This window comes from Elaeis guineensis, chromosome 3 (assembly GCF_000442705.2).
Source record: "Elaeis guineensis isolate ETL-2024a chromosome 3, EG11, whole genome shotgun sequence".
Classification (NCBI taxonomy): Eukaryota; Viridiplantae; Streptophyta; class Magnoliopsida; order Arecales; family Arecaceae; genus Elaeis; species Elaeis guineensis.
The window spans coordinates 88786038-88858126 of record NC_025995.2 but is presented as its reverse complement, the minus strand read 5'-3'; the positions used below and the strand labels follow the sequence as shown (position 1 = coordinate 88858126).

Genomic DNA, 72089 nt, shown 5'->3' with positions numbered 1-72089 from the left:
ATAGACTAAATTATTTAATCTAATATTCTTTCATTGTAAAATTTTTTAAATGTATGCACGAAACCCCTACACATCCCAACAGTGGTATCAGAGCCATGGTTCAATATAACATGATATTATATGTATTTAGATCTATAATTTAATTTAAATTAAATTTGATATAAGATATTTAGATTTAAAATTAGTTATAGATCAGATCGCATAAACTGATATAAGATTATCCTGCTGTAAGGTTTACCCCTTACGGTGCAAAGATTGTCCTAGTTTATGCTGATCCTTATAAAATTTGATTTTAAATTGAAGTATATGATATTTATTTATGATGATTATTATCTAATTTTAATATAATCAAAATATAATAATCAGACCTAAAATAATTTAGATTAGATTTAAATTATTTAGATTAGATGATCTGAGAAGCAAAGTAATCGGATCGGATTTGTCACCAGGCCGTTCGGTCATAGGAGGTAATAGAGATTAGTCTCTCTTTTTTTTTATTCAATTGGATCCTCTTATGATGTGTAAGAGTGCCATTGTGACTAAATCCAATGAAGATGAATGCAAAAAGAAAACTTTATTTTTCTATAAAATCCTAAGATTATGTATATAATATATTGCATGAAAAGTATTTACATCTAATCTTTACAAATAAAATTTAAAATTATAAATATATTTAGAATAATTTTAAAATAATTTATGATTAATTTTATTACTATTTATATAAAATTATTTTGATCTAAAATTAATATAATTATTGTAGTTTGTCTGTTGAGTCGACTCAGTTTTGTTTGGGTCGACTCAGGATCTTGATTACTCAGCTCAATTTCTGTTGAGCTGACTCAATATAACAGGCTAAAATTATATTTTATAATTTATCATCAATGAGTCAACTAAGTCTCGAAACTTAATCATCCCATTGTGATGAGTCGACTCAATCCAGAGGTGAGCCGATTCAAGTTCAGATCTAAATAATCGTGCATAAAATTAATTATAAAAATATTTTATAAAATTTAAAATTATTTTCAAACATCGAATCCCTACCCACAGTCTCAAACTTAATTAAGAATTAAGTTGAATAAATTAGATCTAGAATTATGAATTAAAGATCTAATGTCATTCGCATAAAATATGGATGATGAATTTATGGGTTAGCTTGATCAGGTCCTCCTTATTGGGTTAAACCCTAGAGTTAGGATCAAAGATTAAATAGAATAAATAAAAAAATTGATTAAGTCTAATCAAAAGTTGAATTAGATTAAATCAAGATTTTTCTAGAGCTAATATAATAGTTGTAGTTGGTCGAGTCCATATCTTTGATTAGACCCAAATAGACTTTGATCTTGAGCTTAGCAGTCGAACCCAAATCCATAAGTAGATCCAATTGAAACTGATTAACCAGTTGGTACCTACGATAAGTTTGGCAGTCTTGATCAGTGGTCATTAATTGAAAGCTACTCGCATAGATTGAGTATATGATGAGATAATGACATATCTCTTTTATCGATCTCACTTACCTAGCCAATATAGTGAATCAAGTTTTGATCAGATCACTTAATGATTAGGATTGATCTATGCTTACTAGAAAATCAGTTTGACTAATTTAGTTGCTCCTAGTTCGATTTATCTTTATCCTCGACATGACTTGATGAAGTCGGTGGGAGGATTGATGACTTGTCGGTTGGATCGATTTGTTTCAGTCCATCCTGGTCTGACTTGGTAAAGTCAGTGGGAGGATTGAGATTAGCTGGTCAGTGTATTCAATTTTGTTAAATTATGTTAACTAAATCTTCTAAATTATTAGGTCCATAAAATGAGCTAATTATGATGATAACTAGATCATAGCCTCCTATTAAGGTGAATGGTAATGGGTTCATTATTTTTGATTGACATTGCCGGCGCCATCCGTCTGGTGTTTCTCTGAATGATGGAATCATTATTCATCATATGATGACTCTATTATACTATCTAATGAATAGATGGGTTGGCCAAGCCATACTCAGATCCGATTATTCATTAGTTAGAATCACTGAGTAGGTTCATATTAATGGTTAGACCTAATCAGGACTTTCAGTGGAGGTCCATCATCTACTGAAATAAAATTTGAGATAAAATTAATTACTAAAAATTATTTGAAGAAATAATTGATTGAGAATCTACCCATAGATGCATATGGGTTGATCGAGCCATACTCGGACCTATATGCAGTCTGTGTGGATTCTAGTACTCGCTGAAAATTAAAATAATTTTTTGAATTGGAGTTAGAGGCTACCAATTCGTATAAAATAGTGAAAGAATCTTTAGACTAAAGTCCATATCTTTAGGCTTGATTAATTCATATACTAATTAGGTCTGTGTTTTTTTTTCTTTTCAGAAATGGCTAGTAATTTTATCGCTTCACTCATTGTTCGACGGAGATGAGCTTATTGGATCCAACTTCGATAACCAGTATCAGAAGTTGAATATTGGTCTTGAGCCCAATCTAGCTAAAAAGTTTAGGGCTGAACTGAGTCAAGCAGACTATGACCCAAATAGGCTAAAGTAAAATGAGCAATTAGTTACTGATCAAGGTGCTTATATGATAACACCTTGTAATTTTTCTATATGTGACACTACTACCTAGGTTTGGGTATCAAAGTCTAGTTCACATATGCAATTCATTACAAAGACTTCAAGTTAGGAGAAAATTTGAGAACGACGAGAGATTCCTAAATATGGGAGATGAAAGCCAAGTTCTAATTCTGGTTTTAGGAGTCGTCAAGCTTGTTTTCAAATCTAATAGTGTCATTTTAAGTGATTGCCACTATTATCTATCTTTCTTGATGAATATAATCTTTGTTGGCCTTTTGGCTAAAGATGATTATAGTTTATCAATAAAGAATGATTATTGTGATATCATTATGAATGATGTTACAATAATGCGAGGATAATTAAAAAATAACATCTATATTTTATCATAGCCTGTGAGTGTAATGTATACTCTAAATAAACGCTCAAAGTTAGATAGTGTCACAGATGTCTACCTTTAGCATTACAGGCTTGGTTATATTAACAAGAGTAGGATAAACAGATTAGCACAAGAGAATATCCTCAATATTAATGATTGTGAATCATTGCAGATCTATGAGTCTTATCTTCTTGAAAAGATGACTAAGTCACCTTTTACTGAAAAAGATGAACGAGCTAGTGAAGTTTTAGGTCTAATACATAGTGATGTATGTGAACCTATAAATATTAGTGCCAGAGGAGGGTATAACTATTTCATTACATTCACGAATGACCTATTTAGATATGGGTATATCTACTTAATGAAACATAAGTCCAAATCATTTGAAATGTTCAAACAGTTTTGTAATGAAGTAGAGAAACAAACTAGAAAAACTATTAAGACTCTTCGATCTGACTGAAGGGATGAATATCTTTCTAGTGAATTTCTGACATATCTTAGAGAGAATGAGATTCTCTCACAATAGACTCCTCCAGAGACACCATAATATAATGGTGTCTCAGAAAGGAGGAATCGAACCTTATTGGACATGGTTCGGTCTATGATAGGGTTTGCAAGTCTGTCAATATCCTTTTGGGATATGTACTTGAGATAGCCTGTTTTGTGCTCAATAATGTTTCGAGCAAATCAGTTAGTAAAATACCATATGAGATATGGTCAGGGCATAAGCTGAACCTCGCTTACCTTAAGGTCTGGGGGTATCTGACTTATGTCAAATGATTACAAACTGACAAGCTCGGATCTAGGTCCGATAAGTATAATTTTGTAGGATATCTTAACGAAATGAGAGGATATTACTTTTACCTCCCTATTAAATAAAAGATATTTGTCAGTAGCAAGACATACTTTTGAGAAAAGTTCCTTTGTGAAGGAATAAGTGCTTCTAAAGTCGAGCTTGACGAAGTTCGACAGGTAGAAAAACCGACATCAGTGACTGAATCTGAATCAAATTTGATAAAATCAAATCCGAAGCCCAATATACAAACATTCTTAAGATGATCCGATAGAGTACCGCATCAGCCGGACAGATACTTAAGTTTCTTGATCTGGGATAGAGATCCTATTGAGCTCAATGAGAACAACGAGGATCCAGTCATCTACATGGATGCAATGCAGAGGTCCGACTCTGAAAAATGGTTAGAAGCTATGAAATCCAAAATGGTGTCCATGAAGATCAACAATGTGTGAACATTGGTTGATCCACCTGAAGGGATAAAATCCATAGGGTGTAAGTGGGCCTTCAAAAAGAAAAAGATGCAGATGGAAAGATGGAGACCTATAAAACTCGTCTAGTTGCCAAGAGGTATCGTCAATGTTATAGTGTTGACTATGATGAGACATTCTCTCCTGTGACAATGCTCAAGTCCATTTGGATCATGCTTGCAATATCGACATACTTGGACTATGAAGCCTGACAAATGGAAGTGAAGACAGTTTTTCTAAATGAAAAGCTGAACGAAAAGATATATATGATACAACCTGAAGGATTCGTATCCATAGATGAGTTCAAGATGTGCAAGCTTCAAAGATCTATTTATGAATTGAAGCAAGCATCCAGGAGTTGGAACATATGTTTTGACAAAGTGATCAGAACGTGTGGCTTTGTTAAGAACGGAGAAAATTTTGTATATATAAGTGGCTAATGGTTCAGTAATTGTATTTCTTATTTTGTATGTGGATATATTTCTTAATCGAAATGATGTCCCTGCATTACAAGAAATAAAAGTGTGACTGTCGTCACAGTTCTCCATGAAGGATCTGGAAGAAGCCTCCTACATCCTAGAGCTGAAGATCTATAGAGATAGATCTAAGAAGCTACTCGAACTCTCCAATCTACGTACATAGAGACCATGCTGAAACGGTTCAACATGAAGAATTTTAAGAAAGACTATCTTCCGATAGGCCATGAAATTTCTCTCTCGAAAAAGATTGTCCGACAACCCTCAAGAGAGAGAATGTATGAGTAAAATCCCACATATCTCGACAGTGGGTTTTATAATATATGCCATGACATGTACGAGATCAGATGTGACATACTCAATAGGAGTAGTGAGCAGATATCAATCAGATCTGGATGAGAATCATTAAAAGGTTGCAAAAATTATCCTTAAGTATTTGAGAAATACTAAGGAGAATCTGACTTGAAACTGATTGAAACTCATGGGATACACTGATTTCAGTTTTCAGTCAAATCGTGACGATAGCAAAAGCATGTCGGGATACATCTTTACCTTAAATAGTGGAGTTGTCTGCTAAAAAATTTTAAACAGCACACCATAGTCGATTCAGTATGCTAGGTGGAATACATCATGGCATCCGATGCTGCAAAGAAAGCTGTGTGGCTAAAGAAGTTCATCACCGAGCTTGGAGTGGCTCCCTCCATCGATGGTGCAGTTCTACTTTATTGCAATAGTACTGGAGCCATAGCTCAGGCAAAGGAGTCGAAGGTACATCACGGACGAAGCATATTCTACATCGCTACCATCTTGTTCGAAAAATCATAGATCGAGGTGACATCAATCTTCAAAAGATCAACAAAAAAAGAACCTGGCCAACCCATTCACTAAAGCTCTTATGGTAAAAGAGTTCAAAGATTACAAAATAAAGATGGATATATGATACTGTACCGATTGACTTTAGTATAAGTGAAGTTGTTGAAAAATATATTCCAAAGCCAATCGTCAGTCTATTAACGGTTGTGCTATTTGATATATTTGTATATGAATTAATTATTAATAAAAATTATTTGATAATTTTATCATAAACTTGTACATCTTCTATTTCGAACTTCTGTATTATGATGAAAGTCTTTAGGACTATTTTAAATTGATAAAAGAGGATTTATCATTTAGTCTTAAATGAGTTCACGACCAAATGATATGCTATTACTAGGACGATAGACATATCAAGTATAGATCGTTATATGCCATATAAGTTAGTTGTTCTCTTAATCAAGGATCATGGAGACGCTAGTATGGCATATAGATGAAATGCAGGAGTACATTTCACTGAACGTGACCAACTCCGGAGCACTCTGCTATTAAAAGTTATTCGAAGAGATATGGGTATAAGTGTCCCTCCAACCTGAGATCACTATGGTGACTTGTAAGCAACCTACTGTGCTTTGTGTCAGACTATTTAAATTTTTAATTCAGGATCAGAAGATTTCTGGGCACAGTCAAGTACTTATGAAGTTGGTACGTGAGTTAAGATAGAATTAACCACTCCAATAGATTGGAGAGAATGCTTATGTTTCAATTTAGTAAGACCTTAGCCAGGGCAATCCTTGTGAGGAGTCACAGGATTTATTAGGTTGAAACACAATGGATGTACTGTTAAGAGTTGACAGTTCAAACTCTTAAGTCATCTTAGCATCAAGGGCCAAAGAGATAATTATACGATAACTGTATCCAAGTAGATTCTTGAGTATTGCTTTGCATACATTTGGCCTATCCGGACGTCGAGTCCATTGCTAGATGGTTACTCTGATTGATACAGAAATCTATTTCTGTGCTACCGACTTAGGTTTCAACCTCTGAGATCACACACATTGAAAGTTTCTCTCCGATTAGATGGCGATCTGAAGAGTCTCACTAGACTGAGACTCTGATGAAGAGTTTCATTGGATGGAGACTCTGCTGAAGAGTCCCACTGAACTGGACTCTATCATTAATAAAAGATTAATTAGTGATTAGATCATTAATTAACTCAATTTGAGTGAGCATTAAAGTCTAGATCAAGTCTGATTGAATTAGATTCAATTAGGTCAAATCTGATTAGATTATGAGATGACCTAATCGGTAAGGAAGAATTGATCCTGATTTGATCGGATCTATGGTTTAATTAATTTATTGATTTGATCAAGTTTAATTGAGGTTAAGAGAGCATAATTAGATTAGATTCATCATATTTTATTTAGATCTAATTGAATTAGATTTGAAAAAATTCAATTGGTTAAACTCTAGAGTCCAAATGAATGGGACTCTCTCTCTTGCGCCACCCAGAAAGACTCATGCCTTTTCTCATCACACAAAATTAGTTTGTGCATGAGAAAACTAGAAGCTAACACCTTTTTTTTCATCTCTTTGGATTGGATTAGGTTTTTTTAAGTTGGATTCAAAAGGTTTGAATTTAAACCTAAAATTTATCCTTATCCTCCCACACGCCGGCACCTTGTGAAGGACCCTAATTTGTGCGACAAAAAGGAAGAGCTCCCATATGTTTTCCATGCCCAAAATATTTTGGTAGGTCCTCCTTAAGTCAGATAAGGGTGAGAAAAAGTTGGAGTTAAATTGAAATTCAAAATAGTTTGAATTACAACAAACTCTGGCTCTTATCCTATCCAATCTGATGATACCGGCAACCATAAAAAGCTTACATTTTTGTACGCCAATATCTCTCTAATTTTTACCATGAGATACCAGAAGAAAAGAGGAGCCAAATATCCTTCTTGGAGTGTGAGGTTTGGGGGGGTTCATACCATCTTGGCATATGCAAAAGAGGAGATCCATCTCCTCATGGGTGAGAGACCTAGAACTGTTCTAAGATTTTTAGGTGAGAAAAAAAATCAAAAGAGAAGAGAGTCTTCATCTGATTTTTTTTCACCATCCAGTATTCTCCTCTGATATATCTTAGACATGAAAAGATCTGAGGTGATAGAAGAAGGAGATCAAATCAAATCCGCCATCAGAAGTCGATTGCGCGAGCTAGCACTCCCGCGGAGGGCTGATCGGTCCGAAGGCTTCGTGTGGACCATCTGTAGAGGTCGGATACTTGTGTGCTGCGAGTGACCAAAAAAAACTTTCAGATCTATATTTTTATCATAGAGTTTGACTATCCACGCTCAAGTATTGAGTTCGAAACCCTAATAGTAGTAGATTAGATCTATTATTGAATGTTGATTTTTGGTTCACATGCTTATTATTTTAAATTTAGATTTATATGCATATAAATTTATATCATAGATTCATTTATAGAAGTTTTAGAAGCAAATCATATGCATGCATTTTTAGATTAAATAGTTTAATCTAATATTTTTTCACTGTAAAATTTTTGAAATGCATGCATGAACCTTTGCACATCCCAACAAGTCTAGATTCATTTGTTAATGTATATATCTTGTATATCGGTCTATGTTTATTTTGTGTAAATTAGGAAAGATTTTGTGATTGATTTTTTGTATAATTATGTATAGAAAATTCTACATTTCCTAAATTTGGTTGATTGATTTTATGTATAATTATGTATAGAAAATCATGTATTTCTTTTGTGTTAGAGGCTCTACCTATAAATTGGAGCTTTTCATTGCACATTTGAATCAACAGAAATAATTCTCTCATTTTCACATGGTATCGGAGCCTTAGGAGAGGTCTTTATTCAAAGGATTTTGTACTTTTTTTTTTTGGCCTCAATGAAGTCTTATTTTCTGATAGGCTGTCTTACAAGATCAAGGTTCTCTGACCATTTTTTGAAGATTTGACATCATAGGAAGATCTAGCATCTCATTTCCAGTCCATCACCAAAATTTGATCATCAAAGCAGTTGCACGTGTCACCCCTTCAGAAGACCCATTCTGCCTACATGTTGACTACATGCAACAGAGAAGTAGTTCACACGTCATTCTATACATGTCAACCACATCATCTATCCCAACTCACCATGTCTACACAACCCATAATCGATGTTTCTCAATCTATCCAAGTTATCCTTAATGGGCACAACTATAATCACTGGGCACATACTATGCATAGCTTTTTTAAAGGTAGAATGCTATGGAGGTATGTTACTGGTGTTGGATGTATGCCCTAAAAGTCAATCTTGGCTGATACATACTTTTTTCTAGGATATATTTTCTACTTGTTGGCAGTCTTAATAACCAATCATGTTTATGTGTCCATGATTTATCCTAAAAATTGATAAAGATAATTTTGTATATTCTCAAAGTATTGAGAATTTGAGACATACATCACTGTGGTTAATTTCTAAATGCTCCCGATTGAAGGATCGTCACGGATGACAGTGATCAATCCATTCAATATCGATGCATGGATCACCTCCTTTTAGGGCAGATGAGTCTTGAGTCTGTGGTATAGAGACACTGGGATGAGAGTGTAGGTGGTTGTTAGAGAATAACTTGCACTGAGCGTGATCAACATGAGAAACCACTTGGATGTCTACTCATTCGTTAGTGGTCTTTCTCGATGCTGCAGTGGTGTGACTGATCCTTTGACCTACGGTGTGTTGGCTATTCCAGCGAGGCTATATAGTTTAACTACATATTTTTTTGGTCCCTAGCCATATGGGTCCTTACTGTGTATGTTGGCTATGTAGGTTCGGTTCGCTGTTTGGAGTAAGATACACCTAGATAGAATCTATCGATCTTGGTAGAAAAGGAGAAGTCCTATGCGATTCGTAAGACTGAGTTCAGAAAATCTCTGACCAGAGTAAGTGTGAATACTGAAAAAGAATTTTCACATATTTATAAATAAACTCGAGTCGAGCCAATCTAGTATATGACTGACGATGGGGTTTGACGATTCTCCATGACCTCCGTCAAGTCGAAACCTCGATAGAGGATTGTATCACATGATAACTGCACCTAGGGTTCATTTTTTATTCTGTTGATTATCACTATATATTGCTAGACGTCACTGGTGGATCATGAGAACTCACTAAGATCATTTTCGGATGAACGATCTTTGTTGAGGTGAGTTGAAATCGTTTCAGCCCATCGAAAAGAGTTTCGATGATACTGTGATGGAGATGATGTATATCTCACAATCAGATAGAATAGAATCTGAGAGGCCACACACAAAAGGAGCATGATCCGATCAATAGCTTGGATTATATTTGAATTATCAATTGGATTGATAGTTTGAATTTTAGAAACTACTAATTTGTAAGTGTTACAGTTTTGGCAGCTGCTAATTGTTAGCATGAGATTTAATTGCAAGTGTTATAATTTTTTTGAAACTGATTAAATTATGAATTAAGTTTTAATTAATTTAAATTTAATTTAATTTAATATTAATTGGGTTCAATTATCCAAATTAGATTTGGATTTCAAGCCTGATTGGATCAGCTTGATAGCCTTTTCGAATTTGACTCATTTCGGACTCGATTTGAACCCAATTGAGGCTCTATTTGAACTAGATGAATTATGATCAGAGAGCCCAAGTTTTTGAGACTCTCTCTCCAAAAATCATACCAAAAGAGAAGTGGGGCATTATTTTTTCATCCTTCTTTCTTCACATGCGTGAAAGGAGAGGGGGCCCAATAGTTGGCACCCTGCCTTATCTGGAAGTCTTTTTCATTCAATTTTTTTTTATTTGAATTTAATTTAAAATAAGATAGAAATCTCTTAGATTGGATATGAAAGTATTTTTTTATGTGATAAAAAATTAAAGAAAGAGGGCGTGCGCTAATTATTGGCGTGAGACATCTCTCCTTCTTTCTTCCCTTATCTCAACGCACATCTATCCTTTGATTTATTTTTGAACACCTTGGATTAAAAAAGATGAGATCTCTTGGGTGTTAAGAAGGAGTTGTGCGTGGATTTGAGATGTGGTGCAACAAAAAAATTAAAAGATGATGCGTGAAGGGAGGTGGCATGCGTTAGATGCAGAGGCTTCTTTCTTACATCTTTCTCTCCTCCCCAACGCCTCTTCCTTCCTTCTCCACTTCATGTCCATGCCCAGATCTGATAGAGATCAGATCTAAGAGAGAAAAAGAGAGAGAAGAAGAGAAGAAGAAGGGTTCTTCTTCTCTTCATGGTGATCTGATTCAGATCCTGTCGGATCTGCATGAAAGAGTTCGCGCAGCGATCTGCTTCTTCAAGATCTAGAAGAAGAGATCAAGATCCATGGATGAGGAGTGAGATCTGCAAGGTACTAGCACATTGGTGATCTTGATGCTCTGATCAAGCGGCTCTGTATGGATACCAGCAGAGACCGGATGCGTGCGCGGCTATGATCAGAACCGGGACATCCGCAGGATCCGAGGTATGGAGATTCGATCTCCGTTTTTTTTTCTAACAATTTATTTTTTTTTTAGATATCAGATCGTGGGTACATGTTGTATCAAAATCTTTACTATAGCTTTCAGATCTAATCTGGTATGTGAATAAATTAAAATTATTTAATTTATTTATTTTCACTGCGTAGATGTCTAGAAAAAATTTTGAACTATACGTATGAAACTGTAGCATTTTCTAACAACTGAGACAAGAAGAAGCTACAAAAAGATGATAAGGAGATAGATGATGCATTTGCTGATCATCTTGAAACTTGGGATATGGCCAATCATCATATTATCACATGGTTTGCAAACATCTCAGTTCCTTTCATTAGTATGCTCTTTGGAAGGTTTGAATTAGCTAAGGAGGCTTGGAATTTTCTTCAACATCGATATTCATCCAATGATTTTGCTCAACAATATTAGTTGACACGTGACATCTATTCTTTACACTAAGAGCAAGGTCAGTCTATTAATGAATTTTATTCAAAATTGAGTTACTTGTTGGATCAATAGCATTGTCTGAACTTGAGTGGAATTGTACTAAGGATGCATAATTATTTTGGAATATCGTGGTAGTTTGAGACTGACTCAATTTTTAATGGCCTTGAGAGATGAGTTTGAATTGGCACGAGCCTCATTACTTCACAAGTCTCCATTACTATCTTTGGTAGTGTAGTTTTCGAACTGATCTTTGAAGAAACTAGACTCCAGACTCTCCATTTGTCTATATCTGAAAATTCAGATCTTGTGGCAACTACTCCTCGATAGACTTCTAAAGTTTTCACTTAGGCTATTAGAGTTGCTGAGAATGCCTCTGATGGTCAAAATATTGGGTTTATGAAAAATATTTCTTCTATAATATTAGAGCTCACAAAGTTATTGATTGCAGGAAACTAGCATGTCTATGTGCTTCTCAGAGTTTTTTTTTCTTTCAAAACTGTTGTGCTCGTGAATATTGAGTCATCTCAGTTTGAGTCTACTCAACAATCAACCACTTCTTCAATTGCTATTCTTAAGGCACTTGTCAACCAGCTCTTATCATAGACAGGTTCTTCCACTCATGCTATGTCCACAACCATTTTAGGTAACAAATCCTGGTATATTGATTCAGCTTGTAGAAATCATATGACATCAGATGATTCTCACTTTATATTTAAAACCTCACCACCTACCAATGGCTCATGCATGCGTGTGAATCATATTGGTAATATTTCAACACCTTCTCTCACTATATCAGATGCCTGATTGATTCCTTCTTTATCCTTAAATTTACTCTCTGTTGGACAACTCTGTGATTTAGGATTTGAGCTTCATTTTTCTAATAATAGTTGTGATGTGTAGGATCCTTGAATGGGACAGCTGATTGGGATCGACCGTAAGATAAGGCGTCTATTCGATCTAACTTCCTTGCACGCTCCTTCAATTGCTATTACTACAGCCTCTATTTTTTTGTGTACTTGGCACACTCATCTATGTCATGTTTCACATGCTAAACTTGAACATTTTGTTAGTAGTAGATGCCTTAGATTTGTTAAAAATAAGAAATTTGATTTCATGTCATGTCAGTTAGGCAAACAAAAAGCTTTATCTTTTAATAAAAGTATTTTTATTGCTTCTAAATCTTTTGAATTGATATACTCTGATGTTTGGAGACCAGCATCTATTTTAAGCAAAGGAGGTAGTCATTATTTTATTATATTTATTGATGATTATTCTCATTTCACTTGGATATACTTGCTGAAAAATCGATCTAAATTATCTCAGATTTATCAGGACTTCACTGCAATGATCTATACTCAATTTTCTAAGCGTAATAAGTTTTTTTGTTCTGATAATATTGTTGAGTATGATGACTCATCGTTTCTTAAAATTTGAGTCAACATGGTACTATCATTCATAGATCATGTCCAAGGACATCACAGCAAAATGATCAAGCTGAACGTTAACTCGATCATATTCTCAATACTATTCGAGTCATGGTCTTATCTACCTCCCTTCCTGAATTCTTTGGGGTGAAGCTGTCCTCATTTAGTTTACACCATCAACCATCTCCCTTCATCTCTTTTAGATAATCGCACACCATATAAGCTTTTGTATGGCATAAGTCTAGACTATAGTATTCTCTGAACCTTTGATTGTGCTTGTTTTGTGCTTCTCTCTCCTAATGAACATAACAAACTCCAACCAAGATCTCATTTATGTTGTTTTTTGGGTCATGGCATAGAACGGAAGAGTTATAGATGTTATGATCCTATTGCTCAAAGACTCTGGATTTCTCAACATGTGATCTTCTGGGAGCACAAAATTTTTTTCAACTTGTCAGGAGTCAATCTTGATCCATCCGAGTCCACTTCATTGTTTAACAATACTTCACTAGATGTTTTTCTAATATCTCTTTCTGATGCAAGAAGTTTCAGCTCTTCTGGCAACCTCATCTCTCCCACTGATGCTGCTCCCCAGGATGATCTTGATATCATACCAACTAAGCTTCGTCGATCTATTTGAATAAGAAACCTCCCAAATACTTATGTGACTTTCATGTTATTATGCTCTTGCCACATTACATGAACCCACATCCTTTAAAGAAGCTTCTTCTCATCCTAAATGGCAACAAGCCATGGTTGATGAACTACAGGCTTTGGAAAAAATCATACATGGGATCTGATTGACTTGCCTCTTGAAAAATTAGTGATTGGTAGTAAAAGGATCTATAAAATTAAGACTCACTCAGATGGTTCAGTTGAATGATACAAGGCTCGTCTTATAGTGAAGGGATTCACTCAGGAGTACGGAATAGACTATGAGGAGACCTTTGCTCCAGTTGCTTATCTTACATCCATTCGAACATTATTGATAGTTGCAACTATCCGACAGCAGAAACTCTATGAGACAGATGTAAAAAATATTTTTCTGAATAGACACATTTCTAAGGAGGTCTATATGCAGCCTCCCCTAGCTTTCTTGTTCCTTCGAAAAAAGTCTGTCAACTTCGACAAACGTTGCATGGACTCAAATAGGCACCCCAAGCTTGGTTCGCTGAATTCAGCTCCATTGTTGCCAACCTTGGCTTTATCCCTAGCTCTCATGATTTTACATCATTTGTTCAATCTACTAATGGGCGCATAACTCTTTTTCTCTTGTATGTGGATGATATAAAAATTACTGGAGATGATGTTATAGGAATTCATGAGCTAAGTCTTATTTACATCAGTAATTTAAGATGAATGATCTAGACCTCCTTAACTATTTTTTGAGACTTGAGGTCGCCACTGGAGAGGATAGATTCTATTTGTCTTAGACCAAGTATGCATATGATTTGCTAGCTCGTACACAACTTACAGATGGCAAAATAGCCTCTACACCTTTGGAGTATAATGTAAAACTTACTCCAGCTGACGATGCGCTCCTAGATGATCCCACTCTTTACTGTCAGCTTGTAGGAGGACTAGTTTATGTTAATATTATGTGGTCTGATATTGCTTATGCAGTTCATACTGTCAGTCAATTTATGGCAGCTCCTCGATCCATGCATTATGCAGTGGTCTCATATATACTATGATATATTAAAGGCATTGTCTTTCATGGCTTACATTTTTCTGGCAATTCCATTTTGAAGTTATCGGCCTTTAATGATGCTGACCGAGCTCATAATCTGATGGATCATTGATTTACCATTGGATATTGCTTTTATCTTAAAGAGTCTCTCATATCATGATGCAGTAAGAAACAAACTGTTGTTATGCGCTCAAGCACTAAAATTAAATATCGAGCCTTAGCAAATACTATGGTTAAACTTCTATAACTTAGGTGGTTATTGAGTGACATGAGAGTTTCTCATTCTAGGGCTACTACACTCTATTGTAATAATCAGAGTGCCATGCAGATTGCTCATAATGATGTATTCCATAAACAGATCAAATATATCGAGACCAATTATCACTTCATTCATCAACATATTCTCAATGGAATGGTTCATTTTCTATATATTGCTTCTCAAGAGCAACCTATTAATATCTTCACCAAAACTCATCCTCCGGGGCATTTTCTCAATTTGATTTACCAACTCAAGATGGCATCCACTACACCCTCTTGAATTTGAGAGGGATGTTAATGTATATATCTTGTATATTAGTCCAAATTTATTTGTTAATGTATATATCTTATGTATTGGTCTAGATTTATTTTGTGTAAATTAGGAAAGATTTTGTGATTGACTTTTTATATAATTATGTACAAAAAATTCTACATTTCCTAATTTTGGTTGATTATTTTCTATATAATTATGTACAAAAAATCCTATATTTCCTTTTGTGTTAGAGGCTTTATCTATATTTTGGAGCCTTTTATTGTACCTTTGAATCAACACAAATAATTCTCTCATTTTCACAGTTCTAATTGTTATATTATTGTGGAATGTTGATATTACCTATGATTTGTTTACATTCATGTCCAGATGAGAGTGGGAGGGATTCTTACTTAGTTGTTGAGTCATATCATTTTTTTTTATTTTCTTTTAGAGCCGCATGACGTTTAGTATTCTGCTATATTTTGGGGTTCTTGGTGAGTGGTGGAACAAGTATCTTTGATACCCCTTTGAACATGTAGTTAGATAACTCATACTATACGTAAATAGTGGATCAGTTATATACCTCATTTATGAAATACTAACTAGATATTATATCTACTTTAGTATTCTTGAGATTTGAACAGGTTTCAAAGTGTTGGATATTTCGTGAGGTCATATTCTATGGAATATGATCTCGAATGGAATATTTAGTTACTTAGTCAATAATAGGTCAAGTTGCAAATATAGGAGCATTCTAGTGCACATCAATCTTCAGAAACTAAAACTTAATATTTCTGTTGTAGCTGCATTAAGTGACTTTTCAATGTATCTCAAATCACCTTAAACGGTGTTTAAAAGAGGAAATTATGATCAAAATAGTGAAATAATGTTAGTGAAGTCCAGCTAGAAATCCAATGATGGTGACCCTATCATTAGATTGAGTTGGATTTCATAAACCTTATTCAAATCAAGTCTCAGTCCTATTCAACCATATAATAATTTAACAACAATTATGGTGCTATCAAACAATTCTGGATGCAATATTAGCTATTCCCATATAGTTTTGCATGCCAAGAACACCCCCAAGCCATCAAATTTAGTTCAATGGCCTTTTTTTGGATGTAATTTGAGCCCCACTTAATTCTAAGGACACCCACATGTCCTATCAATATAAGGGTCCTATTATCAACCAAAGAATAAGTAGTTTTTCTAAATGCACTTTTGGTGTCCATCATAGAGTGAGCTTTTAGAGATTATAGAGAAAGAAAAATAATAACTTAGTGGATTTCGATGAGATGAGCCTTCTAATTTAAATATATTTAACGGATTTCAAGCTTCAAATGATACATACATCAGTAATGCATGGTTACTAGTTATTATAATTAGCCCTTTATTCTAATTCTTTGTTCTAGTTGGTTTTATAATTTCTTTTGGGTTTACTTTCTAGCTTTTATTTTCCTCTTTAATTAGCTTTTAATGTAACAATAGTTTAAGTTTGCTTATACTTTTGCTATCTCACTTTGAATTTCATGCTGGTACCTCCTTGTCTATGTAAGTGTTTGCTTTATTAGGAAAGGACTAAGATTTAGAGAGGCATATAAAGTGGAGATGAATCTAGATAAGAAGGCCTAAAAGAAAATACCAATGCAAGGCCATTTCTTGCTTTTTTTTTTGGGGGGGGGGGTGGGGGGGGGGGGGGGGAGGATGGGAGAGTGAGATTGTTAAGGGGAAATCTTTTATTTTGCTTTTCACACTAGGGGATTTGATGATAAGTAGCAGATATCTAACTATTTTATTAAATGAAGAGGAATGTGCCATTTTAAATTCTGTATGTCAAATTCTATATGCCATTTTAAATTCTGTCATTTATATGGTTTCTCTTAGAAATCTCAAACCTATTGAGTCTGCTTAAGAAAAAAAATATTTGCATGCATCTCTCATCCAGTTATTGTACTTTTTAAAATTTTGAAAAATAAAAATCAATACATTGCTCTAATCATATATTTTATTTATCTTATCTTCAAAAGCCACAAACATTTTCTTTTTATTCTCGTAACATGCATTGCACGTATCCAATTGCCAGAGGGATATAATATGTAATGACAATTAAGAAATTATATAGATATATAGATAAGGAATCTTGGTTATTATAGGTCATATAAGGTAGAAGTTGAAAGCCCATGCAACGCATGGTGATTAAAAAATTGAGAAAGGGTAGAGTTTGAAGCTAAGTTTTCTTTTGAAGATTTAAAAATAAAATATCTATAAGAAATCTCGATAATTTAATAAAACCAAATCCACCAAACATGGTATAAAAAGCATAAAAATTTAACAAAAGAAAATCTTGTAAAAAAATCATGGATTATTTTAGATTGATAACAAAGATTAAGATTTTAATGAAGTGACATCTAATCTCTAATTTTATTAAAAGATTTTTTACGTACTTACCCTCCTAAATATTAGAATTTGCATGAATATTCTTCTAAAATTAATATTACATATTCCCTCATAAAATATTTATTGCATATATACTCTTGTATTTCCTTTTTCTGCACATGCACCAATATCATCTAAACCGTTAAAAAATTAGTGATTGAAAATTGAAATGATCAGAATACCCTTAATGGGTACACATGCAAAAACGAAACATTTATAAGAGTATATGCAAATAGCAGTTTTGCAGATAATCATATATTTAGGAGGATATACACACAAAAAAAAAACTTAGATTTTTTATATGAATACCCTCTTAAACCTCTAAAATATTGATTTTGCATTGATACTCTTCCAAAATTAATATTTGTATGCATATCCTCATAAAATATTATTTTTGTGTGAATATCTTTGACATAAGAGATCAGTTGATATCATTAGTCAAAATCATATTTATTTAAATTAAAAATTAATTAAAATTATAAAATTATTTTTTTACTTTAAAAATGGGTAATAGGTTAATGGTCTCATTGGAAACTTATCTAACTAATTCAATTTTCCCTCTTCCTAATAACAAATTTTTTTAATTATTTAATCATCAAATCTATCTTTTTCCTAAGATGAGCAAGCACCAGATAAGTCTAAGCATTAAAACAAGTTGAAATAGATAAAAATAGAATTAATCTTTTTTATGTATATACCTTCTAAATATATTAAATTACATGAATACACTTGTAAAGTTGCTATTTGCATGTATATTCTTATAAATATTTTTTTTGCATGTCTACTATCAAGGGTATTTCATTATTTTAATTTTTGAACTGTTAATTTCTTAATGACATTAGATGATATGGATACATATATATATATATACATATATAATATATATATATATATATATATATATATAATAAAGATATATATGTAAAATAAGTATGTTATGAGGATATACATGCAAATATCAATTTTAGTAGGATATTCATGCAAATTCGAATATTTGGGAAGGTACATACGCAAAAAGAAAATTTATTAAATGGATAAGAGAGAGAAAGCTCTCCCCCCTCTAGTTCAACAAAAAAAAAATCTCACAAAAATTTAAAAAAAAAAAATTCATGCCACATCCACCAAAAGGCACATTATTCCTAATTTAGGCCACATCAGCTAATTAGTTATGGAAAAACATGAAAGCAAGCAATCTAAGCTCTCAAATCTAAACCAGAATGGTTGAAAAATAATTTGAATTTGACATTGAAAATCACAAGCCATTCAATATGGAGATTTTGAACTTCTTATATAGTAATCAAGTGAAAAGAAAGGGATGAACTATTTAATTGGGCTAACAAAACTAACATTTGTACTCCTTTTATAACCACTTCATACTCATGCGAAAGGGCACAACATGCATAGAAAAAATAAATATGCACCAGAATAGTTCAATTAGGTTGAGGAACAACACCGATATCCTTAGTAGGGCTAGAAATAAGTTTAAATGATCTAGTCATAAAAAAGAAAGTAGTTTCTTCAACTCAACTTGTATCTCTTACGAAAACTTAGAAGAAAAAAACAAAAATAGAGCCTAGGTCTCCTTCTCCCTTTTTTTCTTAATGAGCTACAAATTGAGCTATATAATCTCTATGCTAGTGAGATTTGTTTTTACACACTTCAAGCTAGATTTCTCTTCTAGTTAAAAAAAGATACAGTTTTTTTGAAATAGACATGATTAGTAAAAATAATTATAAAAAAATTAATAATTCTATGAATAATAAATCTTGATTTCTACATCGACTCTGTCTTCAGCTATTCTACCTATTTTTTTCTAGATTAAAAAAATATATCTGATCGAAGCCTTTCCTAAAAAAAGATGTTGCATTAATCAACCTGCTTTAGGGCCTAAAGATAAAATTTGGTTCTAATTGCTTCATGCACCATGTCCTTAAGAGATAGTACCACATTGCAAGCTCAAAAAATTACTTAATTCAAAAAAAAAAAAAAAGCATCTCAAGTGGATGTCATATAGATAAGTAATGATCTCTAAAAATTTGACATGTGATTCAACTTCCTGATGTTATAAATCTTACTTCTGTAACCTATCTAATGGTCTCTATAGTGGTCAAAATAGTCTATATCAAATCTAATAATCCTTCTAGATAATTAGGTCAGCTACAAATCAAGCATTGGTTTAGGCCTAAGAATTTCTAGACCAGGCATGGATTTTCAAAAAAGGATGGAATAATTTTTGGACCGAACTGAAATTATTGCTCGGCTTGGTCCAATCACAAATCAATGCCCAAAGCCTGAGCTCAACACCAAACCTGAACTACACCTGATTTGATGAGCCCATCCATAATATTTAACCTTACCCAGATCTTTAACCCGACCCAACTAGGATGTCGTATCTAACCCAAGTCACTCTATCCTAAAAGCTAAGTCCAAATCCTAAAACCCCAGACACTCTCATGACACCTATCTCCAAAATCTCCTTCAATCTCTTTGTATTCCACCCCTTCCTAACATACCGGCCAAACTCGCTGTCTTAATGAGCACCACCATGATGCCCGAGCCCTTCTTCCTAGCCTAGCATTGCTAGTTCCCCTAGTCTCCCTCTCTTCTTTGCCCCAATAATCACCACTATGGTGGTCGAAGCCCTCTCTTTAGCATGCAGCACCATGACTGCTAGCCCCCTCCCCAACCACCACCTCCTCTGATTTTTTCTGGTCCATATTTTCTGGTATCTTTTATACCTTTGGCAGTCTATGGCTACCACCATCACTATAAATTATTTGGTTTGGCCCCATAACCTTTTGTTTGGTACAAAGGATAGATTAAAGGAAGGATGGATGGATGGAGGAGGAAAGATCGATAAAGAAGAGGATGAATGAAAATAATTCCTTCTTCTGTTTAGTATAGAAAGAATGAAAGGAAGGATGAATGATATTTATACAATATTTTTATTAGACTATCTTTGAATAAAAATATTACTATTATCAATATATAATACTTATTTATACTAAAAAAGTAAACAAGGTATAAACTTTAAATCATTATAATCTATAATTGTATAAAAAATTATATAAATATTTTAATTTACTTTAATTTAACTTAATAAGTAATTTTATCAATTAAATATTAACAAATAAAATATATATATATATATATTAATTATATAAATAATAAATTAATTTATAATTTAATTTAAATAGTTAATTGATATTATATAAATAGTTAATTAAAAAATAGTAAATAAAATAAAAAATAGAAGATAATTTTAATTATTTAATTATATACTAAAATTAAAATAATTAATAATAAAATTTAAGATTATATGATAAACGGTATATATAAAATATATATAAATAATGTGAATGAAAAAGTAAAAAAATATTATAGTTTTGTCAAAAAAATTAATGAAGGATAATTTTATCAATGCAAAAATCTACTTATCAATACTCCATCCATCCTTTCTTACATCCTTCTAATTTAAAAGGATACAAATTAGTGGACCAGAGTGGATGAACAACCCTTCATTTTTCATCTATCTTTTTTGCAACTTCTTAAACCAAATAGTTGATGGAGATCATCCATCTTTTCAACTTCATCCATCCATTCTCTCCTGACTCCAACCAAGCATAGAGTTGATACTGACACTAGCGAGTACATCAGTGATTTAAACAAGAGATGGTGATGTGGAGAAGGATTCATCATAGTCATTGTTTATTTATTTTTAAAATCTTTATTTCATTAAGAATTAGCATTTCTGTTTTTATTATTTTTTCCATTTTATTAATGTCTTTTGTTTATTACCTTTATTTTTATCCTTCACTCCTTATATAATTATATAAATAATGATACAATTATATGGATGTATAAGTAATTTATACACAATATAAATATGAATTATTTATTTGTATATCAAGTTGGATTGCGTTAAATTGAATTCGAATTTAGGTGGAATATTTTAACTAATATTAAAAATTGTTATCCTAGCTAAATAATAAAGATTAAAAATATTCGGGTCAGTAATTTAGCGAAGATGAAGTAGTCCCAGCGAAGTAATAGAAAAACGCAATTTTCTGTTCCTTTTTCTTTAAAAAAAAAAAGTTTTTTTTACAAAAGAAGTTTAATAATCGAACGGCTAAGATGGCTAAGATTTTATCCTCCACATCGGACGGTCAAGTTAACGGGAAGGAGCCATCTATGCATAGTTTGCACGCGCCTTCCACCTTCTCATCATCAGTCCAGATGGCGGCGGCACAGCTGCGGCTCTCCGACCACCGCCTCCCGTCACCGCCGATTCATGTAACAACCCTTGCCCTAACTTTCTCCTCTTAATCTCTTCTTGTCTTCTAACTCCAACCAGCCCATCCTCCAGCGCTGCAGGAGGTGCCATCCACGGAGCTTCTGTAGGGTTCCGATCGGCGGCCGTAGGCTCGCAGCGTCCCGTGTCTTCTCCGATGGCGGCCACGACGAGGTGAGACCTTCTTTTGTTCTCCCTAATCTGAATGCCGGAATTGAGATCAGGTCACCATTGCTCCGCTCACCTCCGCGAGTGTTATTTGGTCGATCATTTTATTTTCCCTGGGAACGGGAATGGCTTAGAAGCCTCAAATTGGTTATATTTTTACCCTAATCGGGAGCGACGATAACATGGAGGTGCTTGTTAGGTGGAGGGTACCCATGTCGGAGATCAGAAGGAGTTACCTGCTGCTTCAGTTGGTAATGACATTATATCTGCATGTCACTTTTTTAGGAGTTTCTTGAATTTATATTTAGCTTTTTCTTGAAGTTGTATTAGGGTTCTTTTCTTTATTTTTTTTAAAGGTCCGGAGAGAAGTAATGGGAACAAACCGGCAACGAAAGGTTTTTCATCTAACGAGTACTTACTACTTGCTGTTTGCACTTTTCCAATTATCAACAATTGCTGTGTCCTAGATGTTATATTGTTTATTTGAACTCGGTGAGTTGTATCGTGTTCTTTTGATTCGTATGGATATGTACTGAATTTGAACTCTTTGTGAAGTATATGAATTGGGCCGTACTATAGAGTGCTGAATTTTGTGTTTCCATGTTCTAATGTGTTCGAATTATTTATTGATTTTAGTTTGCTTGTATAGATCATTCTTTGTTGGAACCCAAAAATTGAAAACGGAAAGTAGGACAATGAAAGAGGAAGCAAGAAAAAGAAATATGGAAATGCATGGATCTTGGAAAGTAGGACAATGAAAGAGGAAGCAAGAAAAATAAATATGGAAATGCTTGGATCTGTCTATGCCTTATTGTCTTTATAATATTTTATCTGGAAACTTCCTTTGCTATTACTGGGTACAAAATAAGCACATAACATGTCCGTTAACATTCTTCCCTCAGGACAGAGCTCTGATGTCAAGGAAGCCTTACGTTGGTTATTTATGATTTACCCTGCAACAATAGGAGAAGACTTTACAATACCTATCATGAAAAGGATTTTAGGCATGAAAAATGGGTTTGTTACATATTTACCTTTGTCTAAAACAAAGAACCTTTTGAAAGGGATGCAGAATTGTGAGACGCTTGGACTAGAGGAACCTATCAAAATATTGGTTTTGTGGGTGGATTGGTTTGGTCAATCATTTAGTCAATAAGATTTTGAAAGTGAAAAATATACAAAATGATTAGAGAAATGCATTATGTAGCCATTTATTAGGCAAATGATGACATCCAGTATTTGTATTATTGTGGGCATAAACATCAATGGCAAACCAAGAGGTTGATGGAACAAAGATCAAAAATATTGAAAGCAATATGCGGTGACCATTTTAGTTTTACCATTCAATAATCAAACATGGTGGCTATCTTCTTGCTTAGGCCGTTGAAGCTAAGCATTAGAAGAGGAATAGTTTGGCCCTATATTTATCTACTTGCTGAAACCATGTGATAAAATACCACAAGGTTTAAATTTTGTAGGCATTGGGCAAGCATCATGAAAGTGTGTAGATATGATGATGGAGCTAAATTTCTTATTGTAGTCATAAGTTCATGAAAATACCAACGTTGGACCCGAATGCTAGACCTTTATAGTTGTCTCAGTTGAAGGAACATTGGTGGTATGCATTTAAAGATATTCTAGTGCTTATGCTTTTGTTGAGGCTAACCTTAATTTCTGTATAGATTGAGAATTGGTTTATGATTATAACTTATGCTTTTCTTTTCCTCAGTTTTTCTTCCTTCCTCTTCATCATGTAAAAATAATATTCATCTTTATCTTTCCTTTTATCATAATAGATATTTAATAACTGTAAGGAAACAACCTGGGGCCAACTGGTAAGAGAAGATAGAAAGAAAACTGAATGAGGAAGGAGAGCTAGCTATTATGTTATAATGATATGCCAAAAAGGAGAAAGGTTACAATTTAAAAGAATGAGGAAGGAGAAGGGCAACAATTAAGATAACATGAATGGATGTGTGAGAAATGATATGGAAATGCTTGCATCATAAGGGGAACCAGTTTTTAATAGAAATGAGTGTTGTAGAATGATTCAGCATGTCAAACCAAACCTTGGTCAAGACTTTGTTACGGTTGGAATTAAAGCATGAACATAACCAGTAAGTGTAACCTCTTTTGGTTTGGATTCCTTTATAGTTGTGTGGTCATTGCTTCTTGTCCAATAACAAGTCCTCCAAGATAACAATGCTATCAACACCTTCTTTGCTTCCGTTTGAGTCTTCTCACCCTTTTTCTAACCTGTCAACGTTTTATCCCGACATCCTCTGCAGTAGGGCATCTCACCACGAGAAGAAGCATTGGGTTAGAGGGAAGATATAAATCTGTGTACATGAACAGATCTTTCCTAGATTGAAAATGCTAAATTTCCTACAAAATTCATTCTTATTTTTGTCATCTCATTTACATATAAAATTTGCAACAGTTTTGTTCATCCTTTTTGGAACATATTTTATTCATTTTATTTTGGAATTGTTCATTGAACCAAATAAATTTAAACATCTTATTATTTCGGTATTGATTTTAAACAGCTGCATTCCTTATCATTTTGCAAAATTTAAACATAAATAATTTATTTTCTCTGGGATTGAATACATTACCAAATTTTCCAGGTTGATGCAGAGATTGAAGAGATATGGAGTTGCAGGGATATTGTCGTATGGACTACTTAATACCATATATTATCTCACAACATTCCTCTTGGTTTGGTGAGTTGAAATGAGTTTCCACAGATTGACATAAATTACAAATTTCCCTTGATCATTGTAGTTTCAAAAATAAGGACATGCATTAAAAAATTCATTTAGTCACTATAATAGCAGATATGAGGACAAATCTTGATATCAATCTATGGTTGTAATGTAAGAAGCCATGTCATTGTTTAGTAGCATGCTCATGGATGAATGATTGGTTAGAATCATTTTGCATAGGAAAATTTAGCATAGGAGTTGTTATACCTTCTCATAGGATTTTCCGTGTCATAGAAGATAAAAATCAAATACTTAAAGCATTAAAAGAATATTTTTGCCCATACCCCCCATTTAGCAACTAGAAAGATATGGTTTAAGACTTTAAGTAGTACGTAGCTTGTCTAAAGTAAGCTTTGTTTTTGTTTGCTGGATTACAATCAAATTATGTCTAGATAAGATCCAATGTCATTGCTAATTAATTCCAGGTTTGAATAAAAATATGAAACAACTCATCCCCTGTTTCTGTGTTTTTTCCTCTTTTTAGGACACCAAATCTATGTTGATTTATGAGTCAAGACTTGCCCTTCTTTATTATCAATAGTAATTGCTATCATAGCAGGTTTCTTCATCATCATCATCCTGCTATTGTTTTATTTCTTAGAAGCCACTTCCTTTCAGAAATGTAAACCAAAAGCTAAAGTAGCCCCTTGTTAGGATCTGCCTTTAACACCTTGTCTATTAGTAGATCGTTTAGTTTTTCATAGTTTTGATTTAACTCCCCCTAGTCCCCACCCTTAAAATGTATCTCACTTAATCAATGCTTTTCTTATATTTGCACTGATTGGCTAATAAAGATTTAATTAGAGCATCATTAGCATGTGATGATCAATCAAAGTTCTAACCTAAACTTCGTATCATCTTCACGGTCCTAATTATGGTGAAACTTTTTTATGACTATCCACTTACATTGCAAAGTGGGTCATAAAAAAAAAAAGATTATATGTGGTATGTTACATACTCATGCACACGCACACAAATGCAAATGCAAATGCACATGAATGAATCCACCTATTGTATTTTTGATTATTCAGCTCGGCCTGATTTGGTCATAGGATTGGACTTTTAGGGATGAGACTTGAAAGTACCATCTTCACCTAGTCTGGTCCTGGAGATGACCCTTCCATTGGTTGCAGATTCCTTATTCCTTGAAATCATTACTTGAACAATATTTTATGCTATTTGGTTGAGGTTTGGCGTATGACAGAAAATAATGTTTCTAATTAAAGTGATATTGCAGTTTCATCCACTGCTAGTCATGAATTTGGCTAAGTGTGATCAACCAAACCTAATTGTAAGTTGAGAATGTCCAAGAATGGTGGACCCAAACGATTAACCCTCTTTTGTCCAATACCAAGCGTGGAGTTAGGTGAGTATGGTGATCAAAGAAAGCAATATATGCCATGGCTTTGGCAAATTATTGGTTTTCTTTTATCTCAAAACTAACCATGGATCCGGCTAATTTGCAAATCTTGAACATGGCCATTATGCATGACATGAAATTGCCCACGTATGATGGACCAGGCAACATCCTTTCCTTTCATTTGCCACTAGTAATGTTTTTTATAATTATGGTAGACAAAAGCTATTCATGGCATGAAATAGCTCAAAGTAATGGATCCAAACAACTTATTATTTAACCCTTCACCAGCTACAGATTTGGCCAAGTATGGTGGCTAAAAGTAGCACTAATAGCCACAAGATTCGTTGGTCAAAATAACATGCTTTTCTTTTCATCTGCCTCTGGCCATAGTTTTATTTGAGCTCAGTGAATCTGGAACAAATGTTTAAAGACCCAGGCAGACCAACAAGGTTAACCCACCAGACTCGTCACTTGACACCATTATTGATGAGGTCAAACTCAAACCCAAATTTCTAAATAAATCATTCAATGTGGTGACCCAAACAATTCAACCACTTCATCTGTCCACTCAATCTGTCAAATTCTCTGGGTGGAATAGTTAGGGGAAAAGCATTAAAAAAGGGAAAAAATAGAGAGATGGAATCTTGATTTCTCCAGTGCTTCTCTCTGAAAGACAATCATCTGTATTCCTTTATTCTATTAGCAGCCATTGCTATTCCTTTATTCTGTTAGCAGCCATTGCTATTGCTGCTGAGGAGGGCACAGCTGCTAAGCACTAATTGTCGGGCCCAAATTTGGCGGTGGTGCAGGTGCCAAGGCTGGATGCAATGGAAATCAGGACCAGAGCTGTCAAATCCAACCCTTTTTCGTTTTCTTCTTAATCTGGTTCTTTTAACATGCAAGATCCAAATTAGGGCCCAGGACCATATCTTCTTCCTCTTCCCTTTTCTGATCTTCTTCTTCTTAGGGCAAACCAAATTAGGGGTATGGGAAGTGGCACAGGACCAGATAAGGGGCACAGGAAGTAGGATGAGGCAAGAGAGAGTTGGGGGAAGATGTCAGCTATTCAGGCTTTTGGAATGAGAAAGAGAATACTCAAAAAATCAAGATATAAGTAGCTTGGTCCAGCCACAGTTATCCTGTAATTGGATTGTGAAACCATGAACCAGCCACCATAGCAGGTTGTTCTGGGTCACTGGGCTTAGAACATTATCTGGAACATTGCTGGCTTGGCATGGTGGACTGCAAGAACATGCTTTTCCTGCCTCCCAATTTATTTTTCTTTCCATGTATATTTTGTCATGAGTAATGGAGGAGACTAATTGACTATATGTTAGGATTTGACGCCTCGAGATTCAGCCCACATTGAGCCCACAGCGAGGTTCGCGGCGAAAAACGGAGTCCAACGAGACCAAGATCACCTGAAACGGAGCTCGGATGGAGGAGATACGAGCTTTTGAAGTCGGCACGAGAATCGAGGCGGCGGAGGACCGTCGGCGACCGGCGGCGCGGCTGCAGGCGGCGGCGCGCGGGATGCGCGTCTCAGGCCCGCGCGGGACGCGCGACCCAGCGGCCTGCTGACCCCTTGTCCCGGTCCACCGTGGATCGGGTGGTCCACGGCGCGGCCTGTGGACCGCGTGGGCGTTTCCCACGCGTTTCTCGCGGTCCACGGCACTATTCCGTGGACCGGAGCGCGATCTAAGGGCCCAGAAGGCTCCCGGTCTTGATCCGACGGTCCAAGGGATTTTTTGGCTTTGTTTAGGACTCCTAATCCCTCTCTAATCAAGGTTTAAAGCCTGTTTAAACCTATAAAAAGCCCTGAGACGAACAGAGAAAGGGTGGGTTCGGTTTCTCGCCGCCGTACGAACCAGAGGAGAGAGAGAGGCTAGGGCGCTGAGAGAGAAGGAGCAGGAGGCTCCTGGACAGCGGTCGCCAGGCTCTTCAGGGGTTCAGGGGGGTCTCCAAGAGAGAGAGAGCTTTTGTGAGGGGAACTTCAGGTGAGAGAGAATTGGGTGTACAAGGGTTGAGGGTGAGGTCTCCTCTTGTAAAATTTCTTTTTCATAGTGAAGTTTGCATGCCCCGTGGAGGCGAGCCCTTTTGTGGCTGATCCATGTATTTTGATTGTTTTTTCTTTTGTTTTGTTTCTTCTTTCTTCCTGCTGCATCGCGTGGTACTGAAAGAATCTTGGGAGGTGGTGTCCTGGCCAGACATCCACCCAACATGTGGTATCAGAGCAAAGCGGTACAAGGACGCAGATTGCAGTGGTGGTGAGCAAGACTGAAGATGGAGAAAATAGGAACAATCAAGATGGAGATCAACAAGTTCGATGGTAAGAGCAATTTCTCCTTGTGGCAGGCAAGGGTGAAGGACGTGCTCATCCAACAGGGGTTGATCGATGCTCTTTTGTGCGATGAGAAGCCGACCACCATGGAGGTGCGGGATTGGAAACGGCTACAGATGCAGGCGGTGAGTACCATCCGCATGTACCTGGCGGATGAGGTGGTGATCTATGTGCTGAGCGAGACTTCCCCGACGGTGCTGTGGTCGAAGATCGAGGGGTTGTATATGGCGAAGTCTCTCACCAACACACTTTTCCTCTGGAGGCAGTTTTACCAACTGCGGATGACTGAGGGACAGAGCGTGCAGGAGCATCTGAGCCACTTTCAGAAGATCCTCACCGACCTTCTCAGGTTGGCGAGAACGTTGAGGAGAAGACCAGGGCGCTGGTTTTGCTGGCGTCGCTTCCTCCTTCGTACGAGTTCTTGGTGACTGCTCTTCTAGTGGGAAGAGCGCTATCAAGATGGACGAGGTCACCGCGGCGATACTCTAGAATGAGGTTCTCAGAAGGGAGAACCCAGCTTGAGCTCAGGTGGCGGTAGCTCAGCTTTGGTGGCTTCTGGAGGTGCAGGAGGCGGTAGACGGAGCGACAGGAGATCGCAACGAGGGCGGTCTAAGTCCAGGAGGGACTTGAGCAAAACCAGGTGTTACCGGTGTGAAGAGTTGGAGCATCTAGCCAGAGATTGCCCTCAACTGAAAAATCGGACGGTGGCTGCTGTAGCGACGGCCGGCAGTGATTCAGATGGAGATGTCCTGGAGATATCTGACGAGGTATCTATTTCTTCCCAGCAGTGGATATTAGATTCTGCATGCCCCTATCATGTGTGTTGCAGAGAGGAGCAGTTTGACTCCCTGGAGAACAGTGAGGGCACTGTATATCTGCCGGATGGATCGAGCTGTACGATCAGAGGCATTGGGACGGTCAGCTGGAGGACACATGACGGTGCAGTGAGGAGATTGGGGGAGGTCCGATACATACCCGATTTCAGGCGGAATCTTATCTCACTTAGCAGACTGGATTCGAGAGGCTACAGGACGGTAGCTGGTGGAGGAATCTTGAGGGTGCTACGCAGCGATAGGATTATGCTGGAGGGGAAGAAAGGGAGCAGAGGACATTATTACCTAGTAGGGAGCCCAGTGCGAGGTGGAGCATCGGGAGCCAGGCGGAGCCCAGAGCGAGGTGGAGCTCCAGGAGGCGGATCGGGCACGAGACAGAAGACTCGGGAGGACGAGAGGCGACGTCGCAAGGTAAGATTCCTATTGCCGCAGGATGATGCCCCGAGCAGGTCTCAGGTCAGGAGCACAGCATACGACGGAGATGGGATCGAGCAGCCTGGCTCGACTCCCATGTTTGCCCATCTATGATCAGCAGGCGATTGCCCCAGGGCATGGAGGCGAGGAGATCCAGAAGCTCTCGGAGTTTGGAGGAGGCCGAATATCGAGTCGAGGTGGAGATTGTTAGGATTTGACGCCTCGAGATTCAGCCCACATTGAGCCCACAGCGAGGTTCGCGGCGAAAAACGGAGTCCAACGAGACCAAGATCACCTGAAACGGAGCTCGGATGGAGGAGATACGAGCTTTTGAAGTCGGCATGAGAATCGAGGCGGCGGAGGACTGCCGGCGACCGGCGGCGGGCGGCAGCGGTGCGGCCGCAGGCGGCGGCGCGCGGGACGCGCGTCCCAGGCCCGCGTGGGCCAGCGCGGGATGCGGGACCCAGGCCCGCGCGGGACGCGCGACCCAGCGGCCTGCTGGCCCCTTGCCCCGGTCCACCGTGGATCGGGTGGTCCACGGCGCGGCCTGTGGACCGCGTGGGCGTTTCCCACGCGTTTCTCGCGGTCCACGGTACTATTTCGTGGATCGGAGCGCGATCTAAGGGCCCAGAAGGCTCCCGGTCTTGATCCGACGGTCCAGGTGGTTTTTTGGCTTTGTTTAGGACTCCTAATCCCTCTCTAATCAAGGTTTAAAGCCTGTTTAAACCTATAAAAACCCTGAGACGAACAGAGAAAGGGTGGGTTCGGTTTCTCGCCGCCGTACGAACCAGAGGAGAGAGAGAGGCTAGGGCGTTGAGAGAGAAGGAGCAGGAGGCTCCTGGACAGCGGTTGCCAGGCTCTTCAGGGGTTCAGGGGAGTCTCCAAGAGAGAGAGAGCTTTTGTGAGGGGAACTTCAGGTGAGAGAGAATTGGATGTACAAGGGTTGAGGGTGAGGTCTCCTCTTGTAAAATTTCTTTTTCATAGTGAAGTTTGCATGCTCCGTGGAGGCGAGCCCTTTTGTGGCTGATCCACGTATTTTGATTGTTTTTTTTTTGTTTTGTTTCTTCTTTCTTCCTGCTGCATTGCGTGGTACTGAAAGGATCTTAGGAGGTGGTGTCCTGGCTGGACATCCACCCAACACTATATAGAATAGAACTTATGCTTGAAACAAGTTTAAGAATTGAGTGCAATAGAAAACTAATGCAAAAAATAAAATAAAATAAAATATCAAATCTGTATATAAAAACAATGATTACTTTCCGGTAAAATTTACAAATTTTGTCATCATTAGGAATGGATCTCAGCATGACATGTATGCAGTGTAAATTACTGATTAATTCACTAGAATCATGCATTCATCATCATCCTCACTACCGTCATTGAAATTCTTGTGATCAAGAGTCCACATCTTATGATTGGGATCAAGTTTGTCCTAAATGATTTGGATTTCATATTTAGATCAGAACCTGGCAAAATAAAGAAAGAACAAGCTTATTTATTCCTTCAGTTAAATTACAAGAGCTATAATGGAGCAAATGCCCCTCAAGATGAAGTTAAGAGACCCCTCAAAGGGTGGCCTAGTGCATGAGGCTCTCGCCGCTAGGAGATTTGGGGAGGGTTAACATCCGGAGAGGTTGTTTCTTTGTTTCAAATGCATGAAACCAAGGTCATAATGGAGCAAACTTATTGTTGCGCTAGGGCTCGCTTTTTAAGAGACTCTCAAAGGTTGGGCATGGAACAGATTCAAGAATTATGCTCGAGATTAGAGAGCTGCCGGTTTTGACACTTCTTACATGGCCAAGGAACTCACCTTGGTGGCACCTCATTATAGGTGTCTCACCTGGGGTTTGTTTAGAGCATGGTTTGCCATACCACCCAGTATGGGACATATTGTACTACATCTGTATTGTACAACACCACCGAATTGCATACTAACACTATAATAGGATTTTACCGTTGCGGGATTGAATATCAAGATGGCGAATCTTAGTTCAGAGATTGTGGGGTTGCCTCATGTCACTGGAAGCACCTTTGTCAAAAATGATTGTTTTAGAGGATGGAGTTCATCCAAACAACATTAGAAAGCCCTGAGGTCAAAGTGCAAGGGATGTGGAGCATTGATCCAAATGTTAAGCTGTCATCTATGTTATCATGTCTCATTGTTCTATTTGAAGGTCATGATGATAGATGTCCTTTTCTTGCTGCAGTGATGCTTACACTATTAGGTACTTTTTTTGGTGCCTGAATGTGAGATGATATCTTTTGATCTTATGATGGGATGTACTTATTTATTCACTTCTAAGATTTATATGATCTTCCATAGGATTTACCCTAAATGTGCTTACCTTTTGTAGATGTGGTTGGTTATATGTTGTGTTGAATGATAATTGTTTATTTGTTCATGCAATATTTGAAAGGAATTTGACAGGTTATTTGCTTGGGCTGTTATCAGAGGCAGGAGCAGCCAAATAGGTGTTTCTTCAATATCAACATCTAGTTTATCTATGATAAATGTGAAGAGATAAAATCTAAATACAGCTTCAACAAATGAGTGCTCAGAAACTGTTGTTTTTTGTGCCTGTTCGTCATATCGATTATTTCACATCGATCATCATGCATTCATTATTATTCCTTGATTCTCATTAAAATTAGCTGTCTTATTGGTTTATTTTTTTATGCTTTTTCCCTACAATTGTGTTGAGATTTAATGGAATAATTGGGTTTACTTAAATCAAATGATAATCAGGAGATCATCAGCTAAGTCCTCACTGGATGCCTTTTGCAGCCTTTCATGGTGCAGTTTACAAGACAATCTCTAAATCCTTGTGTGTGTGAAAGAGGAAATGAATCTTTTGGAAGGAAGAATTAGAATGTCCGCCTTTTTATTCCGCTGTGCCTACCTTTTTCTGCACCATCAACCTCATACTTTTAAAATGTATGGCCTTTTCTCCTTACAATTGGCATCCTTTTTTCTCCCCATGTTAACAGACCGGCCTACTGACAGAACGGGTAAAAGTGTTCTTTCAGTCTAAGCAATTAAGGAGGTTCTCTATAATAGGGTCTTGTCTAGATGAAAGTTCCTTCGCATAATATCTTTGCTAACCCTGACCATCTTTTTCTTGTGTCAGCAGAGTGGTTTCATTTGTTAACTTTTTTATGCATCTTTCCCCCAAAAAAATGCATCTAACTCATGGGTCGTTGGAAATTACCAGCTTGTTTTTTCTGTCTGGCAGTAACCCCCTCCATCACACGCTCAATCCCTGATTGCATGTGACATGTGACCATACAAATGTTATATGTATAATCTTAGAACATTCTGGTGGGACTGACCATGTTCTGCTTTCCAGGTTTTATTTTGCCCCTGCTCCTGGACGAATGGGCTATGTTGCAGCTGTTGAGAGGTAATTATTGAAAGAATTGTGTCATTGCCACATATTTTCGTAATACCTGCAGTCAAACACTGCTTGTCATTCTCTTGATTGTAGATTTCTCAAAGTAATGGCAATGGTGTGGGCTGGCAGTCAAGTCACCAAGATTGTACGTGCAGGAGGGTCAGTTTGTCTTCATAAAGTTAATTTGGTTCGGTGTTTTCAAATTTATCCACCTTCATTGTAGAATTTCAAGATCCAAAATTCTATCCAGATGGTTTACTAAGTTGTTTGTTCACCTGTTGTACGCTAGTTTATAGGCTTAGGTTAAAAAGAAACCCTCAAGTTTTCTGTAAGATAAATACAAGTTACAATAGCCATGGAATAAAATGATGTTTCAGTGTATCTTCCAAAGGATATGGTTAATGGATCAGCTGAATGCATCCTAAACGGAATGGGCTTACGCACACTGTTTCTATAGATACCATGTCCAAAGAATTATTGAATCATCACTTTGCTTCTTGGCTCATTATGCAGGGCTCTTGCGTTAGCTCCTTTTGTTGACAGAGGGTTGTCCTGGTTCACTGTCAAGTTCAACTTCGAATCTGAAGGAAAGGTAGAATGTTATAAACTTTTAAATCCGTTGTGTTTGATCTTTCTTTCTTCTGAACCATTTCTTCCCGTGCTGTTCCACCTATTCAGGCATTTGCAGCAATTGCAGGCTTGTGCTTTGGGCTGGCACTTCTCTTGTTTTTTGGGTTGACATTGCTTTGGGCATAGAGAATCTGTGGATCTCTATAAGATCAAGGAACTTTTCTTGTAATTTGGGAATTGAAAGGACGCGACCTTATGTAAGGTTTGATTAGAACTTAAAATGATATCCAGGAAAACTGTGTTATTGATTAGTTTCATTAAATTGCCTGCTGATAAAAATGCATCAGGTGGTTATGATACTAAAACCCATCATCTTTATTTGTTATTTCCTATCCCATGCAGAGGCCAAGGGTAACCAAAGGGTTATTGTACATACTATCTGTCACATAGCTACTTTACTTGAATATCACCACCTCAGCATTCTAATTGTTCTTGGAATTAATTCTGCATAAAGTCTCTGGATTTCAAAGGTTGTTGAGCAGAGCTCCCAGCTAAGTTTATGAATTGATTGTTGCAGCGGCTGCTGTATATACTGTTGGTACACTAGCTCATGGCGGTCATGATAAATTAAAATGCAGGTTTGTTACGCCTACCTTCTGTGTTCAGTCGTCGGAGGAGCAGGTTCAAGATTGTTCGGTTGCTCAGATGCTTAGTGCCGGCAGAGCAACATTTGGGCACGGCATGGCGTGGCCCAATTGTGAAGCAGACGGCATGGCATGACCCTTAGTTATAGTTATGCAATTTGTTGCATTATGTGGTTGAAGGTGCAGCTTGACATGGGTGATTGCGTAAGGTGGGGATAGAAGCTCGATGACAATGGATTTTCTTATTGATAAGTAACCTTGTGTTGTGTTGTGGTCTTAATTGAAACTTTACAAGTCCATTTAGTCATCCAAGCCTCTTAATTCCAAGATGCATGTAATAGCAAAGCCCAAGCTGGGCTCTGGTGTTTGAAAGATGTGGTAGGGGCATACCGCTAACCACTTGATATGGCGCATATCCTGATATGTCTTGATGCTTGTTAATGGTTTGTCCATTTATTTCTCATTATACTCTCTTTCTTACCCACTGAAGTATCTCCTGCCGCAGATCCAAATAGAAGAAATAATTGGTCAGAACTGTTCTACCTTCTGAATTTTGGGCCATCCAATAAATAATTGCCACATCATCTATCCTGATTAAAAAAAATTCAGCAAAAGTTGTTATTTGGATTTGGAATGGAAAAAATTTCAATATTATCCACATTTGATTGAAAAATTTGAATGAAAAAAAATTCATCATTAATCATGGTTCGTACGATGATTTTTTATTGAATGACCCAAACTCCAGAACAGTTCTTACCAATAATCTCTCCGCACAGGCCCGAGTTGGACAAATATTAAATTTCCACAGTTTAACCCTATGATATAGCAACGTTGGACTTGTGGGTTAAAAGAATTCTATATATATATATATATATATATATATATTCTTTTCTTTATATGATACATCAATGAATTGACCGGTGGTGATCCGCAGAAGAAATGTACTGTGAAAATAACCGTTGCATCATTTGACAGCATCACGGCCAACCCCTCAATTAGTCAGTCGTGTGCGTCACAGGACCCTCTGACGTCCGATTAAAATTCAGGTCTCGCAAACGCATAGACTAGGTTTGTCCGGGTGCCCAAGATTAAACGAAGCAGGGGACAAGAAAAAGGAGCATAAGTTATTTATATAGAGTTAGAAGACTAAAAAGCATTTTTTTTTTTTTTTTTAGTTGTAAAACTCGTTGTTCTCTTCCTATTTTTTTATGTAGGAAGTTCCGGTTATAACAGAAGAGTCCGGCCAAGGTCCGACCGCACAAAAGTTATTTCGTTTAGGATCCGGATAAATTATTAAGCGCCTTGTTCTCTGTTTATGTTTCTGCCCCACTGTTCGTCCTTCCTCTTCTGAAAGCCTCTCGGACGGCTCCTCTCTTCTGCTCTTAATCTCTCTCTGATGGCATCGATCTCGACCTCCGGTGGTGAAGCGGCCAATGAACCCGCCTCCCTCGACGAACTCTACAACATTAACCTCGTCCCCTCGGAGCTTTACCTCAAGTTCCGCAAAGAGGTCGAGGGTTTACGCGTTGGCCTCAATCTAGAGGTATTCCTCTCTCTATCGATCAGCGTTGCAATCAATTCATTATATTCTGTTGTGTAGTGTTCTTCTTCTGAATCCTTATTTAGCCTGACTTGATTTTTTTTTTTTTTTTTTTTTTTTGTTGAATTTGTTCTGTTTGTTAATTAGCTGATGTTTCCGTGAGAAAATGTTGCATGGGGTGCAGTGTGCGCCGCCTTGTTTTCTTGCTGCTTCCAAAATCAATTTTTTCCTTGTTTATTGTTTTCCCGATTTGAAAATGTTACGAGATCTATCAGAGAGTGGACTTTATCAGAGTACAGTGAACTAGTGCTATCGAACAAGAGAGCTGCTTATGAGCACATTGTATGCAGCTGGAAATTCATCTTGATAAAACTCGAAAATCTAAATAGATAACTAATTGATAATATCTTTTAATTTTTTATAAAAAATTATTCGTGTGCTGATGCAAGGTTTGAATATCTCAATTGCAAGCGCTGTTTGCTAACTGCTTAAGTTTGGCACAAGGTTAGATGAGCTTGATCAATCTCAGTTCAATTATAGGCCTAGTTTTCTAGAGCTTGGCTCATTTACACCTCTAAATTGAACCTTTAGCCACTAGAAAAATCAACCAATAGTTTTATCTAATCGCTTATGTGGCTTTATGACCAGATTCACACAATAACATGTAATGCTTTGGCATTAGGCATTAGAGGTGTGGACAGCTCGGGTGTTGATCACAATCATAAAATAGCGCCACTCTATAGAACACTGCCCTCTTCATGGCTCAAAGCTCCAAAAATGATGCTACCTTGGACAAGACATCACAAGATCAACTAGTTTTCAATTTAACTACAGATGATAAATCGACCAAGGTTTCATCGATTTGTGTGTGTATGTGTGTGTGTATGTGTGTGTGTGTTGACATGTGGCAAGATTAAGTTCAGCCACTTGTCATTTGACATGAGAGGCCGTGTAAGACGTACGATTAACTACCACAGGGGGGTTACTCTTGCACTGAGCCACTGCAACCACATAGGAGGAAGTTATCAATAAAAGAAACCACCCAAGAGAAGGTAATTGATACTTTAATAAACAATCTAAAGGTAACTAGTTCTTAAAAAAGCTACTTTTCTGCATCCTATGAAGTGGGAAAAGATTTCATTTAGACTTTCTATAAACCTCTGCAAATATTATAACAGTGGGACTCTCTTAGAATTGTATCCTAGAACTAAGATCTTCTATAGAGTGAAGGCCCAATCTATCCTAGATTCTTGAGTTTATTTTGGTGTTTTCACCCATCCTGTTTTGGTGTGATAAATCATTTGGTGTATCAAGGATGTCTAAACATGAGGGCCGGTTCATGTCCTTTCTTTTTGATCTGATTCCTCTGTTTGATGCACTCTATTCTTTCTTTTCACTTTATTATTCAGAAAATTTTGAAATCCTATATTAGAGGCATAAAAAATAACCCACATGTTACTTTTGAACTCTCTAATCGACCTAAGGCAAAGTTAAAATGTGCAGACATTTCTTTTATTTCATTGTTAGGATGATATATGATTTTTGTGATTGGATTTAGGCACTAAACAAAGTAGAGATGTTAAATAAGAATGAGGGATTATGGCTAAACTACATAATGTTACTTTGTTTCCAATGCAAGGTTTGAGAATGATTATGTTACAAATGATGAGTTACTTGAAGATGGCCAAATTGATGGTGGCTACCAAAATATGCCCTCTAATACCAAACTCTGGGGACACGGTTATTCAAAAGTATATGGTCAATTCACCCAAAGTATATGGTCTATTAGCATGAAATCCTTTTTTAGTGTTTTTAATTAAAAACGGATTGTTAAGTACTCTTTTGTGGCTGCCCCCTGCTACCTGCACTTTGATCAGTGATCATAATGTAATATTTTGCGGGACCTTGCTGGTTCTATGCACAGCAACTAAAATCTCTAAAATCTCTTAATTAGTAAAGATTTTAGGATTTGTAAGCACAGTATCATGTCTGAGTTGTTGATTTCTATAATTACAATGCATTGTTTCCTATTTATGTGTCTTTATATTGCATATTTATGCCACATTTCAATATGATTTTATTCTCTAGATAATAAGGCCTTGTGATCGATGATCATATTTGTGTTATGCTAGGCCAAAAAAGGGTGCAAATAATATCTTACTCCTTTCTCCTTGTAATTTTCCCTCTTTGAGCAATTGAGCAAGAAGTGGCCACCGTTTGGGTATCAAATGCTGTATAGGGTGCCATTAACAAAAATAGAAAGATGAAAATAGAAAGATGAACTTTAGCATGGCATGTCATAAATCATAATACAATGAAGGAGAAAATTCCATGAGAAAGTACAAGTCTTCTTCTATGGCGTTTCAAAGACTAGAGATAGCTAGAGTTTGCATGTACTAGAACTACTTTAATAGGATACTTTAAAAAGATTTAAGAAGATACAAGTTGAACTCCTTTTGTGGGCACTGAAGATTATCGTGCAAGGGTTCTTTCTCATCATGGTACCGCAGGACATACAAAGCTTGTACAACTGTTGGCATATCAATAATGGAGTTTCAAGTAGAATTTCATGGTTGAATGAGCATATATTGCTTACATGTGTGACTCAAATGGGCATGCTTAACTGTTATACTATTTTGCATCATCATTATCACATGCAAGTCCCTGATGTTGTGCTAATGGAATTTTGCTTTATTGCAATAATACTGCAGACCAGATATCTAATAATATTTGATGATTAATGTATCTATCTCATCACTCATATATTTAACATTTTAAAGGTATGAAAAAACCATTCTCTTCGCCCAAAAACTTCTATCCTCCTTCCTGAACAAATACCTTCTATCATCATAAAGGTAGTCACATTCAGTAAGCCTCTGAAAAAAGAAAATAATAATGATCATCTTCCGTCTCTTTTTCTGATTGTTTTTTCGCAATGTATCAAGTGGTTATTGTAATTTTTTTGAAGATCATTGACACATTTAGTAAACATTGATTTTTCAAGTTGAGATGATTGGTTTAATGAAGAAAAACATTTCAAGTCTCAGGTTATTTTTCTGTAAGTTAAAGCAAAGCTGTCAGTTATTTCTAGCTGACAACTTACCAAATTGTTACTGGGAAACCATTTTCCCTAAAAATGAACATATAATTTCTTTTCCCCCCATGTCTACATACATTCCAATGTTACTGTTTTAGTTTTTATGACGCTATTAAAGTCTGATGTGATTTTAAAGGGTTCATCATTAGTCCCCAGATTATTGATTTTGCCTTCTTTTTCTTGTTCCAGTTCTTTAATTTTCAGGGCAACGAATACCAAGCAAAGATAGTTCTAAAGCCATTGACTGCTGCTCGAAAGTGGAAGTTTATATACGAGCCCCTCCATGGGGATATACGGTTGCTATCCACGAAGATTCCTATTACCAAATATTTGAATCTCCAGGTTCCATGCTTGATGCCTTGCTAATTTCACAACATAATAATGCATGAATACTTAAACACAAATATAGTTTCTCATGGATACCATTTTCACAAAGTCATACCGCATATAGGTTTCAGCAATTGTATGATTTTTGCCTGGAAACAACTCCATTGTATCTTCTGCATGCCAACTGAACATTTTCTAATCATTGCTTGGATTGTCATGCTGTGGTTATACATCACTTTTCAATCATGTATCCTTTGTGTATATCGACAGCCAATGACCAGCTAGAAACAAAACAGTTTATGTAAATTGTTTGTGCAGTCCTGATGCCTATTCTTATGTTTTCTTAGTGTTTACTCATGCTCATAACAAGGGAATTGGCATGTAATTTTCCTGACCACTCTAAGAGGTTCATCCTATCATTCCTATTCTTAGGCACAATTTAGTTTCAGGGAGAACATACAAGCATCGCTTTTTCAAAATTTAGGATGCAAAAACAGCTTTAAAACAATATATAGAACTAAAAGAACAAAAAAGGTGTTGCCAAGGATCATATATTAGGAAATTTACAGGGCGTCTGGTTAGTTGATGAGAAATTTACAAATGGGGTCAGCAATGTAGAGAGATGGTTTTTAAAATCACTGTGGTGTTTATACTTTATAGATTCTTAGATTTAAAATTAAGTCACAGTAGTGTTTATAGATTCATAGATTTAAAGTTAACTGGAAGCATCAAAAAGTAAGTGCTGGATTAAGACTAAAATCAAGTACTGCACACTGCAGCACTTACTATTTATTGTCTTTGTTGGCACTAAATGCTTATCATAGTTGAATTGTCAATTCAGAGGATGCAAAATAATTCCTTTGCTAGAGAAGGCTTGGGGCAATATATTAATTTTGCTATATCTTTATTTTTTTCATGCTTCAAAAGGTGGATCTGGCTCCTTACATCAAAATTTGTTTTCTTTCCTTTCTGTGCAAATGCTTCCAAAGTCTATAGGAACCTTGAAGGCTTTTTTGTCGTTGCACAAACTTAAACTATATAAAGGATGAGGCCTTTTATATTAACACGCTTACTACCCTTTTGGGATTCATGGTGTGCCGGTCTTATGCCTAAAATTGCGTTTGCTAGAAATAGAAACCAATTCACGAAGAGTGGTTGAGAGCTGGTTTTATCACATCTCAAACTACTAGGCAATTGTAATGCATTAAGTTGACCTGTGTGCATGGTTTAAGGTTTGTTGGATAATGTCCAGATAAGGTGTTAGGCACATGATCTATTGAATTATTGCAAAGAAAGGGAATATTAGTCAGAGAATTTGGTGAGATAGCATGGACACCAAAGACCTACTAAATGGACGAAAGCAATGGCCTCTAAAGCATTTTCTTTGAATGTTGTTATATTGGAAATAAAGTTTTAAATATCTCAAAGGGTCCCATTGTCCTGAGCGTTGAGATGGGATGAGTTGGGAAATGGACTGGGATAGTAAGGGACATCCAACGTCTTGAGTATCACTACACAAGACATTCCATTATGTGGAAAAACCGTGATGGCCCTATCCCATGATTTTAAAACCTTGACAAGAAACTATCATAATTTAATAGGTCTTATTCAACAATATAATTTATATCTAGACCAATGTCATCAAATCATCTAGGTGCCCCTAGGCACTGACACTTTTAAAGACCTTGGTAGAACACCTAGCCTGCTAGGCAGATGCCTAAGTAACAAAATTTCTAAAATTTGATAAAGTTGTATGTTTTCATACATCGAATCATGTGTAGTTTATAACAAGCACATCAAAGAATATCATATCAATAAAAATAAGGTTGTTATCTTTATGCAACAACGAAATCTTTGGTTTAATTACTTTATTTTTAGTTAATAATTCTTTCTATTAAGTGGTTTAATGTATTTAAAGTTTTCGAAAATCACAACATTTTCAAGTATCAGTTAGTTTCTAAGTGAGCATCTCATAAATGGACAATTTCTTTCTCTCTTGAAGTAAATATTTTTTTAATTACAAAAGAATTAGCTAACTATTAAGTACCTTCAATATATCTTCAGTAAATAAACAACGAGGCATGCACCCAAGAAAAGGAGGATCCTAGGATGGTAATCATCCTGCCTAAGCGCTGTCATGATTGGGTGGCCATCTCACTTGAAGGCTTGGAAATTCTGAGGGACCTAGATAGTTGGGTTGTCCAAGTATCTGGTCAAGACAAATTAGATGCATGGGCAGCTACTTGTGATGACCTTGATCTAGAGAAATCTAGGAAAGCTTTAAAGGAAACATGAGTAGCAATGACTAGTTATATGGGTTTCATAGATCTCAAAATGTTCAGGAGCAAGAAATAGTTCATGCAATTTGTAGAAGATAGGATCTAGAGAAAGAACTCTTGTTAGAAACACTAGAAAGAGAAGAGTGAGAGAGAGAGATAGGTAAAGGTAAAAATGATTGTATATCTTTCATGTTACAAGAGGCTCTATATATAGAGCAATAAAAGTCTAGGTACAATGAACCTATGGATCTCTTAATGATATATTTCCTAAACAGGATTTGATATATTTCCTATTTAGGATTATACAGATTTGATATATATCCTAAACAGGATTATACAGGAATATTCATAATGATTTATATATTAACATAATATGTTATCTAATTTAACACCCCCTTCAAGCTAGAGCGTAAATCTTATGGAGTCCCAGCTTGTTACAAATATAATTCATCCTCGGTCCTCTCAATGACTTAGTAAACATATCAGCTAGCTGATCGTTAGAGCTCACAAAAAACACAGAAATAATATCAGAATGTAGCTTTTCTCGAACAAAATGACAATCTATCTTAATGTGCTTTATACGCTTATGAAACACAGGATTTAAGACAATATGAAGAGCAGCCTGATTATCACCGAACAACTTCATAGGCTCAGACTGAATAACCCCAAGCTCTCCTAAGAGATACTTTAACCATACCAGCTCACATGTGGTTAAAGCCATGGCACGATATTCCGCCTCAGCACTGGAATGAGCAACAACTTCCTGCTTCTTGCTCTTCTATGAGATTAGATTACCACTAAAAAAGACAATATCTAGAGGTAGATCGTCTATCTGAGGACGAACTTGCCCAATCTGCATCTGTATAGCCAACTACCTGGCTATGACCACGATCCTGATAAAATAACCCTTTGCCTGGTGCACTCTTTAGATATCTAAGAATGCGAACAACAGTCTCCCAATGACAAATAGTAGAAGAGTCGAGAAACTGGCTGGCGACATTAACAGCAAAAGATATATCTGGTCTGGTGACGGTAAGATAATTCAGTTTTCCGACTAATCTTTGATATATTCTAGGATCTGACAAAGGCTCCCCCTGACCAGGAACAAGTCATACATTAGGGTCCATGGGAGTATCAACAGGATGAGACCCTAACATACCTATCTCCTCCAATATATCAAGGACATACTTCATCTGATTCATCACTATACCCTGACAAGATCGAGCAATCTCAATACCAAGAAAGTATTGTAACTCCTAGATCTTTGGTCTGAAATTGCTGATATACATAATCCTTCATAGCAGTAATGCCATCACTATCATCATCAGTAATAACAATGTCATCTATATAGACAATCAAAAGAATGTGCTTGTCCGACTTCGAATGTCTATAGAAAACCGAACGATCAGAAGTACTTCTAAGAAGGCCGAACTGAAGAATAACAGAGCTGAACTTTCCAAACCAAACTCGGGGAGACTGCTTTAGGTCATATAATGACTTCTTCAACCGACATACATACTCTCCCTAAGCAACATATCCAGGAGGTTGTTCCATATAAATCTCCTCATGAATATCACCATGTAGAAATACATTTTTAATATCCAGCTGATGAAGAGGCCAATGAAAGATAGTGGCTAAACTCAGAAGAAGAATATATGTGAGTTTAGCCACAGGTGAGAATGTATCAAGATAATCTTGGCCAAACACCTGAGTGAAATTCTTTGCAACCAGTCGAGCCTTCAATCAATCAATTTGCCCATCAAAAGAACACTTAACAGTATAAATCCAACGACAACCAACAATGGACTTATCTGAAGGAAGTGGAACAAGGTCCCAAATATCCAAAGTACGCAGTGCAGACATCTCATCATCCATCATCTGCTTTCAATCGGAATGTGCAAGTGCCTCTGTAATAGTACGAGGAATAGAGACCGAAGCAAGTGAGGAAATAAAGATAGAATATCTGGGAGAAAAGGATAAATAACTAATAAAACGATCAATGAGATATTTTGTTCGAGTACCTTTGCACAAAGCAATAGGAACATCTAGGTTAGGAGCTGGTGTAGTAGGACTGTCTGGTAGAGTAGCGATTGGTGCCATTGTTGAATCTGTGGGTTCAATAGAAAGGATCTCAGGTGGTGCACGATGCTGATATATCTGAAAATTCGGCCGATCAAATCTAAACGGAGATATAGAAGGAATGGGCACAGGTGATGAGGATGTGTTGCCAGTGGGAAGAGATATAGGCAGTCCAATAGATACAGACTCCTTATGAGAGACAATTGACTTAAACCCATGAGAAAAATAAGAAATGGACTCAAAGAACTTGATGTCAGACGATATAAAGACACGATGAAGAACAGGAGAGTAGCACCTATATCCCTTTTGGGATCGAGAATATCCGAGAAAGATACATTTTATGGATCTCGGGGATAATTTATCGTGAATAGGACCAGACTGATAGACAAAATAAGTGCACCCAAAGACTCTAGGAGTAAGACATACAGGAAATCCCTAAGAAATAAAATCGAAAAGGGAATTTGATCATGCGACATGGATGAGGGCATACAATTTATAAGATAACATGCAGTAAGAATAGCGACATCCCAAAAAAAAACAGGCACATGCATATGTATGAGAAGTGTCCGTGCTGTGTCAACAAAATGACGATTCTTGTGCTCTGCTATCCCATTTTGTTGAGGCATATAAGCGCAAGATATCTGATGAAGAATTCCATAAGTAGTCATAAAGTTTTGAAAATCAGTAGATAAGTACTCTCGGGCATTATCACTTCGAAAAATTTTAATGGATGTATGAAATTGATTTTTAATTTCAGCATAAAATACAGTAAAAACTGAAAATAATTCAAAACGATTACGTAATAAATACACCCAAGTCATGCAAGAATGATCATCAATAAAAGTGACAAAATAGTTAAATTTTATAGAAGAAATAATTTTACTAGGTCTCCAGATATCAGAATAAACAAGACTAAAGGGTGCTAAAGCATGTCTATTTGATCGACTACGAAAAGGACTCGACTCTACTTTTCTAACTGACACGACTTACAATTTAACTCACGAACACCAGATACACTAGACACCATCTTTTGAAAATTTTGAAGATGAGGATGACCTAACCGGCTGTGAATTTGAAGAGGCATAGCAGCAACTACACACACTGATGATCCAGACAGTCGATACAAATCATGGGATTCAAAATCAGAATCAATCATCCTCCTTGTCTTCAAGTCCTATACCACCACAGAATTAAAAGAAAAGATAACCGAGCAATGCAATTTTTTAGTTAATTGGTTAATGGATATTAAATTAACAAAAAAATCAGGAATATATAGAATAGAAGATAAAGACAAATTAGAACGAAGAAAAATAGTTCCCATATCCTGAATTGGAGTAGTGGACCCATTAGCGAAAGTAACATGTGATAAAATTTGTGACTCAATGATATGGACAAAACTATGTTTGTGCCCAAACATGTGATCAAGGCATCAAAATTAAAAATCTAAGGAATAAGATTACCTAATGAGTGACTAAGATAAGCGGTCGGATTATCATGTTGTGCTAGAGCAGTGATGGATGAGGAAGCTTGCTGTGATGCCTGGAACTGAAGAAACTATATATACTTCTCTCCAAAGATCATAACATTGTCAGAAATCGGGGAAGACACTGTTAAGTTGTCTTCTGCTGACTGAGTCTGCACATTATATGCAGTCTGCTATGAAAATCCATCAAGAGTGTAATAGGTACCCGGATGTATCCATAATGATTACAGTGGGTGCACTAGGGATGACCGCCGCCACCACCTCTACCACCACGGCCTCGACATCCACCTCGTCCACCTCTAAAATCTAAATCTCTTGAGGACAGAGTGGATAAGATGGAGTGATTGGAGGATAAAGCTACATCAGAATGGTTTATCCCTATAGATGTCTGGAGTAAACGTGAGTAAACATCTGCAGGAGAGGGTATAGGGTCTAAACTAAAGATCTGGGTGCGAACATCCTGATGTGCCCAGGCCTGAATAACTGTCTTATGTAGATAAGGATAAAGATTGGAGTGCAAAAAATAAAAAAAAAAAATCTTTGAAACCTGATTGATAAGAAAATCGCCACAATCAGATCACAAAGGGGTAGAACGTCACACTCAAGAAAAAAAAATACGAGTGATAAGTTCTAGAATTTATAACTCGCCACTAACACACAAGGATTAGATGAGAGAATTCAGCAACACTCATTTTCATTCATGGAAGTCTGAATAAAATACATAGATCACCTCCTTTTATATAGATATGAGAGGAAACATAAGGCAAATTCAGTAAATGGAAGGAAATAACAGAATTTTGTTATTATGAAAATGATGGTGGCTGCATCTTGCTATTAAGAAAATCATGTTGGCTGCATCTTGCTACTAAGGCTGCATCCTTGCTACTATGAAAATGGTGGCTGCATTTTACTACAAAAAAAATGATGGTGGCTGCTAAATGATGAATTAGGAAAAAACAAAACAACCTTTTAAACTCAGTCCTTTTCCAAGCAATATTTTTTTTCAATTCCTGCCAAGTCTGATTCACACCAACATCATGCTTCTATGTAAGTGAGCAAAGTCATAAATTTGGCTCTTGCTCGTGTAATTGGATCTACGTATGGCATCTGATCATCTCTTTCTTCATGATGGTGCACACTATTTTCTCCTTGTTGAGTAGGATTTGCCTTCAAATCAAGTCCTCCCTATCATCCAAATTATCCTCCAAGTAAGGAGAAAGATCTCGAACATTGAATGTAGCAGATATATTGTAGTCATCAGACAATTCAATCTTGTAAGTATTGTCATCACCTTCTCAACAACTCGGAATGGACCATCAGCATGTGGCATGAGCTTAGATTTTTTTTGGCTTGAAAATCGTTCCTTGCGAAGATGTATCCAAACAAGATCACCTGGAGCAAAGCGAACTTGTTTTCTTCCTTTGTTGGCTGCCTTCTCATAAGCCGCATTCTTCCTCTCAATCTGCTCGTTAATACTCTTATGCATGGACTTAACCAACTCAGCTTTCTTCTTCCCATCCATACAAACCCTTTCGCTGATTGGAAGTGGTGCCAAATCAAGTAGGGTGATAGGATTGAATCCATAAACCACCTCAAAAGGAGAAGCTTAGTAGTGCTATGAACACTACGATTGTAAGCAAACTCAATATAAGCCAAGCACTCATCTCAATTCTTTAGATTCTTGTTAACAATAGTGCGAAGCAAAGAAAAAAAGGTATGGTTATCACTTCGGTCTGACCATTGGTTTGCGGATGTCATGTTGAAGAGCAATCTAGTACCAAGCTTCTTTCATAAGATCTTTCAAAAGTAATTTAAGAACTTGACATCTCGATCAGACACAATGCTCTTTGGTACACCATGCAGACGCACTATCTCCTTGAAAAATAAATCTGTAACATGTGAAGTATCATCGGTTCTGTGGCATGGCACGAAATGAGACATCTTTGAGAATCGGTTCACAACCACCATAACCGAATCCCTCCCCCTTTGTGTTCTTGGCAGCCTAAGCACAAAATCCATACTCAAATCTACCCATGGTTGATCTGGTACAGGTAGCGGCATATACAACTCTTTCAAAGTCTCTTTGCTCTTCGCTTTCTTGCTGATGACGCACCTCTCAATGACGTGATGCACATCACGAATCATGGCTGGCCAATAGAAGTGCTCTTTCACCACTTTCAATATTTTCTTTTCTCCAAAATGACCTGCCAATCTGCCACCATGAGCTTCTCTCACCAAAAGTTCTCGAATGGACTGTTAGGAATGCACAACCGGCCTGACTTAAACAAGTATCCGTCATGCCTATAGTAGCTGTTTACAGCTCCTTTCTCGCACTCCTCATAAATGCTTGCAAAATTTGGGTCGCCCTTGTATTGATCTATAATCAGCTCAAATCTCATTAGTTTAGCATTAAGCAATGAAATCAAAGCATACTTTCTGAAAAATGCATCAGCCACAATATTGACATTTTCTTTTTTGTATTTGATCACATGAGGAAAAATTTTCAAGAACTCCACCCACTTGGCATGTCTATGATTCAGCTTGCTTTGTCCTTTCAAGTACTTCAAGGACTCATGATCAGTATGGATGACGAACTTTCTTGACAATAAATAATGTTGCCAAGTCTCCAAAATCTGAATCAAAGCGTAGAACTCCTTGTCATAGACAGAGTAACTCAAGCTCGCACCATTCAGCTTCTCATTGAAATATGCTATCAGACGTCCTTCTTACATCAGAACAGCCCTAATGCCTACACCGGAGGCATCACATTCTATCTTTAAAGTCTTGAAAAAGTCGGATAGAGCTAGAATGGGTGCTAAACTCAACTTCTCCTTGATCAACTCGAAGCTCCTTTGGGCTGCTTCCGTCTACTTGAATTCTCCTCCCTTCTTGGTGCATTCAGTGATAGGAGCAAGAATAGTGCTGAAGTTTCTCACAAATCTCCGATAAAAGGATGCTAGGCCATGAAAACTCCTCACTTCAGATACATTGGTAGGAACAAGCCACTCCTTGATCGCTTTCACCTTTTCCTTATCAACTTCCACTTCATGTTGCAACACAACATAACCAAGAAAGATTATACGATCCTGACAAAAATGACACTTTTTGAGGTTGCCATATAGCTTCTTTTGTCGCAGAACTCAAAAACCTCCTGAGGTGCTCCATATGCTCCTGATTTCTGTTAAAAATCAGAATATCATCAAAATACACAACCACAAAATCACCAATGAACTTACGCAGTACATGATTCATCAATCTCATGAATGTGCTAGGCGTGTTGGACAAGCCAAATGGCATGACCGTCCACTCGTACAACCCGAACTTGGTCTTGAATGCGGTCTTCCATTTATCTCCTTCATGCGAATCTGATGGTATCCACTCCTAAGGTCTATTTTTGAGAAGACTTAGCTCCATGCAACTCATCAAGCATATCGTCCAGTCGCAGGATTGGATAGCAATATTTTACTATGATCTTGTTTATCGTCCTACTATCCACGCACATCCGTATAGATCCTTCTTCGGTACCAACAGAGCTAGTACTGAACATGGGCTCATAGACTCCCTCACATAATCTTTCTCCAAAAGATCAGCAATTGGCCGTTGCAACTCCTTGGGATTGCATCTATAGGCTGGTCTATTTGGTAAGACAGATCCTGGAATGAGATCAATCTGATGCTCGATCTCTCTTATTGGTGGCAATCCTTTTGGTAACTCTTCAGGGAATACATCTGTAAATTCCTTCAAGATCTCTTTCATTTGCGACGGAAGAGAGACTTCTTCACTTGAAACTTGCTTGGCTACGAGAACAAAAATAATTTCATGATTAGTCAAAACTCACTCTACTTCTCCCTTATTGGCAAACAAGTTCTCTTTCTTTTTCTTCTCGATCACAAGCTGATCCTTCTGGATCTGTTGCGGGCTAACTGGTGCTAACACTATGTTCTTTCCATCCTTGGCAAATGAATAGTTGTTTTTGAAGCCATCATGAATAATAGCCCTCCGATCGTACTGCCAAGGTCTTCTCAAAAGAAGATGGCTGACTTTCATAGGAATCACATCACAAACAACCTCATCCTTGTAGGACTTGCCAATAGAAAAAGGTACTACAACCTACTTTGTAACCTTCACATCACCATCGTCAATAACCCATTGCAATCTATAGGGACGGGATGCTTAATGGTCATCAGGTTAAGTTTTTTCACCAAAGTAGTGGAAGCCACATTGGTACAGCTATCTTCATCAATGATAATACCATATACCTTATAATGGATGGTGCACCTGGTATGGAAGATATTTTCGCGTTGCTCATCATCCACTTTGGCCTGTAAGTTCAGATTGCGGCGAATAACCAATAGCTCTCCTTCATCTGCAAACTTCACATAATCTTCTTCCATCTCTTCCAAAATAGCTTCATCTTCACTTTCAATTTCTTTTTGTGACTTCCGAATGAACATCACCCTCTTGTTTGAACATTCAGAGGCTATATGACCGTAACCAAGACACTTGAAATATTTGATATCTCAACTTCGTCTGGGAGGTTGCGAATTCCCCATCTTCTCTTTTTCTTTGGCCGCATCTGTGGTTTACTTGTTGGAATCATCTTTTTCTACTTATTTTGGAGCTGCCTTAAGAACGGACCATGGTGACAAGGAAGACGAGTTGGTGGTCTTACTCGGCTTATTTGCACCATGCTTGCACTGTCTCTCTACCTTAACAGCAAGTTTGATCACATCGTCAAGGAACACATAAGATTGCAACTCCATCGTATCAGCAATCTTTTTGTTTAAGCCTCCTAAGAATCTTGCAATGGTTTGTTCTTGAGGTTCTCGCAATCGCACTTCATCATCAGCATCTCAAGTTCTTTGACATAATCCTAAATGCACATGCCCCCTTGCCTCAAGCTTTATAACTTGATGTACAGCTCTTATAATATTGAGGGACAAATCGCTTCTCCATGATCCGCTTCATAAGCCTCCAGCTCTGGATCTCCTCTTCTCCATCCCTCCTATGCTGAGCTTTCACATTCTTCCATCAAATATTAGCGTAATCAGTGAATTCAAGGACAGCAAGTTTATATTTTTTTATCTCAGAATAATCTTGACATTTAAAGACCTTCTCTACATGTTGCACCCATTCCAGATACTCTTCGAGTGAGCTAGTTCTTTTAAAGGGTGGGATCTTCATATTAATATTGTCTCCCGAGCCCCTTTGCTGCCGCCTTTGCCATGGGTGTTCCTCCACACCATCATCATCTCCAGGTTCATCATACTCTTCTTCATCATCGCGATCAGCTCGTCGTGGTGCTGGATGGCCATGCCGCTGTGGTGGGGGGGGAAGTATTGCCAACCGCTCAAACACCTGCGTTAGGTGATTGAGTTGCTCCATCATCTTTTCTTGACGCCGCTAGAGTCCCATGATCTGAGCTTGTTCCAGACTCATGCCTCTAGGAATAACAGAGGCCTCGTCTCCTCCAGACATGATTTGGATGCCAAACATTCCATCAGGCTTTGATACCAATCTGACGTGCCCAGACCTGAATAACTATCTTATGTAGGTAAGGATAAAGGTTGGAGTGCAAGAAATTAAAAAAAAAAAAGAACCTTTAAAACTTGATTGATAAGAAAATCACCACAATCAGATTACTAAGAGATAGAACGCCACACTCAAGAAAAGAAGAACGTGAGTGATAAGTTCTAGGGTTTATAACTCGCCACTAACACACAAGGGTTAGATGAGAGAATTCAGCAACACTCATTTTCATTCATTGAAGTCTGAATAAAATATATAGATCGCCTCCCTTTATATAGATATGAGAGGGAACATAAAGTAAATTTAGTAAATAGAAGGGAAAAATAGAATTTTGCTATTATGAAAATGATGGTGGCTGCATCTTGCTATTAAAAAAATCATGATGGCTGTATCTTGCTACTAAGGCTGCATCTTGCTATTATGAAAATGATGGTTGCTGCATATTGCTACTATGAAAATGATGGTGGCTGCATCTTGCTACTATGAAAATGATGGTGGCTGCTAAATGATGAATTAAGAAAAAATAAAACAACCTTCTAGACTCGGTCCTTTCCCAAGCAATATCTTCCTTCAATTCCTGTCAAGTCTGATTCGCACCAACATCATGCTTCTACGCAAGTGAGCAAAGTCATCAATTTGGCTCTTGCTCATGTAATTGGATCCACGTATGGCATCTGATCATCTCTTTCTTCATGATGGTGCACACCACACCCTCTAACTCCAAACGAATTTCATGGAGACATAAGATAGTAATCAGACAGTCCCACTGAACCTGCTAGATCCGAATATCAGGAAAAAAGATAATAGCTCATGTAACTCAGTAGCAAATGATTGATGGCACCCTAGATAAAACTGCATATCATAATCTCCCTGTCGGAGATGAAAAAGAGAACCAATCACATCGTACAAGTATGTAAAATTGCTCGAGTATAATTTTCGAATGCGGATCCAGGTACCATAACATGTACGGATCGATCTGAAGATAGAGAGTAAGTCAGAGTCAATGGTCTGCCAAATCAAATCAAGAATTTGAGCATTGACTCTTTTCCACTGGTCTCGATTAGCAATAGGGATCTTATCAATAGAGGATGTAAGATGGTCAGAAACGCCCTGATCTTTGCACCATAACTCCACAGATGCAGCCCACGATGAATAATTTTACCATTCAACTTTTCAGCAGTGATCATAGCGGGTATGGTGAGGACAGGTGTATTCACCCTGAAGGTGGGTGTGGTGGATGTAGCAATAACGTCCGAAGTAGAAGCCATTGGACAAAAATTTTGGATTAAAGAAAAATCCAATCAAGGGCAGCAGAAAAATTTGGATAAGAAGAACAGCGATAAGGATTGCTGTAGCGGACAGAGAAGATAGAGGGCCAACCGAACAGAGACTAGACGGCGGTGAGGACTGTTGCAGCGGACAGAGAAGATAGAGGGTCGACCAGACAGAGACTGGACGGCGGTGAGGACTGCTGTAGGACAAAGGATGGTGGCTAGGATTTCTCCTTCTCCTTTGGCTCTAATACCATATAGAAGATAGGATCTAGAGAGAGAACCCTTGTTAGAAACACTAGGAAGAGAGGAGAGAGAGAGAGATAGGTAAAGGTAAAAATGATTGTATATTTTTTATGTTACAACAGGCTTTATATATAGAGCAATAAAGGTCTAGGTACAATAAACCTATTGATCTCTTAATGATATATTTTCTAAACAAAATTTGATATATTTTCTGTTTAGGATTATATATATTTGATATATATCCTAAATAGGATTATGCAAGGAATATTCACAATGATTTATATGTTAACATAATATGCTATCTAATTTAACACAATTGAAGTCTATCTATGTTTATTTAAGACCATTTTCGCGAGAGCCTACTCGGGCATGTGTTTAGTCCCATATCAAGTGTGCTTTGTGGAGATCTTAGATACTTAAAGTAGGGGCAAGGATCCTAATTATCTTTTAACCTCTTTTGGCTAGCCTTTTTGGTGAGGCCTTAGGTGGTTACAGAAGAGTGACCAATGCATGGCCCATACGTGGCTGAGTGACATTGTAGAACAGGCCCTTTTGGGTTTGACTAGCCAGTCGTATTGTTTGCGATTAGATCCTTCTAGCAAGGATGCTAGGACTTACACAAGGGATGTACGTGGATTACACACATGGGCATGTATTTATTCCCACATCAGGTGTGCAATGGAGAGGTCTTGGGTGGCAAGGCCAAGGATCCCAATGAACAACCTTCTAGCTTGCCTTTTTGGTGAGGTCCTGGGTCATTGCTCTTTTTTGCCTTCAAGATGCATAGTTTTGAAAACTGGACTCCACGATATAAGTTGCAAATATTTTCTCAACCAAAATCAGGCTGTCAAAAATAGCCTAGGGTAAGTCTCTAGTCTTTTATTTAGAATATGCAAAATAGTCAAAGAGTTGCAGGAAACAGTTAATTGAAGATATCATGCTGTCAAATTTTTCCTGGTAATTTATAAGTAACATCTTAAGGTGATGGAGAACTACACTTTTAAAATGGTTTTCTCTTAAAGTTATGCCCTATTGCTTCAAGGTGATGCCAAAATATAGCTCACTATGCGCTGATATGTAGTTCAAGAATTGATAGAATGTCATGGTCTTAGTCCCTTCCAAATAATATGAATATTTCCAAGTAAGAGGCCACTTAATGACAACAAAATAAAATAATAAAAAATAAAGAAAGAAAAGATATTACAAAAAAAAAAGGACTGAACTGAAAGATTTTTACATTTGATTCCTATCTTTCTCAGTGTCTGTGGAGGAAGATGGAAGTGAGAGCATAGCTGTTTTTCCCTAAATATTCTTCCAATACAATTTTAAACTACTCATTTCCAGGAAATATTTTGCTGTGGTGGCAAATAGCAAATAACAAGTTAGCCTTTTAAGTGGTCTTTTAGGCCTCAAACTTGCCATGCTATAATTCAAGGGCTGGATATGGGCCCAAAATGCTGAAATTTTCACTGGGCATCATATGAAAACCCAAAGGTGGCACAAACCTGCAACTAAATGTCCTCTTTTCCTTGTCTTAATGAATCCCACATGCAAATATTGCAAGCTTTGCCGACTTCTACTTTTATGTATTATTTGTTTCTCAAAAGCTACTCTTCCACCTAGATTTCCTAACTTTATAGCCAAAAAAATTGACCTCCAAATAAGGTGTTTCCTTTAACTAGTATAACTGATGAACTGAGTATCTTCTTTTAGAGTTTGGACATGAAGATTACTTGTTTCAAAACATGCATGTAAGTATAATATGCTTTAGCGGCATGTATAACTCCATAATGTACCTGTTGAAGGAGCATGATGACACCTGGTTGATAAAATGTTGATTAGTGAAGAAGCAAAGTGGACTCCTGATCTTGCTGATCACCCTTTTGCTTTTTCTAAGTAGTTAAGTGCATAACATTTATGTAGTTGTTGGACTTGTAGAAGCATTTGATAGACATTCTGGGAGACAACATTGATAGTGCACTCAGTAAAAACCAAATCACATGGTTGTCTTTGACCCAAAATTTTGGTGCAGAAAAAACTTCCTTGCACCTTCAATATTCATCATGCCACTTTTGAAACCGGCCCCCATCCCCCACACCACCTCCCCCCCCAACCCGCCCCCAGCAACCTAAAAAAAAAAAGAAGTTATCTGAACAGGAATTTCCCAGTCGGCCATCTTTTGCATCAATTGCTTTCTTTTGGAGCTTAGATTCTTCACCATTACTCATCATTGGCTGTACCATCCCAACCACCTGGCTCAAGGCGTACCAAACTGAACCATCAGGGAACCGAAGCATCCATCTCCATGTTCTTCACAAGGTGACTCATTGTGTTTGCATCTACAACAGCCTAGCCCTTGATGGAGTCAATCATGTCTTCTATTTGGTGGGTGCAATATAAATACTGAGAAGTAATTGTTATCAGAAAATCATACTTTATAAATGTTTGGACTTGCAATATATGTGAGGATGAGGGTTGACTAGAATATACTGGATTGGCTAAAAGTTATCTCCTTGCTGAAACTCTTTATAACCATTTTCCTGATTGCTGGACTGGTTTTAGCCAGGTTTCAACTGTAATTTTCAGGTTTTTCACCTCAGACCATAGGCTGCCTAAAATTAGTGCTGAAACCAAAAATTAATACCTTGAGATGAATGCTTTCAAGTATAACGTTTTCATAATGAATATGATGCATGAACTGTTGTGAGCTCAAGCATTCAGAAATAACACTTAATTCAGGGCCACTGTGAGAATGGATGCTCATGCATATGCAGCATGCTTAGGAGGCTTATTATCAAGATTCTTTGGGTCGATTGGTTGAAAAATAGGCATCGCACAGTTTTGTGCCATTTATTGAGGGCTTTGAGTTCTACATGGACAAGATAGATATTGGGGCAGAGATGTCGTGTTTAAATGGCAGTATTATCTTCTGTTTGGTATGCATAGATAAAATAATTGCTAAGACTGTAATTAGATGGTCAGGATAATACAGTTTAGTAGATTTGAATTATATTGTTTACAAAAGTGTTTATGTTTATTATGTGGCATTTGGTTGGTGAAATTAAGAATTTATCTGTGGATTTACTTATTAAACCAAGTAGTTGCTGGCATGTCATGATCTTCGACAAATAACCCTTCCTGTCAATTAAGATATGGATTTATAATAGCCGAGAAAACCAAACTGCAATTTCTTCACCTTAGTGATTGGTCGATAAGCATGGCTGCAACAATGAGTATACCTTCAGTGTACCATACTGAAGTACAAAGAGAACATCTCATGCTAACAACTGATGGACAGGAAGAACATGGTAGAAAGTATTACTTGGACCTAGAATGAACATGCTCGTTAGAGCGGCTATTTAAGTTGTAATTTCTTATTCAGATGTTATTCTGTAAGGGAAACCCCTCCTGACTTTTTTCCTTATTTCCTGTTTTCTGCCCTTGTAGTTTCAATAATTACTAGAATTGTGATATTTTTTCTTGATTAAGAACATGTTTACCATAAGTCTGATTTGTTTTCTTGATTGAGAACTTTTCTTATTGCCATCTAATTCTATAAATAAATTGCAGCCCATGGTTCACACATGCTGAATATAGCCATTGGGTTGATATAAAACTTATTTTGCATCTCAGTCTACAATGTGGAAGCAGGGCAAACTATGGTGTTGAACTCATCCAGGAATATGTTCTCGCTCCTTCCCTCACTTATTTGCCATGCTTTTTTAAACTGTGCCAACCTAAAATTTGCCATTCCCATTGCTGCATGTCATTTCTGACCCTGCTCACTATCTGTCTTTTTTTTCTTTTTTATTTTGAAGTGAAGATTTTCCTGGTAACGTTCTGTTACAGCTCATGGCTTCTAAGATCCAAGGCTTTCATGCCTTCCTAGAATCAAATTATTAGAGCACCCAATGGGTGTTTCTTGTAATAGGACCGAACTTCTGCTGTTCATAAAGCTATCTACAACTCTTGTTAGTTAATGTATGCTGAGGGTAAATCATTGTAATATATATTTTAGTTGCACTAGATCAGGTGTAGTTTAAAACAGAACCTGGAGGAGAAAGAGAGAGGCATCCACTTTTAATTCCATTTGATCATATGAGAGCTTTAGAATGGCAAGAAGGTGCCAATTTCTTGAGTACCATATGCAGATCAAGTATAAGGTTCAACTCCTTGATTTATATGACGAAAGCATTGGGATGAATAATAATTGATTGGGAACAGAAGGGTAAAAACAATAAATTAAAACATATTACTGATAACCTAGGGGGATAAACAAAGTTTCATAAACTAATTTATGCTTGGCTGCCTAGAAGACGCCTTAGAAGTTGGGAGAGCCTTTGAAGATTGTTCATGTGATAGGGAAGCTTTTGCTAGCATAAAAAACATTAACGCCTGGGTTTATTAGACAACAATTGGGTAAGCAATCACAGAGTTACTTGGCAGATGTCTGGCATGCTCCCTTGAGAAGTATTGGATCACATCCTCTCTCAACATGATCCTTTTTTTATTTTTTTGAATAATATGTCCTTTGTAACATCATCAATTACATATATTTGTATCATTAGAATTCCAGCAGTTGTAGTCCTGAAAATATTTTGATATGTCTCATATTCATCGATGAAAAAGTGCTATTGCTGCATTATAGTAATTAGTTTTTTTGATAATGCAGGTAGGCATAGGCCATAATTTCCATTTAAATGCAACTGGATGGAAATGGAAGCTTTCTACATGCTTGGGTGGAGATGGTGTTTCCCAGATTAGAAACAAAACAACCGTTGGCTTGTTCCCAGGGTTTGATTTGAGAATCGGTTGGAAAGCCGAATACATCCTTCCTGAGATTCAAGGGTGAGTTTGTGTTATTTCTTTGTGTTATTTAAGTTGAAACAAAACTACTTGTTTTGAAAAGAGGGTATATGCTGCACACTTTGCTGCTTGCATATCAAACTCAAAAATGTTTTCCATATAATAATTCTTTTGGTACATTATCATACTTCATTAAGAAAGGCACTAAAATTATGTCAGCATAGTGTAAGAAAACTAAGAAGTTGATGGAACACCAAAGTCATATCTCATAATTTCTATTTAAGAACGAACGGTTTTTGGCAGGGCTGTGGGCACTGGAGAACCTATTTTCAATATGAACTATGGACGCTTGCAAGCATCGATAGATAGAGTGGAGGCTATCTTAACTCATGCAAACTGATTCTTGATAATGTGATATGACAAGTCTTTCTGCTAGATACTAGATGTGAGTTGCAGCTTTCAGAATGGTCTACCTTGATCAAGATTGGTTGATTTTTTAGATATGAGGGGCAGTCACGATTGCTGATTATGTATAAAATCGAGAGCATACCAAACAAGGTCTCCATGCAAATAGTCATGATGTTGTATCATGATTGAGTTGTCAAGTTAAATTATGATTATGATCTTCGGTTAATGTACAGTATACAGTATTTGCATGTAAACGATTTTTAAAGTAAGGTTTTAGCTTAATCGATTATAATGACTTTTAAGAATCAAATTTTCTTGTATTTTGTTAAGATCTTTTGACTTTTATAATTTAATTTAAATAAAATTGATAGATGGTTTCCTAGCAAATGAAGGTTATCACCAGAAGTACTTAGAACTTTGGTGGAATTATGATTGATTGCGATCTATTTTTCAAAACTTGTTTTTAGACAACTGATTCAGATAGCATGTACCATTCATTCAATGAAGATTGATTGAGGTGTGCATCTTGAACCTCTCTCTTTCGACAACTGTGAACATTAACAACGTTTCCCCAACAAAAACCCTAGCATACCGACTGAATGAAGCATGCAAAATGGCACATTGTGTTGCAATTCGCTATGGCTGAAATTCCAAAGTAGTATATGAACTGGTTTTATGCATTTGTCCGAGATCATTTAGTCTAGATCCATTGATTGTCCAATTCGATTGCACCCCTGCTCACGCCCGTACCATTCCCAATCAATCTGGAACTTCAATAAAACTCCCAGACAAATTAGACCCTGTTCTTTCTCTAATTTATTAATTTAATTGGACTCCCGGCTTTTTATCAGATTTACCCGGACTCGCTCTTCCTCTCTTCTCTGGAACATGCAATGCACAAGCCTAGTTGTTAGTTTAATTAAAATTTAGCTATAATACAAATATCGTATACAGATTATTCAGGCTCAACAAATGCTAACCCAGCTTAAACCATTATAGGATACCTATGGCGAGAGTACAACCCTCCAGACGGTTTTAATGGGCGGTTTGATCACCATCGCGAGATTGGCCGAAGTCGAGAGAAGTTTATGCCAACCCAACCTCAAATAGATTGGACATATCCTTCAGCATTGCAATGAACCAATAATTCATTTAGACAATATTTACTACATCCAAACCAAACATACACTCTCAAATGAACCCCATCCATACCATTCACAAGAATGGCAAGCCATACAGAACCCATCGAACGCTACAAGATGCACACATGCCATCCGCAGAAATCCCCATTCGAGAGAATCCAAACAGCAATAACTTCGAGTCCCAACCATCACAAAAATCACGAGAATCTCCCATGACAACGACGCGTGTCAGGTCAGGACCATTCAAATCAATCATCACAGGCCGACCCCTACAGCCGAGCCCAGGTACAGCTAAGACCTGACCCAATCGCACCGTAAATAATTTACTCTCCCGGGAGGAGCGCCAAGGAGGTTTCCCCCCACAACAGCAAGCAGTAATTGTACCAGAGACAACTTGCACAAGGCACAGTGAGAGGCCCACACCACTCCACAATGTCTTCATCTTAAACAGCACTAGCTACCAGCTTTCCTCATACCATCCAAAACTCTTGAAGACAGTTCACATGATTCCAATGCTACAACTAAAAACATCAGCAGCATCCCAATTTTTACAGTGAGACCCTACACAAGCCCCCCTTTTTCTCTAATACTGAGGGGAATTTGTAACTATCCGCTGCCAAAATGTCATTGGACTGGTAGACTACACTTACTCCGTGTTCTGCGATATCACCTCGCCAAATTTGAGGAAGAGCTGAGCATCTGAAGTGCTGAGTGAGGCAGTGCAGGTCAGGGTGGTTGGATTCTTGAGGTTGGCATACTCATCGATGTAGCTGGGCACCGATGGTGGCGCTGGTAGGGGAAGCGGCGGGGAGTGCTTGGGTGGCGGAGTGGGCTGGACGAGGCATCCCAGGACCCGAGTCACCTCGTGCATGGTCGGCCGGTCCGATGGTTGCCTCTTGGTGCAGAGGAGGGCCAGCTGGAACACTTTCTTTACCTCACCGAGATCTTTACATGTGGAGGTGATGTCAGGATCCACCGTCTCCATGACAGCATTGGTCGCTGTCTTTGATAGTATCTGTCCAACAGATGGAAGAATCCATATTAGTTCCTGATGGCCACAGCTTGCATCGTATTATTGGTACTCAAAATCAGTGCTGATGGGCTCTGTGACACCGGGGAACCATATAATGGTGTACTGCACTGCAGCACCACGTAATGTACGGCGATGCCCAGAGACTACAACCCACATGAAATGCTTCAGATGCATGGTCCCACATAGACCCCAAAAGTTCGACCAATCAAAGAGCAGGATGATGCAAAAGAATCATTGCGATGCCATTTTTTTTTTCGACAGTCTAGGTGATCGTAGTTCATAAATAGTAGCGATTAGTAAGGGGAGGGGAAAAGGATGAGACTGTTTACCAACTGATGGAGATTGCATTCATTGTCCACAGCCTTTTTTCCGGTCAGAAGCTCAAGCAGGACGATCCCATAGCTATAAACATCGGACTTCTCATTGAGGCGGGAAGTCCGAGCATACTCGGGATCAATGTAGCCAATGGTGCCCATGACATAGGTGGACGTATGGGTCTTGGAGACACACAGGCTCTTTGCTATACCGAAGTCGGTGAGATGAGCCTCATAATCTTTGTCCAAAAGTATGTTTGATGACTTGACATCCCTGTGAATAATTCGAGGGCTGCAGTCATGGTGGAGATAAGCCAATCCTTGGGCCGCTCCCAGTGCAATTCGAAGTCGAGAATCCCAGTCCAACTTTTTCTTCTTTGTCGGACCTGTAACTGGCAAGAAGAGAATAGCTCTTGAGGGATTGGATACTGACAGTAAAACCATTTAAGCTATCAACAATGGCATTGAGAGCAGTTGTCTTATTGATGAAAAAAATTACGTGTGACTAAATCTGCAAACCATGCAAATCTGAGAATTAACATGTGCAGGCAAAGTAGGTTGCATCAAAAACTTTATAATATAAAAACTTTAAAAACAAAGAACCATGAGACAAATTAGGAGATGCGCATATCAAAGAAGGAAGCATACAAACCATGTAGAAGATCCCAGAGGCTGCCATTCTCCATGTAGTCATAGAAGAGTAAGTTGCCAGAAGGTGACAAGGAGTAACCTTGAAGGCTAACCAGATTCCGATGTTTGATGCTCCCAACTGTCTCCAGCTCAGTCTCAAATTCCTTTAGGTTGTGTGGGCAGTGAGAATAAAGCCTTTTGATCGCCACTGGCTTGCAGTTCTTCAGGACACATTTGTACACAGTGCTTGAAGCACCATACCCTATTATGTACTTCTCACTCAAGTTTTCAGTCATTCTCATTATGTCTTCATATACATGCAGCGCCATGTTCATGTGCAGGATAACAAGTTTTGGCGAAATATTGTGGACTGCACCAACAGACACGTGGAACTCGGTCTAAATCAGAAGGCAATTATGCTTCCACAAAAAGAGAATGAAATTTGTGCTAGCTGATATTACAAAGCAGAGAGACTACTTGGTCGGCAATGCATAAAATACATAGCCAACAAGAGCAGATGAAACTAATTTTCTAATATGTTCCATTACATGACAAACGACATATTGTTTTATTTTTTGGTATTTCTGTAAGGGCATCTTCTGACAACATTCATTTTTGAGTACACAATTTTATGGACACCATTACCTAGCAAATTCCAATCAGTTATAGCTATTATTAAATATACCATTCCAACGATGAACATGAACTTTGAACACAAGAAGATCATGATCCTATCCGGATAGACTGCACAGCCATGTTATGCATTCAGGGACATAAAGACCAGAGCTTACCTGGCTTGCTTATAGAGCCATCTGAAAATGGTGGTGGATGGTGTGGCCTGCATGCCGCCACTAGGATCATCAAAAGAATCACAAGCGCACCCAGTGCAATGCCCAGAATGGCAGCTTTTGAGATCGAAGCTGTATGAATGATGGTAGGCAAAATAAGGATGATAAGTTTACAAACTACAAGCTAAAATCTGATATTAATTAAATATTATACATCACAAAACTAAATGCCTTTTCTAAAGTCAAAGAAATCAACTGAGAGAAGTCACTTTTCAGAAATCTGTAATGTCACCACTCCCTGCTGATCAGATTTCAGCAGAAGCATATAACAGCTGGTAAGCTTACCAACATATTTAATGGTGAGGAGGCACCAAAGCCCAAAGGTTTCTTCAATAAATGCTAACGGGAAATTAAAAGGTTGAAGTGCTTACCTCTCTCTGGTGGATGGGATGAATGACATGGAGAACTGATCCAATAGCCACAAAGACCAGGATTTCCTATGAAGCTGAACACAGGAGAGAAATATTCACTAAATCAAGGATTGTGAAGGTAAAAGCTCAAAATTTAACTTCTCAAATACAATACATATAATCGCGTATACAATTGTGGGATGAATCCTTTCTTTTTTTAAAAAAAAATCAGTGAAAATCTGCAATCAAAAAAGTTATAGAGCGATCGCCTTTATTTATTTTTTGAGAAATTAGGGTGACCACCAATCATCCCCAACCCCCCTGAAGAAGCTGGAGTTTTTGGCTATGCATGAATCTTTGACCATGTATGTCATTATTATTTGGTTCCTCACCTGTCTGGTGAAAAACGGGAGAAGTTGTTGACAGTAGGAATATCACCAGCAAAATCATTGTTGGATACATTCCTGTTCACAGTTGCGAGTTGACAGGTTGTCAGCATATATCCCTTTGCCTACTCAGTTCTGAAAACTCTGGAACAACTAACTTACAGTGTAGCAAGACTTAAGCAGTTAGTTAACGGCATCAAATCACCTGATAAATTGTTGTTTTCTAAATTTCTGCAAAAGAATCCCAAAAGATAAGTAATTAGAAATACTGGACATGCTAATATAATTATTCCCATGTTAAAATGAAATGTAGTTACATTTATCACTTAATATATTGAAATTTTCTGGTAAAGGAGCATGTCATAAAGACTCACAGTAACATCAGACTTTGTAGCTGAGTAAACTCAGCAGGAATTGAGCCTGAGTGGTGATTATTTGACAAATCACTGCAATATATATATATATATATATATTTTCCCCAAAATCAATAATTAGTCATAAAAAATAAATCATCTCAAATGAAAAATCTAACTCTTGGTCATGGAATTCTTACATCTCCATAATACTCCTCAAGTTTCCAAACTCAGCGGGGATGGACCCATTAAGATGGTTGTTGCTCAAGTTTCTAGAGGATAACAAGCAATCATGTCATTAAAGGAAAGTATGCAAAAAGGGAAAAACAGATGTTGGCCCAACTTACAATTTCAAGAGATGCTCTAAACTGCCCATAGATGGAGGAATGGACCCACTAATCTTGTTACATGAGATATCACTGCAGAAAATTGCTTCATCTTGTTATATTTTTTTACAACAACAAGCATGTCAAATGAATTCCTGAAACAAAGCATTCATTTGTCAAAGCCAAAAACTTCTGCAGACCATTAGTACTTACAGAGTATCCAAATTGCCAATTCGTGATAGTTCAATGGGGATAGGGCCTGTCAGATTGTTTGACGAAAGATTCCTGCAGACGGCAGCAAGAAACTAATCATTACTCATCAGCATTAATAGTTAATCCTGTAAGCAGTGGACCATGACAATGTGCCATGTAATATAGGCGAGTAATTAAAAAGATATGTAACACAAAAAAATGGGTTGATAAATTTCCTACACAAAGCACCATTTTATTTATGAAAACTGATTTTTCTGCCACATCTCTTTTGATGTAGGAAAAAAAATATCGACTACTGTATCTTGGTGCATGAAATTGCTTGTTGCATGCTGAATTGTTTGCCTTGCAGTGTAGAGGCCGGCTCCATGCAAACCAAATAATGAAAAAAAAAAAGACAAATTATTTGAGAAGCAAAGGTAGATGTGATAATCAAATAAGATTAGACACAATTAAGACCAGAAGACTTGAATATAATGTGTGCACGCACCAACAAAACCACCATTGAAAGTGGGGATATATACAGAGCAGGGGAAAGAACTCACAAGTATGTCATACTTTCCAGACTTCTGAACGCCTGGGGAATGGTTCCATTTAACTTGTTCCCATGCGCATTGCTAAATATAAATCAACATATCAGTAACACTTTGGAGATGGATAAAACTAGCAGGTAAAATTGAAGCAATATACTTACAAGCTATTAAGGTTCACACATGAGCTCAAGTTCTCAGGAATTGGTCCTTCAAGATTGTTATTAGCAATGTTACTGCAAAATTTTGCATAATCACGTTCTCACATTAATTTTGGAGTGCAGATAATAGTTCAGTGGTAATGTGTATATTCTATGCTATTAAAAAGCCAAAAATGCTCTAGAAAATGCATACAGGTCAAATAAATCAGTAAGGTTGCCAAGCTCTGGTGGGATGCGCCCAGTGAGATTGTTGTCATTCAGTTCCCTGCATGTTGAAATCAAAAAATAAAATAAAATTAAGTAGCAAGACTTGGACAAGACTCAGGTTCAGAAGGTAGTAATAGAAAACTCCTTACAGATAATGAAGCCTTGTCATGTTACCAAGCTCCGGGGGAATCGGTCCCATCAGTTTATTGCCTTGCAGATACCTGTAAGTTTTGAGGGCTTGTTTCATTCTTCCATGCAAACATAAGACTTCCAAAAAACATATTATAACTCAAAATGTGAAGCCATTATTTCCCTCAAACTCCTTAAATGAGCCAAACTAAATGAATATCTTGGCCCTTGGTATCTTTTGCCATGCATGAATATTTGGTTAATGTGCTTGATCAAAAAATTAATTACAAATTCCTAAGTTTCCTACGCAATGTATCCTCTTCTTGTCTGTTTTTCTTCAGGTGTAAGTTTATGGTATACAGAACAAAGCACAGTGCCTTACATGTACCTAAGTTGAGAACCTTGTTGCTATTTTTGGACACAATGCATTCAAATTTTCAGGTAATTAAGTTTGCCATTCTGCATCCAGCATGCTTGGACTTCCGACAGATTGTCTATGCATTCGTAATTACTACATTGGCAGACAAAATCAGGTCTATGCTATTCATCGATTACGTACAAACAGGAAATCAATTAAGCACAATATCAGACAACTAAAAGAACCTCCTTATCAATCTGAATATTTCTATTGCCAAATTTAATTCAAAAGCTGATAAAAGCCATCCGCATCAAGTTTCCATTCACAACAAGAAAGAAGCTGCTAATAGTTACTTACAGTTTCTCAGTGTATGTCAAGTTGCCCAATATAGGAGGGATTGGCCCAGTTAATCGATTATTGCTAAGATCTCTGCAGCACGAAAATAAAGACAATAAGCCATCCGGAACAAGCTGTGCATGTTACTAACTGGACTTTGGTCCAAAAGGCATGGCATAAATAATATATTGAATTGAACAACTGATATCAGTACAAAATTATATGGTTTGATGCATCCACTTCACTTGCAATTGGTTGTTGTGGAAAAAGGAAGAGAGGATTAATAACTTACAGCACTGCAAGAGCCTGCATCAGACCAATGACAGATGGAATGGGACCCGTAAACTTGTTCCCTTGCAAAGATCTGATGAAAAAAGGATACAAAAGCAGCCTTAATAACTCTTCTCAATAGGTTTCGAAAGGACGTCCCTAATCATATAATGACTCCAGATTACATCAGAGCATGAAATGTAGTGCACATACAAAGTTGCAACTTGCAAAAACCCGATGTTAAACGGAATCTCTCCAGTGAGCCGATTATAAGATAAGTCCCTACAATTAGAACAAGATTTCAGAACTACAACCGTCATGTAGGAAGTTTTGAATACCATAGAAGAAAGAGGCTTTGGTACGTTTGCTCTTTTGGGGAAAAAAAAAAAAGGCTCATATACGTACAAAACTTGAAAACTGGTGCAGTTTCCGATATTCTCCGGTATGTTCCCCGTCAAGCTGTTGTTCTTTACATCACTGCAAAAATGCATAATTTATTATAAACCAAGTATGTGGATAACCAAATGAAGGCCGGTTAAGATAGGAATGAGAACTCACAAATACCACAGCCCAGTCAACTGGCACATATCAGGTGAGAGGGCCCCTTCTAAATTATTCCCTCGCAGGCCCCTGGTAAATAATCCCCATTAGCAGTGAAAAATAATATCTGCATCTCATTCGACCAGAGTTATAATCAAGCATGTGGAGGACAGAAGTAATCTAATTGAGGAATTTATTTGCACATTGCACCATATGAAGGTTGGGATTACTCACAAGTATTGCAAAACTTCATTCCAGTATATCAGCCTGGGTATTTCCCCACTTAATTTGTTTTGCGCTAGGTCCCTAGAGTAGAAGTTAACAAATATTGAATCAATGCAATCAAAAGTAACTGGGCAGAGGAAAACAATCAAAAGAAGAAGACTTACAAAGTCTTTAAATTTGGAATCTGGGACAGGGTTGATGGGATGGGTCCAATCAATTGGTTGTTTTTCAAAATCCTGAAATCAAATAGTGCCATCCCTGGTGAATTCGACAGACGGCCTTGACGATTGTATGTCTATCTAAACACTTACAAGTTTTCCAAGTGTTTCAACTTTGATATCGAAAATGGTATATCTCCATAGATATTGTTGAAGGACAAGTCCCTGAACATTTTTTTCAGAAAAAGAAAATACGTTTAGAGCATTAAAAACCTATTTCAGTACTCCAGAACATTTACACCCTACAAAGGAAAAAAAATTCAAATTACCCTCCAAAACAAGGCAATAAGTACTGGTGTGCATTTAACATAGTGTTTTATTACCAGTGTGTCAACTAAGACCCCCATAAGTCAACCCAGTATTAAACAACTTGCAAAACGCACCCGGTCAGAGCCTTATTATATTCCACTTGCCCAATTTAAAATACAACATAACAAGAACACCACTTACATGGTTGAGCCAATCTAGATTTCAAAAGACAAGCATTTAGCAAAAAAATATTCACAGCCAAATTGCACTTACAGTACTTTCAGCGAGGAACAATCGCCGATCTCATCCGGTATCTGCCCCGAAAGACGGTTCGCTTTCAAATCACTGTTTAAGAACATCAAAGCAACCAAACAAATTAAATTCTAAATAACATCAGTAATATGGGGCCCAAATTACAGTGCAAGAACATAAACACCTAAGCAAGGCAGCATGGAACATTTGTGAAAGGCATCAAACACATCCTTATCCGTATTACACCTAAAGCTCGACATAAAGAATGACAAATCAACATCTTGGAAAACAGACAGAACTTGGTAAATCTTACATAGATACAATGCCTTTCAGATTTCCAAATGCTGGCGAGATATCTCCATCAAGATTCAACCCCGATAGATTCCTAATTTTTGACAGAGAGAAAAACCATGAGCTCACAGATACCTTAAAACAAGAAACGGAAACCATGGTCTATCTTTCAGAACTCAAGAAATTCTTCAGAGAGAGCATTCTTACAGAGCGACGATATTGAAGGTGGTGTTGTCGCAGGTGACCCCTCGCCATGAACAGTAGTCCGAACCCGTGGCTTCGGTCCAATCGTACAAGACATTGTCTACATTTCGGAACGATTTCTTTATCTCCATGAGCGTTGCTCCTGGAGGAAGAGAAATGTTGAAAGCCAACACACCAAAATCTCTTCTTTCACATGAAATGTTAATCATTCAGAAGTAAATCTAAATTTATGGCAAAGAATTAAAAGATCTTAGCCCGAAGATTTGAAGACGAGAGTAAAGCATGTGATCTTTGGATTACAAATCAAATCTTTTTCAATCGAGCATGTAACAAAAATCCAGCACAGAATCTGAAGCCTTTGCCAGCACATCTAGATTTTATAGCCACTATTTAACTTCCAATAGTGGATGGAACAAGGGTTTATTGTTAAAAAATTGAAAAATTAAACAGTAAACGAAGAGAAAAAAGGGATTGAAAATGATAAAATGGAGGAAAAATAAAGATACATGAAAAAAAAAAGGATTTTTAAATGATACATGTGGGTAAAAGATGGAGACCAGGAAACTATAGAACCCAAAAAAAAAAAAAGCGTACTTTGCGAGCAATAAAATAATAAGAGACGAGAAGGAAATCTCTGCCTGCGGAACAGAGTATTACAGTCATTAGAATAAAAAAATGAGAACCGATACGCGAATGCCGGCATCTAGTAGGAAGCATGAGAGCTTACCGTCTTTCGTACCGGCATCGCCCATGACGACGGAGCTCCAAACTCCGAAGACAACCAGAAACGCCAGCCATCCTCTCCAACGACACGCCATTGCCGCGGCCGCTACCGTTGGTATCGCAACGGACCGAAACTCGAGCTTAGACTCATGGGATGGAGACCGGCACGAAGAGGGATCCCTGAAACCGCTGCAAGATGCGAGCTTTAGAGCAGATGCTACGTCGGAAGGCGAAGTGGAGTCGGCGTGACAGAGATGGACGGGTCTGTATTGTTCTAGAAGGAGGGGGAGGAGGGTGACAGCTCCGAGCTCTTGGCTCGCCGGCGAAGGGACGAGCTCTTATCGCCGAAGTCCATCTCCCGCTGCTAGCTCCAATAGAAAAAGACAGAGAGAGAGAGAGAGAGAGAGAGAGAGGAGAAGGGGGGGAGGTTTTTAGGGGACGCGGAGGTCTCTCGACCGGTCACATCGGTCTGGCAGCAGCTCTAAATACAGTCCATTGCCTCTCTCTGTCCGCTGCTACGTCTGTAGAGAGAGAGTGTGAGAGAGAGAGAGAGAGAGAGAGGTTTGCAGGGGGTGGCAGGGGGTGCTTTTCGGGCTTTGTTATTTTCTTTTCTTTATAACCAAAGTTTTTCCTTTTTTTTTTTTTTTCCCTCCCTCTCGCTAGATTACTGTCCTAACGGAATTAGGAAGGCCCGAAGAAAAAGAGAGGGGGACGTGGCTGGAGAAACGGAATTCAGCGCCTGGCTAAGCTGTAGCACTGTTTCTGTGACTGCGAGACGGTGGGAAACCCACCGGAACAATAATTTTTTTTTTTTTTAATGAACAGGAAGAGGGACGTGAGTCGTGACCACTGGGATAAGTCTCCAGTTTACCGAAAGTCATAGCTTCGCAAGAGAATATTCTGATTTTGGATGGTGTTTGTAAAGTAAATTATATAAAGTCAATCTTTTTTAAAGAATATATAAACACAGATAAAAGGTTTAGAACAAGCCAACTAAGTCCTTAGGTCGACTGGAAAGTACCTTGCATTTAGCTTGAGCTGGAGTTGGAAGATCTACTTGAGCTTTGGTTCATTTGGTTCATTTGCAAGGCCATCAGAGAGGTTGGTGGCAACAAAAGGGAGGAGGAGGAATGGATCATAATTGAAGAGGCAGAAAAAGGAGGAAGTTGAAAGGTAATATTGCTATCACCAGAGACAAACCTTGCCATTGCCATCATTATTTAATACATAAAGAGAGAGAGAGAGAGAGAGAGAGGAGGAGGGATGGAAAGGATGTCACTCATTATATCTAAAGTCTTCATTATTGTTGCTACAATGCGGAGAATAGGAAACAAGAAGGAGAAGGTGGAATGAAAGTGAGAGTTGATCTCCTAATTTATCTCAAATCATAAGCCTTTTACTGCATGTTGGATCTAACTTGTAATAGTCAAGATAAATGTTTGTTTCCCTTTATCTAAATGCAATCTTATAATGGTTAGATCAATCTTTTGGATCTCTATTTGACATTATTTTTATGAGTGAAAAACATGAGTGCGGTAACTGAAATTAAAATGATATTATATATTTTATAAATATTAAAAATTTCTAATCAAATAGGTGAAAAATAAAAAATAAATTATTTATTTTTTAAAATATATATATAATTTAAAAATTAATTTTTATTTATATATTATTGAAGATGAGTCATATTTAATTTACAGTTGATTTTTTAATTTTTCAATATTTAGAACTTAATTCATATTCAACTAGGTTGTTGAAGGGATGAATCCATTTCGAGCCGCAGGATTTTGAGTTGAATGCAAGGTACTTATGAATGGTTCGCTCATTTAATGGCCCTATTTCTAGTTGTCTTTATCTCTCAAACATAAAGGCATTTGAAATCAAAAATCTTGATACGATCAATAATTAGTACGTTTAATTATAGCTACAAGATTCAATCAGGCTGCGCTTTTAAGTTATTCAAGATCAGCTGTACAAAAGGATGCTCTGTCTCGAGATAATATTCGGATTTAATATTTTGACCGGCATCGTTTTGTCCTAATGTAAGATGCCTGCTCATTTATTTCTAAGCCGAGCATTAATATATAATGAGAATTTCATTAATTTTTATAAATTAATTAATTAAATTTCAATTGATAAGATAAAGTTTAGTATTTGGAGCGGCCTACTCTCGAGTAGTGATTGATCTCCGCATTCATAACCTGACAAGAAAATGATGAGAAGATAGGAAAAAAAAAATAAAATAATTGCATACATGGCAAATTTTTTAATCCGTACAACCTAAATTCCATGACTTTGCGATGAGTACTTCTTACTAGATTTTAATAATTACAATACAGAAACAGAACTGTTCGCACAAGCAATTATCATGATGTTAAACTGCATCAATCATTTAATCATATTTATCAGAAACAAAATAATATATGCTAGTTAATTATTATCAATTATTGTCATGAGGTATCATAAATTGTAGTAAAAATTTAAAATATTTTTAGATGTTTTGAAATATAAGGAAGCACCGGATTTCAAACGCACTATTTTAGCTAATAAATAGTTGTCACTATTTTTAGATATATTTTTCATTATTTGACATTCATTGTAAAAAATTAATATATAAAATCTATTTCTTATTAGGAGAAGATTCCAATAAGTAATTTTTTATTTTTAATTATCCGATACTTTTTATATTCTTAAACTTTATTTATTATAAAATTTTACTTTTTGATTGTTTTCTTAATCACGTTGTTTTAAACAACTTCCCAGTCCCAGTCTGATGAGAAATTCCCTGTGCACCACAGCAGCGTGTAAAATCCGACATATGAGGGCATCATTTTATGTAATTGATCCACATAATTATTATTTTTTAATATATATTTAATATTTATAATTTTATTTTTTTATTTAAAAAATTTATATAATAAAAATATTTTTATTTTAAAAAAAAATTTATAACATCCATGACATATTATGACTTCTTACACGTAGAATATCCTAATATGATCCGAAAAATTATGATATCGTATGACATATTGTGATATCATTCATCAAATTATGACTTCCTGCATACAGAATATTATAATATAGTCCAAAATATCATAATATATAAAGAATATTTTTGTCCAACTATTTCTAATACGTATTTAATATTTGCAGTTCTACTTTTTCGTTTGAAAATCTTGAATGACAAAAATATTTTTTTTTTTGAAAAAAATTATGATATTTTATGGCATATTATGACATCCTGCGTTAAAATTATGACTTTATACATGTAGGATGTCATAATATGGACATAAGATATCAAAATTTTTTTCAAAAAACAAAAGTACATTCATTATTCAAAATTTTTAAACAAAAAAATAAAACTACAGACATTAAATATACATTTGAATATGATGACTATGTGGACCAAATTCATAAAGTGATAGGCCCCACATCAGATTTTTTACATCACCCATGATGCACAAAGAATTTCGCCTCATTTGGTTTAATCGGAGCCTTCCAGATATTTTATGTCTTCTCCACAACAATCATTTCTTATATTATTTTATTTCAACTTCATTCTGCTCCTTTTCCCCTCTATTGCACAATGCTTGTGTAATTTACATAATAGATATATGTTATGATATATTAATAAAACTATCACAATATTACCATGAATGCCATTAAACATTAAGTCGTGGCAACGTTAATGACTACTCCTAAGGTTGAAAGATGTTTAATCTATATTATACATAAAACGAGAGTTTAGAGCTCCACCGGCATGCCATGTGTCAAGCTCTGAACTCCCTCTAGTATTTTTTTTTTCCGATAACAGATGGTACATTATTTTTTTTTTTTTTTGTGTTTCATTAAAAGCTAAGCTCAATTCTCTAAGATGTCCAGGTAGGCTTGCTTATCAACCAAATATAGATATGTACAAATTGAATATTGGATAGCTTATACAAGATTAAAGAATCGAGTGGATTTGATCAATGGTCTAAATGGGTTTAGGGATATCGTAGTACCAATCTATCTGAGTTGATTCTGGATTGATTGTAATGTTTATGATTATATCTATAGTATCTATGATTAGATTTTAATGTATTTGGATCTTTAATTTAATAAGAATGCTATAGCAGAAAATATGTGAGGATGATTTATAAATTAACTCAAAAATATAAATGTAAATAAGTTGGTCTCAAACACAATTGCTAACCTAATCTCGATGAGACCAAGCTTGACTCAAATGACCAAATCGAGCTCGAACTTTCTAGTTGAATGGTTTGGTTCATACAACATGTGCCCTCCCACTTCTTCCCTCTCAAGATTCATATATTTTTTATTTTTGATAAGATGAAGTATTTTTACATATCAAATATAAATATAATCAAAAAAATTAAAAAAACGAACTGTCTCGAAACACCGACGGTATATCAGCCATCTCAATCCAAATAATCCAT

The 72089-nt window shown here is 37.0% G+C and overlaps 3 protein-coding genes across 7 annotated transcripts; 2 read left to right on the top strand and 1 right to left on the bottom strand.

The window, feature by feature from the left end:
- Window positions 1-21687: 21687 nt before the first annotated feature.
- Window positions 21688-34763, top strand: LOC105041844 (uncharacterized). 5 transcript variants are annotated; one of them, XR_003800362.2, is made up of 11 exons: window positions 21688-21815; window positions 21877-21987; window positions 22181-22232; window positions 22338-22392; window positions 24609-24704; window positions 33042-33095; window positions 33180-33245; window positions 33600-33678; window positions 33765-33913; window positions 34059-34186; window positions 34295-34763. XR_003800362.2 is itself a non-coding variant. In XM_010918892.4 (9 exons), the coding sequence occupies exons 1-9, from the start codon at window positions 21714-21716 to the stop codon at window positions 33840-33842; spliced, it is 681 nt and encodes a 226-aa protein (XP_010917194.2). In that variant the 5' UTR covers window positions 21688-21713; the 3' UTR covers window positions 33843-34154. The 5 variants fall into 5 exon arrangements, 2 of the variants coding, with proteins under 2 accessions (XP_010917194.2, XP_029119406.2); XR_012139748.1 differs by having other exon boundaries at window positions 33765-33918; XR_012139749.1 differs by lacking the exon at window positions 34295-34763 and having other exon boundaries at window positions 33180-33231; window positions 33765-34154.
- A 745-nt stretch (window positions 34764-35508) lies between these two features.
- LOC105041843 (uncharacterized) lies at window positions 35509-57675 on the top strand. The gene is made up of 4 exons (XM_010918891.3): window positions 35509-35843; window positions 39127-39279; window positions 56824-56999; window positions 57261-57675. Exons 1-4 carry the CDS (start codon window positions 35697-35699, stop codon window positions 57355-57357), a joined length of 573 nt encoding a protein of 190 aa, XP_010917193.1. The 5' UTR covers window positions 35509-35696; the 3' UTR covers window positions 57358-57675.
- A 1269-nt stretch (window positions 57676-58944) lies between these two features.
- On the bottom strand, window positions 58945-68030 carry LOC105041842 (uncharacterized). Its single transcript, XM_010918890.4, has 27 exons — window positions 67655-68030; window positions 66931-67069; window positions 66746-66817; window positions 66454-66525; window positions 66025-66096; window positions 65878-65949; window positions 65723-65794; window positions 65507-65578; window positions 65354-65425; window positions 65162-65230; window positions 64971-65042; window positions 64700-64771; window positions 64005-64076; window positions 63842-63913; window positions 63652-63723; window positions 63503-63574; window positions 62961-63032; window positions 62769-62840; window positions 62622-62693; window positions 62443-62514; window positions 62231-62299; window positions 62075-62146; window positions 61704-61777; window positions 61276-61404; window positions 60507-60854; window positions 59870-60246; window positions 58945-59522 (listed from the first exon to the last, which is right to left on the bottom strand). The coding sequence occupies exons 1-27, from the start codon at window positions 67743-67745 to the stop codon at window positions 59154-59156; spliced, it is 2961 nt and encodes a 986-aa protein (XP_010917192.1). The 5' UTR covers window positions 67746-68030; the 3' UTR covers window positions 58945-59153.
- Window positions 68031-72089: the final 4059 nt, after the last annotated feature.

Excerpts from the sequence above, each read along its gene's own strand:
- LOC105041844 (XM_029263573.2), top strand. The coding sequence starts at position 21,714 with ATGCATAGTTTGCACGCGCCTTCCACCTTCTCATCATCAGTCCAGATG. Across the intron at positions 22,393-24,608 it reads AAAGGTTTTTCATCTAACGA|GTTGATGCAGAGATTGAAGA; the intron begins GTACTTACTACT and ends CAAATTTTCCAG. Across the intron at positions 24,705-33,041 it reads ACAACATTCCTCTTGGTTTG|GTTTTATTTTGCCCCTGCTC; the intron begins GTGAGTTGAAAT and ends TCTGCTTTCCAG.
- LOC105041843 (XM_010918891.3), top strand. The coding sequence starts at position 35,697 with ATGGCATCGATCTCGACCTCCGGTGGTGAAGCGGCCAATGAACCCGCC. Across the intron at positions 35,844-39,126 it reads GCGTTGGCCTCAATCTAGAG|TTCTTTAATTTTCAGGGCAA; the intron begins GTATTCCTCTCT and ends TTCTTGTTCCAG. Across the intron at positions 57,000-57,260 it reads ATCCTTCCTGAGATTCAAGG|GGCTGTGGGCACTGGAGAAC; the intron begins GTGAGTTTGTGT and ends GGTTTTTGGCAG.
- LOC105041842 (XM_010918890.4), bottom strand. The coding sequence starts at position 67,745 with ATGGCGTGTCGTTGGAGAGGATGGCTGGCGTTTCTGGTTGTCTTCGGA. Across the intron at positions 66,526-66,745 it reads CTGAAAGGCATTGTATCTAT|TGATTTGAAAGCGAACCGTC; the intron begins GTAAGATTTACC and ends GTTCTTAAACAG. Across the intron at positions 63,724-63,841 it reads CTTACTGATTTATTTGACCT|TAACATTGCTAATAACAATC; the intron begins GTATGCATTTTC and ends AAAATTTTGCAG.